The sequence below is a fragment of the Nycticebus coucang genome, chromosome 8 (genome assembly GCF_027406575.1).
Source record: "Nycticebus coucang isolate mNycCou1 chromosome 8, mNycCou1.pri, whole genome shotgun sequence".
Lineage (NCBI taxonomy): Eukaryota > Metazoa > Chordata > Mammalia > Primates > Lorisidae > Nycticebus > Nycticebus coucang.
Window position 1 is genome coordinate 65,904,873 of NC_069787.1, and position 72,089 is coordinate 65,976,961.

Here is a 72,089-nt window from a genome sequence, read left to right on the forward strand (position 1 = left end):
TAGTAGTTGTCTAGCATAATGGTAGTTAAATACCATGAGGAGAAGGTCTTGCTTTTCCTTTTAACATTCTACAGGTACATAATAATCACTCATCAAATATTTATTGATGAATTATGTTACAGTGAAGAGAATAGAAAATAACTGATTGCCCTGTAAGTCTTTGATCCAAAAAATCTGTTCAAAATTTAAACATAAGTTAAAATAATACACTTCAAAGTAAATTAAGTTTCTGGTCCTTTTTGCATTTTTCACAATTTAGTTATGTTCTTCTGCTGTCTTTTCATGCATCTAAGCACAGAAAAGACAAAACAAAAATAACAACACTCCCCCTTCCCCCACCCCACACACACACACATGCCCTACCCACACTGACAATATATCTGTTCCTAATTTCTAGAGCCTGTAAATGTTACCATGTTTGGAAAAAAAAAACTCTTTCCAGACCTGGTTAAATTAAGATTTTTTTTTTTTTTTTTTTTGTACAGACAGAGTCTCACTTTATTGCCCTCGGTAGAGTGCCGTGGCGTCACACAGCTCACAGCAACCTCCAACTCCTGGGCTTAGGCGATTCTCCTGCCTCAGCCTTCCGAGTAGCTGGGACTACAGGTGCCCGCCTCGACGCCCGGCTATTTTTTTTTGTTGTTGCAGTTTGGCCAGGGCTGGGTTTGAACCATCCACCCTCGGTATATGGAGCTGGTGCCCTGCTCACTGAGCCACAGGCGCCGCCCTAAATTAAGATTTTTAAAATAGGAAGATTAAAAAAATAATTAAAAAATAAAATAAAATAAAATAGGGAGATTAATCCTAGACTAGCAGGTCCTAAATGGAAATGCAAATGTCCTTGTAAGAGAGGAAGAAGCAGAGGGAGATTTGACACTCAGAAGAGAAGGCCAATGACTGGAGTGATGTGACCTCAAGCCAAGGAATGCCAACCAGGAGCTGGAAGAAGAAACAGATTCTCCCCTAATGTATAGGCAAGGCAAGGTATAGTCCTGTCTATAGTTTGCTTTCAGCCCAGTGATACCAATTTCAGACATCTGGCTTCCAGAACTTTGAGAGAATAAATGTCTTTTGCTTTAATCCACCAAGTCTGTGATCATTTTAGTACAGTGGTCACAGGAAATGAATACATGTTGATAATAAAAATAGAAAACATCTATGGTTTGCTTACTATGTACCAGACACTATTTGAAAAACGCTACTTGAATCATCTTGTTAAGTCTTCAAAGAAGCCTGTGAAATTCCTTATCACCATTTTATAGATGAAGACACTGAGGCAAGAACAGGTGCAATAAGGTGACTTAATTCTCAAATTTAAGAAAGAAAAGACTGAAACCAGGCCTTCTAGTTCTGTCTCATACCTTTAAATGCTATACCATGTTACATAGCTATTTTGTCACTATGATGTTAATGTCAGTTTTTACATTGAAGGTGAAATTTACATCTACCTGAGTACTATTTATATTCCAGGTGATCTGGATGGCTTTGAGGAACTGAGACTAACTCACAGAAGTTGTATTTAACTAAATGTAGTTTTAAAGTCTAGATTTGTGGGGATGCCTTCTGCAGTTTCATGTGTTACCTCCCTATCTAAGGAGCACCTAAAAGTAAAGATACTCTGGGAATGTTTCATTCATTTTTCTTTTATTTTAATTAAGGGAAGTGCAAAATTGGAAGAGGAGTAAAGGAGAAAGAAACTTCTAATCATCTCTAATAATAACATGTGAAAATTTCAGCAAATAAAACTTTAGTAATAAAAACAAAACACATGGTTAAGACCATAAAAAAAAATGAACAGAGAACATCTGACCCCATGTCATGATAGATCCTCAGGAAAGCCTTCAAATGGAGCTTCCTAACACTGCATTATAGTAATGATTCTTCTTCTCATGGGGACAGATAAGTCTAATGAGTAGCCAAGCCATCCCAAGATCAGTATTGTCTCCTATATAAGTTCACAGATGGAAAGGAAGAACTGCTCATTTAAAAGACCTGTTTAGAAATGTTGCATGCTGGCCCGTTTGGGTAGATTTAATTATATAAATAAATAAGGGAGAACCATCCCTTTGTGTTCCAAATAAGGCAAAAAAATCAATTTATGTTTGGATGACACTATAGGTAGAGTAATAAAGTAATTAAATAGTCTAAATCTCCCTATCCTGCTTGATAACTGTGTTCTAGTATTCTCTACTGATCAGTAAGTTGAGGAATAAGATACTCTTTGAAAGACAACCCAAATCAAGACAAAATACTGGTATAGTACTATCCAAATACATTTAAAATCACATTTAAAATAGGATAAAGACTTTGTAAAAGAATATGACCCATGTGAATCCTGGAATTTTACAACTTCCTTTCTTGGCAATATTTTTTTTTTAATTTAAAGGTCAGTTATACCAAAATGGGGTGTGATTAGTCAATATGAGTTGCTATTACAAAATCCTATGACCTAAACAATAAACATTTCTCACAGTTCCAGAGGCTAGAAAGTCCAAGATCAAGATGCTGGCAAATTGAGGAGTGGATAGGGCCTGCTTCCTGGTTTGAAAATAGCTGGCTTCTTATTGTATCCTCACATGGACAGAGGAAAAAGAGGTCTCTTCCTCATTTAATAGGGCACTAATCCCATCGTGGGGGCTCCACCCTATGACTTCATCTAACCCTACTTCTTAAAGGTTTCACTTCTAAGTATTAATACTGTCACATGGGGAGTTAGGTCTTTAAAATATAAATTTTAGGGGGACACAAACATTTAATCCATAGAAGGGAGGTATCATTAATTTTAGTATCCCCTAGAAGATATAGATAACATTTTAATGTGAAACGGTCTCCAATGTGTTATTCACTCATTCAAAATACAAATTATACTGACAAATTTTGGGTATGTACTTATATAAGTTGATCTCAGCTTCCTAAGTGGCAATTTGAGCACTTGCTTGATTTTCAACCCACAAGCTTTATTTTATTCAATCTCTCACTTTAGAGCCCCTATCAAAAAACTAAGAAGTGCCATCTACCTTGAGTTCCAAGCTCTTGAAACATTTAAAATTACAAATGATTTTCCAATATTAGTTTCTTCAATTTGGATGTCGATGTGACTCATGTTGACAGAGTTTAAATTGCCTTTCAGAGATCTGGTTGTTCAAATCATCAAATAACAGCAAAGAAAATATTAGTCCCATTGTGACAACATTAAACAAACATTTTTAAAACCCAGTAGAAAATATATCTGTTTGATATAAGGTTAACCATTTACAAGATACCCAATGTGATTAGATATTTTGCAATTTGACAATTCAAGTGTATAATTAGTTTCAATACTTTTCTACTCTAGGCAGTCCCCAGGTTACAAACAAGATAGGTTATAGAGGTTTATTCCTAAGTTGAATTTGTATGTAAGTTTGAACAAGTACATTTACCTATTACCTGTATGTAATAGTCTTTATTCCTAAGTGCAAGTTTTTTGTAAGTTGGATGTTTATAACTCGGGGACTGCCTGTATCCTAAAACAAAATATGTTAGCTATTACAATAGCCTGATTATCTTCTGCCAAAAATAAAATCTCTAGGCAAATATGTATACTATTTTTATGCCTTTGTTAAACCTTTACATATTCAGAAGCATATTGTTTTTAGTAGGCAAAATGTGAGTTTTCTTGAGATTCTAACTACCAAAAAATAAAAACTTATATTTGATGCAATGCTAAGTTGCTACTAGAAACAATATTTAATCCTAAAACAAAATAGAAATCATGGCAACAATTATTAGGTCAATGGGACAGAGAAACGTAATTTTATTTGAAAACTAATAAGATAACATGAAGGTACAGCAAAACATAGTCAAATATATTTAGTTTTCAAAGAATTTCCATTTCCCAAAGCTGCTTCCACATCCAGAACTTATAGTATTAGCATCCCAATAGATTTGTAAGTCTTTTATATAATTCCATTTGTGTGAGGGCAAATCAGCTGTATGACTTACAGCATATCACCCTCTGAAAATAACTATAATTATAGCTTATAAAGAAATATGACAAACATACCTTGTTGTCATTACTCCTGGTTTTGAACCTTGAAAATCTTTAGACAGAGTCTAACTTAACTTAGCTGAAGCATTCATGAATAATGAGTTTATGAACCTGGAGATGATGAAAAAACAACCAATGACATGTACTTAGCTGCCTACATACACTTAGCAATGAAAACTGTACCACTTTAATTTCCCCCAAAAAAAAAACCTCTAAGTTAGATGTGAATCATCTAGCCATTGTTGCTATATATGAAACACTCCAGTTTTGTTAAATTGCACATATTTTTCATTATTGAAATTTGATACACTCAGTAAATAGATCACAGCAAGGGGAGTAATTGTTTTGAAAATACTGTGGAAAATAAACAGGAAATTTTAAAACAAGCTGCTAGTACCTCTTAGAAATTCAACATCCTTTTAGTATCAGAGCTTTAATTATAAGCTGATTGAAACATGAGTGTGTTCATGTAGACCTCAGGATAACCCTATAGAGCCATATAAACCTGATATTAACACCAGACATGTTTGATATTACAAATCATACATCGTTAAGGGCTATCATACATAGTATAGTACTATTGATTTACAATAACAGGATTTAAGGAACAACATCAAGATGAACACCAAATCTCAGCATTTTGCCCTCCTAGAGCTGTCAGGCTAAATTATATAAATGCCACACAATTTTCATTTGAAGTCTCGGGGTCTATATTTTGTTACATTAACGTTTGAAATGGTTGTAGATCAATCAATCTAGGATACTGTCATCACTGTACTAACTTTTCAAGGAATTTAGAACTTAGAAGTTTTGGTCCTCTCATTTTTCAGATGAGACTCCAGGAGACTGTTTAGGGGTTAATGGAACTGACTTTGGAATACAGCAATTTTGGGCTCAAAGGCACTAACTGGGAGTTTTCCCAACTTACCCTCTCACAAGCTTCCTTTCCTTATCTACAAAAGGGAGATGGTAAGGAGACTACCTTCTTGAGATTGTTTACATTGAGTTGTAAATGTGTTCAGTGAATGGGAATCAAATGTTCAGTGTTGGTATTACTAAATCACCAAAAAGTCCCTCAGCCACTTTGTCAAAGAGTAAAAGTCATCCAGAAGTCCTAATTTTCTATAGAAGTCTGTCTCCTAATCTCATTCTCCCAACACAGACAACTTCCAACACTTGATTTCCTTGAATCTGAGATAATACATTAACTGACAATGTTTGCCCATTCCCCTGTCTATATTTTAGCTCCATGAATAGACTGCTCAAGCTAAATTTCTGAGGAACATCTGGAAAGATATAGAATTGCCGAAAGCCCTAGACGTTCTGTGCTGCATCAATCTACATAATTTGAAATGACCCATATTTGCCTTTCACGCCCAGAGACGAGTGTAATGTGCCTTAATTCCCCAGCACAGGCCAATGGGGTAGCATGAAAACCAGAGGGAGATGCACCTTTCTGTCTGATTTTAGAAAACATGATGAACCAGAAATGAGCGGTCAACTCAAAGGCACTTTTAACACACCAACTAGCAATCCCCCACATCAGTACAGACGATTCTCCCCATCGCGGCTCCTGAAAGCACTACAGGAATATCAGAGTAGTGTCAGCTCCAGGCTCCTTAGTTACATCTACAGAGTGAGAATGTTTTTCCCAGTCCAAGGTTCCAAAATTTGAAGATGTTCAAATGCAGAGAAGCTTGCATTTCTCATTTGAAGTCGCAAACCAGCTCAGGCTAAAGAATACATGAACGCAGTCTCCAGCACACGTCATGGGGCAAGTCTGCGCTGTAAAGTGGGCAGATCACACGAGGTGACACAATTTTGGAGGCTGCAGGTGTCCTCTGACCCAAATTCACACACACAAGAAAACTTCTCCCAAGCCGCAAGGAGTCAAAAGGTACACAAACCCTGTGTTCGCTCTTCTAATTTGGTCCCCCAGGTTCCCAGCTGGGAGGAGGGGTTAAAAAGAGGCGCTAGATGGCTAAAAAGTCGATTACATTCAAGGGCACTGGTTTAGCCTCCCAACCCCACCCTAAATGTCAAAGTGAATTCACCTGGAAGGAAACTGCCTGCAACTCAATAGCTTCTCACCCTGCCCTCAAATTGTGTGCACCCTGAAAAGCCTTTTAACTATTATTGTTATTTTTAAAAGGAAGAAGAAAGAAAATGGAAAAATGAAGACACGACGCTGGCCCGCTCTGCTTCCTTATCCCAACAACTTCTGCAGGTCTCCCGGAGGGAGCACGCCCCGCACACACCCAGGAGACAGAGCCAGCAGGGCGTCCCTCCCGCCGGCCGAGACGTCCACTCTGGCCAGAGCATAGCTGGCCCTTTTGCCCCCACGCTGCCTCTTCTGTCCCTTGGTCCTCGACAGAGAGCTGTACCCGGAGACCCTCAAATCTGCGAGCTCTCTGCTCTGGCCCCCCAACCTCACCGCTACTCTTTCTTCTTGGCACTCAGCAGAAGGGACCAGGGGTGTGGACCGATGGCGTGGGATACAATGGGAGGTGGCTCAAGGTCTGAGCTGGCAAATGCCCCTTCCGTGCTACCCATGCGCTTCCCAGCCCCAGGCGCCTCGCCTCCTGAGGAGTGCACCCAGCTCCTTGACTGGCCCCCAACCAACTCCACGGACCAAGCCCAGACACCTCTGTTTGCGCTCAACTTACCGTGGCTGGGCTGAGCTCTCGGCGCCCCGAGGAGCTTTTCTCTTCTTCCTCCCACCGAGCTCTTCATCCTTCTGCTGGCGGCCGCCCGGCGCCCTGGCCCTGGCATCCGGGAGGAGCAGCCGCCGGGGCTGGCTGTCCCCGGGAGCGCACGGCTGCCCGCCCGCCCGCCCGCAGCTTCAGCGGTGGTGGTGGTGGCGAGTCGTGAACCGCGGCCAAGGAGAATGGTCTCCGTTGCGCAGCGCAAGCTGTCTGTCCCTCGGGCACCGGCTGGAGGTGGCAGTCAGCGCGACTCTGCCTCCTCCGCGCTCGCGGCGCTCCGCACGCGTCCCGAGCCCGCGTCAGCCCCAGGTGCACCGGGCTCCGGAGAGGTGCGAGCTGGCGCGCAGGGAGGGGCCGCGGCCCGGGGGTGCTGCGAGAGGGTAGGCGACGGCAAGGAAGAAGGAAACCGGAGACTTGAGGCGAAGAACTAGCCTTAACGGAGTGAGTGGTCGTGGGTGTTAAGTGGAAACACGAGGAGGCGAAATGCATCCGCAAAGTAGAGATAGTGGAAATGACGGAGCTGCTTTTTGAGTGAGGCTTTCCTTTTGTGCTGGTTTGGTTGTATGTAGTACCTGACGACTTCTCTCCACACTCTCGTTTTTTATTATTTTAATGGTTAACAACTGCAGACAGCAGATGCAAGAAATCAGTGAAGCTACTCAAGTATACAGGGGAGTCTCGCATCCGCTAAACCCGAGCTCATCACTCGGAAGGGATTCGCATCCCACTGGCATTTCTTTCCCCTCGCCTGACCCCCCGCCTCCCACTCCACCCCACATACACACACTCTCTCTACAAAACCGTTGGGATAAAAAAAAAAATCCTTGTGTCGCTCTTTTCTAGAACTTAGAGGGGTGTTACTCAAACTTTCCTGTGCACGGGAATAACCCTGGGATCTTGTTAAAGTTCAGATTCTGATTCAGTAGGTCTGAGTGGGGCTTGATATTCTGCACTTTTAATGATGTGGCAGAGTTTGCTGATCCAAGAACCACATTTTGAGTTGCAAACACAAAATAAACCCATTTGCTAATGCTGGTTGAGTCACTATTTGTAAAATAATCTGAAATAGCAATTCACTAAGGCACTGGTTTTTATAGTTTCAGGATGCAACTATGGAGGCCAAATAACTTTAAACTGGAACACCAGTGCCAAAGGATAAAATACCCTGCAGGCAAGCCTCTCATTATTGTCAGTATTAATTACTCCCAATAAAATCATCGTAAATACTAATGCTGAATACTAATGCTGATGAAAGGGTGGAGAGATACTGGTACTTTACTTCTCTATATGTTCTCAATAGAAGCCCTGAAAAACAATCAACAGTGACCATGGCACAAGCACACTGTCATTTAGAAAGAAAATATAAGTAATATCCTCTAAGGGGCAGTCTTTTCCCCTTCAGAGCCCACTGTTGACTTTAGCAAACATGAACAGTCCCTGTTCAAGTGTTGATTTTCAAATAGTCAAATCACTTATCAAGCTAATATATAAAACAAATCAAGAAGAGCAAATGCCAAAAAGAAAAAAGAAATAAAGTCAGTGCAACGCCAGATCTGTTACATTTTGACTTAGCAACTATTAAATGGCTCTGATCCTCTCTTTCCTTATTCTTTCATCTGTATTTAAGCCTGACTTCCTAAGACTTTCCTATGGTGGGATAGGGGCGGGGTGAACAAGTCTGGCCCTGTTCCTGCTTTAAAAGTGAAATTTGACAGTATACCAATAAATACAATATTAGGGAGACTACAGAGTCAGAAGAGAATATCAACACATTAGAACAGAGTTCAGAAGGGGTCAAAGTCTGGAGAAACTTCATGGAAGGGAAGTCACTCAAGCCTTAAAATGTATATGATGTCATCTGGCAAAGGTGGGAAATGTATCCTTTTGCCCAGAACATGCAATATGTGGACGAACGCAAAAGAAATGCCTTGTAAGATTGGCAGAGGCCATGTTAAGTGGGCTATGATTGCAAGCCTAATGTACTTGACTTCAGAAGTGATGAGTGGGAGACCATGCTGGTCGGAAATGTACCAAGAATATTAATCTGTTACAATGATAGGTTGATAAAATAACCTAAAACCAGAAAACAGTGGTTCTGTAGAGAGAATTTAGGTCACTGTGGAAACGCTAGGTAAGGGGTCACAAAGAATGGTGGTGGCAGTTGTGGACACAGAAATAAGTATGTTTAAAAAGAGACATTGCTGAGATATAATTAACAACACATAGAAATCATATGGAGAAGATGGATTTGTTCAAGGTCTCTCAGATTCTATGCCTGGAGGACTAGAAAAATGGTGATATGGGCGGCGCCTGTGGCTCAGTGAGTAGGGCGCTGGCCCCATATACTGAGGGTGGCGGGTTCAAACTCAGACCCGGCCAAACTGCAGCAAAAAAATAGACAGGTGTTGTGGCGGGCGCCTGTAGTCCCAGCTACTCAGGAGGCTGAGGCAGGAGAATCGCATAAGCCCAAGAGTTAGAAGTTGCTGTGAGCTGTGTGACCCCACGGCACTCTACCGGAGGGCAGTACAGTGAGACTCTGTCTCTACAAAAAAAAAAAAAAAAAAGAAAAGAAAAATGGTGATATGGTTGAGAATTGAGAAGCCAAGAAGGGAACTTACAGTTGGTCGGTTTTATTTTTATGTTCGTTTGGAAAAGGCTACCAGGTAATGAATTCACTTTGGATATTTTTGGTCAGAGGTTTGAGGGAGATATTCAGGTGGAGGGAGATGTTCACATGATTAAAAAAGCAAACCTTACTCTGAGGAAACGAGTTCTGTGTGAGAGTTTGGATTAGCTCTTGTGTATCAGAGCTCTGGGCACATATAACACATACAGAGTTCAATTGCTGGGAGAAGGTGAAGTAGAATATAAAAAAACCCAAAGTGTTCTTGAAACAAAAGCATGGAGCTATGTGAACTCTCTCTTCCTCAGAATCCTTGTTTGTAAAACATTAAGGATAGTACGCTCACATAAAGTGATTATGACCCTTAAAAATAATGCACTCGTTTCTCATTCAAAATTTTGCACTAACTTGTTCAGCCTCAAGAGGGCAGAGACCATGTATATCCCATTGTAGCCCCAACCCCTGACACAGTGCTTGTCACATAGTAGACTCTAAAAGTATTCCTAAATACTTTAGTAATTAATAAGTAAATTAATTATTTGGTAAAAGAAGAAGAGACACCAAAGCACAACAAAATAAGAGAAAAGATAGCTAAGCGGGTTCTGTTATTTCACTATCATGGAAACTAAGTCAAGGAAACCTTCTGCTACAGAACTGGTCAGATGGGTACAGAGATTAAAGAGGAAATATACACACTAATATACACGCTTTTGATTTAGAGGGGGGGTTTAAGATTTAATTGATTATATTTGAGATAATAGTTGCACTAGAGAAGTGTCACAATTTTGAAAGACAAAGGAATTCAAGGAAGAATATTAGATTATTTCTTAAAGAAACTTGACCATGAACTGAAGATATGAAAACGAGATTTGGGGTAGATGGTTAATAGGATCCTTAAGAAAAGGCTGCTCCTCTTTAGTAAAGGGAAAGTCCAAATATGCTTCGTTGATGAGGTTAAGAGGCCACAAGTGTGGGAGAGAAGTTCCAGGTGAGATAAGGGGAGAACTGATTGAGCAATATCTGAAAAGAGAAACAGAACTAGTGAACCAAGGATGTAAGCAATCAATCTTGGCAAAGTAAAGGGTCACCTATTCCCTTAGAAGCAAGAACAAAGGAATAGAAACAAGATATACTGAGCTTCTAAAGTGTAATGAAAGGGAGTGGGAAATGCTCATATTATATTATCCCTAGTATCTCCAGAAAAACAGAGATGAAGCCTTCTACTGATACCTTTTGGTCACCAAATAAGAAATAGCATTGTGTGCTAAAAAATGTGGATAATGTGTGTAACACATTGTAAGAGATAATGAATCAACATGTGATGAAGAAAGATCACTGTGTAGGAATCTTCCTCAAGGGAAAAATATACATTTATTATAATAAAGACAATCAGCATTTTTGGTTATTACTCTCCCAGCAATATCAATGACACACAGAAATGAGCAAAGCATACAACATGGTCTACTTAGAATAAGTACTCAACAGAGTATAGAAATTATGGTCCATTAAGTTAGTGCAAGATTTCATAGAGTAGAATGTAAGATTATGATCTTTTGAAATGTTCAGATTTAGGACTGATTTCCCATGCTGCCATTTGCAGTTTGTGAAACCTTGAACACTTAACCTCTCTGAGCTTAGTTTTCTCATCTATAAAACCAGGATAGGACTATTTATCCTCTGGTCTTATGAGAAAATTAGATACTTTTGATAAAGCAGTGGGTCTCAAACTTAAGCATGCATCAGAATCTCCTGAAGGACTTGTCAAACACAAAAGCTGGCTATCTTAAATGTGGCAATCATTTTAATGAATATTACCTGCAAGTCACTGGAGTGGGCAGATGGAGGAACACAACAAAATCGCATGTTTGATATCATATAACTCAAGTTTAGAAGTAAACTGAAATATATAGAAGTAAATTATCTGTAAAATGGGGATAATATTATCTACTCCGTAGAGTGGATATGAGGATTAAAAGGTCTTCCCTAAAATAAATGATATAAAAGTATTTGTATTCTTCTAATTATAATAGATGGCACTGAAATATTTTTTCAAAAACCTAAAATAAAATTTAAAAAGTCCAGACAATTCTACAATAAGTTCAAAGAAGTGACTGTTTTATCAAAGAAAGCTTAATGAAGGAGAAGGAATTTAGTTCAGTCTTGAAAAGTGTGTTGGACTCTAAAAGCCAAAAGCAAGGGTGAAGACCAGAGAGCATCTCAGGGAAAACAAGCAAAATGGACTAGTGTGGAGGGCAGGAAGGCTTAGAATTTTTTGGAGGGCCAACAAGGTTATCCAGGGATGTAAGTGAAAGGTTGAAAATACTGCTGAATATTTTCATGTTTTGATTAATTATTAGGGCTTTACTTAATATAAAATGAAGAGTAAAAATTGTGAGCAAATGAGAAGTCTGAGTAAAATAGTATTTTTTGAAAATTAAACTCAGCAAAATTCAAAATGAAATATATTAGAAACAAAAACAAAAATCCATTTCTTGTTCCTGCCTAACTCCAACCTTTAATTCTAGACTAGAGGATGTTCTTTTCTCTAAGGCAGTTTTCTTGACGAGCAGCAGCAGCAGGATCTAAGAACTTATTAGAAATGCATATTCTCAGATTCCGCCTGACCTACAGAAACAGAAACTCTGGGTATGGGTCTCAGCAGTCTTTGTTTAAATAAGACCTCCAGGTAATTCTGACACATGCTCAAGTTTGAGAGTCACTACTGCAATGTTTCCACAACACATTTTTCTCCTGCAGCAAATATCCTTCTGGACTATCCTGAGGCAACCTTCTTCCCTCTCTAGAGAGACAGAGCATGATTCCTGTCTGCTACTGTCTTTCCAGACTATCTCTGACCAAATGTCTCAGCACATTTAGAACTAAGTTATGAGCATCTATGGATCAAGTTGTTTTTAAACAGTTTTTCAGGATAAATCTTTAATACCAAAGTACAATTTGTACATTCCTTCTGTTTGTTTTGGATGGAACATACCACAGCACATATTCTATCATACTAGAAATAAGATACTAACAAAAATTCTCAGAAAGAATTTCACGTGGTATCAAAAAGGGCCCACTAATCAGGATAGTTTTCCTGACAAAGAACAAACTAAACTAAAAAAAACTAAAGCATTTCCCATCTTTAGTAAAACTCTAGAATAACTAATAGAAATGTATTTCAAACTACACCATAAACGTACTTTAAAATAATTAAATTTGGATTTTGAGTAGGGGACAGTGGTTGATGGAAAATGGTTTTTAAGTACAAGCTAACCTGGGAAGTTTAGCCATCTTTTCCCACCAATACAACTCATCCCATCTTTTACTTCCAGCCTAAAAGCATAATAAGGCAGAAACGTAGAAAAGAAAGAAGGAAAGGAAGGGAGGGAGGGGGGGGAGGTAACCGAGGGAAGGGAGGAAACAGAGGGAAGGGAGCAAGAAAAGTCAAGGAGGAAGGAGAAAAAGGAGAGGAAGAGAAGAGAAAGAGAAGGAAGAAATGGAAGAAAGGGAGGAATAAAAGAAGGGAGGGCAAGGGAGAGAAAGAAGAGGAGGTAGGGAATTTAGGAGGAAATAAAGGCAATATAGATAGAAATAAAGGTAAAAAATTAACACTATTTATCCCTCAAAAGACAAGTGTCATCACTCCCACCCAATCTCATATGAAGATACTAAATTTCAGAAAAGTAAATAAATTTTCTAAGCTCATAGTTATTAATTGGAAAACTGGGTATAACCAGATCTTTGCCATGTACAGAGGTTTCAAACTTGAATGTGCATCAGAACTACCGGAAGGGATGGAAAAAGAGACTTCTACACCTCAGCCCCAGAGTTTCTGATAAAGTAATTCTGGGTCAGGGTCTGATAATGTGCATTTCTCAAAAATCGTAATTTGAGAACCACTAGTATACCAATCCCGCTATTGCCATCAGCATTAATTGACACATGGCAATCACTCCACACTTATTTGTTGAATAGTTAAATGTCTATGAAACTCAGTTTCCATTATATTTGAAAGCTTTTCTTAATCACCACAACTGACAGTAAGAGCTTTCACCTCTAACACATATTATCTATACTTCTTGGTCTATATTTACCACTTCTATTCTCCAAAGGCACATTTGAGTTAAAAATCTCCAGTGATTCATTTAGAGAATTCTCCAGGAGAAACCAGTAAGAGAGCAAGAGAAGTAGGAAAAGAGAAGAGGAAGACAAGCAGGGATGTGGGTAAAGTCCCACAGAGGGTGGCTTCAGTCTAATCCCACAGGGGAGTTCTGGGCAAGAAAGCTGAACTTTCATATCCTCACATCTGTCATTTATCATCAGTTAAGGTTTCCCAGGAGGATGTGCATTATTAGGCACTTCCAGCCCTTTGCATGGGAGGGTAAAGTTGCTCCCGTAGCCGAAGAGCAGTTAGTGATTTAAAGTGAGCCACAGGAAAAAGGGAGAAAGATGATGGACTAGTGACATCTCCTTGCTAGCACTCTCAGTGAGGTAAGGGACAGAGGATTTTGGCCACCTCTGGCTGGAGAACCTACCCAGAAACATCAGTGTAGGGGCACAGTGAAGCTGTAGGAGACTCCAGGAGCTGACAGGAGGTCTGGAGCTGAGGAGGACCAGCACAAAGGGCAGGTGCTGGGGTATAGGCAGAGATCTGTTGGTGACCCTCCCATGGAGGACTGGAGGTGAGAAAGGGTTATTTTGGGTTTTGGATTGGACAGTTCCCTAGACTCCCTTGGAGGGGCTTGGATGAGCAAGGAAACTTGAATAGTGTCAGGCAGCTGAGTGCAGGGCAGGATGAAGCTCCCTTTGGCTTGGTTACAGGCAGGCCACCATTGTGGGAAAGCCACGGGGGAAAAACAGTCTTCAGGGTCTTGGTACACAGCCAGCTCTGGCGTACCTGCTGAGCTCAGGCAGCTATCCTTGAGGTGAGTTGAATGACCCCTGTCCCAGGAAAACCACTTTGTTATCAGGGGGCACTGTTTGAAAGATCAAGACATTCTACCTGAGAGATCTGGTAAGAGCTTAGGCCCTGATTAGGGGCAACTAGATCAAGAGGAGCTGTCTGGGTTTCCTCTTAAACTACAGAGTGTCTTCCAACACAGAAAATACAGCATGTGTGTTCTCCATCTCCTAACAACAGCGCAACCAGGTGTCCAGGCAATATATTGCAGTGTGTGTGTGTGTGTGTGTACTATGTATACTCATACATTTTTCTCTCTCTCCCTTTTTTTCCTTTGCTTTTTAAACAATTTTCTTTTCTATTAGTTTTTCTTTCTTCTTGGTTGTTGCTGTTGTTTTTTGTTTGGTTTGGGTGTGTTTTTATTTTTTCATTTTTACTTTCTTCAATAGCAAAGGTTCCTCCATTTTAATTATGATATTTCAGGCACTTTTATTCTATATTTCTTTTTTCTTTCTCTCATTTTCTTTATAGTTTGGTAGAGATTTTTCTACTTTTCTAATCTTATCCACAAAAATTTCTCATATATTTAATATATCCCTTTTTTCCTTCAGTTTTAATTTTCTTTATTTTATTATTTCTTTTGTATTTTCTCTAAGATCTGACTATCATGGCATTGGTCTGGATGGGGATCATGTCACTGGTCTGGTTCAAGAGCCCATGAGCTCATAGTCTAAGGTATCCTAGCTTTGGTCTTTGGAAAGACAGTACTGGTAGGTCTCCACTGCAACATACTGTTTATTTTTTTCTATATTTGGGCCCTTTTTTTACCCAGGCTAGCAAAGAGATCCTGACCTGGAGAGACCTACTCAGCCCAGCCCCCCAAAGTCCTGGAGTTACAGATGTGGGTCAAAGCACCCCACCAAACACCACTATGTGTCCTGTCTCTCTGTCCCTCTTTCTGTCCTTCTCTCCTTTTCTTCAGTTCTTTCTTTTCACCCCTTCATTTTTTTTATTCTTTCTGCATAACTTTTTCCCTTTGCCCTTCTCACTCTTTGTCCTTCTCTTCCATTTGGCTTCATGCCTGAAGGCCACTATAATAACTAAGCTCAGAGAGAAAGTAATTTAAAGCAAAGGAAGCAGTAGGAGGAAAAAGTAGTGAAGGGAAGTGAACAATAGCAAAACATACATGATGAGAAACCAGCAAAAAAATATTTGTGATATGAAAACCCAAAACAGAGCAACCCTTCCAAGGGATTATGAGGTAGTCACCACAGAGGATTCCACCTATAAAGATTTAATGGAAATGACAGATAAGGAATTTAAAATATGGATGGCAAACACAATAAGGAGAAATAATGAGAAAGTGGAAAAACAGAATAAAAAAATGGATGAAAGATATGAAGAGTATAGAAAGGATATGGTGAACCTTAAGGAATTTAAAGGACACTTGAAGATGCAGTAGAATGTATCAATAACACTTTAGACGATGGAGAAGAATGAATCTCAGACAGATAATAAAGCTCTTGAATTAATCCAGGTAGTTAAAGAGGCAGAAAAGAAGAAAAAGAAAATATAACAAGCCACTCAGAGAATTATGGGACTTCAAGAAGCATGCAAAACTTGTGGGATACTGCAAAACCAGTTCTAAAAGGTAAACATTGCATTAGGTGCCTACATTCAAAATACAGAGAGAGAGCAAATCAACAACATAATGAGTCGTCTGAAGGAAATGAAAAAGGAAGAGCAATCCAATACCAAACCCAGCAGGAGAAAAGAAATAACCAAAATTAAATAAAACATAAATAAAATTGAAAACAAAACAATCATTCAGGAAATTGATGCGACAGAAAGTTGGTTCTTTGAAAAGATAAATAAATTTGATAAACCATTGGTCAGATTAACTAGAAATAGAAAAATAAAATCTTTACTAACCTCACTACTGCAAGAAATTCTGTACCCAGAAATTTGACAATGTGGAGGAAATGGACTAATATCTAGAATCACACCATCTCCCTAGACTTAACCAGGAAGAAATAGATCCCTTGAACAGACAAATATCAAGCACTAAGATCAAAGAAACAACAAAAAACAAACTTCCAACAAGAAAGATCCCTGGATCAGATAGCTCCACACAAGAATTCTATCAAAACTTTAAGGAAGACCTTGTACCTATACTGCAGTACCTGTTCTAAAACATTGACAAGGAAGGAATCTTCCCCAGTGCATTCTATGAAGCAAATGTCACCCTGATACCAAAACCAGGAAAAGACCTAGCAAAAAAAAGGAGCTCTGTAGACCAATTTCACTAATGAATATTGGTGCAAAAATACTCAAGAAAATCTTAGCCAATAGATTACAGCTACACATTTTTAAAAAGTATACACCATGATCAAGTAGGCTCCATCCCAGGGATACAAGGCTGGTTTAACATACCCAAATCTATAAATGTAATTTTCCATATCAATAGAAGCAAAACAAAGACCATATATATGATCCTCTCAGTAGATATAGAAAAAGCAATTGATAAAATTCAGTATCCTATTCTAAAAATAACACTTAAAAAATAAGCGTAGGTGGCAGATTTCTTAAACAGATTGACACCATCTATGACAAACCCACAGCTAATATCACACCGAATGGAGTAAAACTGAAAGCTTTTCAACTTAGACTTGGACAAGGGATGTCCTCTATCACCATTAGTATTCAACATACTGCTGGAAGTGCTAGCCAATGCAATTAGGCAAGTGAAGGATATAAAGGGCATCCAAATAGGAATAGAAGAGGTCAATCTCTTGCTCTTTGCTAATGATATGATATTTTTACTTAGAGACCCAGAGACTCAACCATAAGACTCCTGAAAGTGATCATGAAATAAAGTAACATTTCAGGGTATACAATCAATGTCCACAAATCAGTAGCCTTTGTATACACCAATAACAGCCATGTCGAGAAGCTAATCAAAGACATAATCCCCTCAACAGTAGCTTCACAGAAAATTGAATACCTAGAAATATATCTAACAAAAAAGGTGAAGGACATCTGCAAAGAGAATAATAAAACCCTAAGAAAAGAAATTGCAGAAGACATTAACAAATGGCAGAATATATTATGCTCTTGGCTGGGAAGAATCAACATGGTTAAAATGTCTATACTACCCAGAGCAATCTGCAAATTCAATGCAATTCCCATTAAAATACCAACATCATACTCTGCAAAAATGGAAAAAAATAGTACTTTGTTTTGTATGGGACCAGAAAAAACCTTATATAGCCAAAGCAATTCTTAGTAATAAAACAAAGTTTGAAGCATAACTCTGCCAGACATCAGGCTGTATTACAAGTCTACAGTGACCAAAACACCATTGTATAAGCACAAAAATAGAGCCATAGACATATGGAACCAAATAGAAAACCAAGAGATGAAACCAGTCTCTTATAGGCATCTGATGTTTGATAAACCAAACAGAAGCATACAGTGAGTAAAAAAAGATCCCCTATTCTATTAATGCTGCCGGAAGAACTGGATAACAACACTTTTCACCACTTATAAACTTGACTCAAGATGGATAAAGATTTAAATTTAAGACATGAAACAATAAAAATCCTAGAAGAAAGTGGGGAAAAACTCTTGAGGATGTCAGCCTGGGGAAAGATTTTATGAATTCTTCCATGGCAATTGCAACAACAACAATAAACAAATGGGACTTAAGCTGAAAAGCTTCTGCACAGCTAAGGATGGAACAAGTAAAGCAAAAAGACAACCTTCAGAATAGGAAAAGATATTTGTATTTTACAAATGTGACAATGGTTTGATAACTAGAATCTCAAATCAATCAACAACAACAAAAAAAAGCAAACAGTAAACAATCCCATCTATCACTGGGCAAGAGACATAAACAGAACTTTCTCTGAGGAAGACCAACAACTGGCTAACAAACACGTGAAAAAAATTGCTAATCATCCCTAATCATCAGAAAAGTGCAGACAAAACCACCTTGAGATATCACCTAACCCCAGTGAGAATGGCTTACATCACAGTCCCAAAGTTTCAGATGCTGACATGGATGTGCAGAGGGGGAACTTTAACACTGTTCCTGGGACAAAAAACTAATATATTCTCTTTGGAAAGAAGTACAGAGAATCTTCAAAAAACTCAAATTAGGGCAGTGCCTGTGGCTCAGTCGGTAGGGCACTGGCCCCATATACCGAGGGTGGCGGGTTCAAACCCAGCCCTGGCCAAACTGCAACCAAAAAATAGCCGGGCATTGTGGCGGGTGCCTGTAGTCCCAGCTACTCAGGAGGCTGAGGCAGGAGAATCGCTTAGGCCCAGGAGTTGAAGGTTGCTGTGAGCTGGGTGAGGCCACGGCACTCTACCGAGGGCCATAAAGTGAGACTCTGTCTCTACAAAAAAAAAAAAAAAAAACAACTCATATTAGACTTCTCATTTTGAATCCACAATCCGTTGTAAGGTATCTACCCAGAAGAAAAAAACAATCCTTTTATCATAAGGACATTTACACTAGATTGTTTATCACTGCTCAATTTACAATCATCAAGATAGGGAAACAACCTAAATATCCATTAACCCAGGAATGGATTAACAAACTGTGGTATGTGTATACCATGGAATACTATGCAGCCATAAAAACATGGAATCTTAACATCTTTTGTGTTAACCTGGATGGAGTTGAAATGTATTCTTCTTAATAAAGTATCATAAGAATGGGAAAGCAGGGGTGGCGCCTGTGGCTCAGTGAGTAGGGCGTTGGCCCCATACACCAAGGGTGGAGGGTTCAAACCTGGCCCAGACCAAACTGCAACAACAACAACAAAAAAAAATAGCTGGGAATTATGGTGGCCACCTGTAGTCCCAGCTACTTAGGAGGCTGAGGCAAGTGAATCACCTAAGCCCAAGAGTTGAAGGTTGCTGTGAGCTGTGATGCCACAGCACTCTATCAAGGGTGACAAAGTGAGACTTTGTCTCTTAAAAAAAAGAATGGAAAAGCAAGTATTCAATGTACTCAATACTAATATGAAGCCAGTAGATGATCGAATTCATGCACACATAATGGAAAAATTCAATTCAATTCAACTCAATTCAAGTTGTGGGGGGGAGGAGGAATGAGGGAGGTGGGAGAAAAGAGGAGATGGGATTGGTGCACTCCCAGTTAGTGGACATAAGTAAGGGTATTGGCACACCTTTTGAGTCCCAACTATAACAGGGACTCTGAAGACATATGCTAATATTGTAACCTAGTTGTTTGTACCCATATGAACTTGAAATAAAAAAATAAAGTAAAACACAAATAAAAGCTGTTGAATATGAAAACATTAACACAATAAAAGTGGATCAGAGAGAATGTGGACAGAACATGAACATATACATTGGCATATACTGGTGATTTTTTTCCATGGTGTATATCTTAGTTTTTTAATGGAATTTTAAACTCCTGGAGACTGGAGAATATGTTCAGTTGTTTTTTTTTTTTTTTAGATTGAACCATATGAAATAGCTAACATTTGACCATTTTTCAGAAACAAAACAGGCAATGCATATTGTTCAACAAAAAGGTCTTAACTGAACACCATTCAACAGGGATAGAAGCCATTAGTCCCATAATTACGTCAGACGCCCCTTTCTGTGAAAGGTCTCAGATGGCCAAAGGCTATTTTTAGTATGACAGCAATTACTATTCTTACCAGCTGAGTTGTATAGTTACTAGAATTCAGTCAGTTGTGTTGTACTTATTATTATAGTTATGCACGTTAGTTAGAAATTACATAAGCTAATAAAATATGAGTTGTATAGTTACTAGGATTCAGTCAATTGTGTTATACTTATTATTATAGTTGTGCACATTAGTTAAAAATTACATAGGCTAATGAAATATGAGTGTGAAAAGATAAGTTGCATCTATGAAAACTAAATTTAATGCTTTTCACATTTTCAAAGTATTAGTGCTTAAAAAAACAAACAAAAATAACTGCTGTTGGATCAAATGCCAGTGAGACAGCTGTAAATGATTGAGAAAATCATAACAATCTGGAAGGACTGTTCACATGGAATCTCTTAATAAATGTCTTTCTCATAGCAAGCTAAAGAAACCCAAACTAGGAACTGTGGTATTTTAATTAAGATGTTTTGGCTAGAAGTAACAGAAATTCAACTTGAAATGGCTTAAAAGGAATAATGGAATTATCATTCCTATTAGCCAGAAGTCCTGAGGAAGAAACATTCCAGGGTTGTTAAACACAACAGCTTAATCAAGTCATCTCATGACATTTCCACCTTTCTGCCCAGACTTTTATAGTTTATTGGCAACCATCCCTTATGAAATCAAACTACCCTCAGCAGCATAAGGAAATTAATCCTGATAAATCAATAACTAAAGGCAGGAAAGAAACCCTTCCATCCACCTCCCTGACCCTTACATTTCTTTTAAAGAGCAAAGACATCTTTCAGAGAATTTCCTGAAGTTTATTTTGTGTTTTTGTGTTTTATTGGCTAGAAACAGATCATACAGTATACCTAATACCATACATTGGTAAGGTAGAAAATCACCCAGTTCAGTTGGGAAATGGGAAGACTTAGGAAGAAAAGAAACTTTGGCAGCATAGAAAAGGGGAGTGGCATGGAAGAAAAATTAATAAATATCCTCTCCTCCAGATAGATGATACATCATGGATTATGCAAGACAAGTAATAAGAAATATCCATAATGCAAGGAAGGTCTTCATCCCACATTACAATTGACACTAAAAGCAATCACAGCAAAAATAAAAATAAATAAATGGAAAAGTTTCTGCCCAGCTAAGGACACAGACAATAGAGTAAACAGAATCCCTGGGAGAAAATATTTGGAAGCTATACATACAATGATGTGCTGATAACAAGAATCTACAAACAACTCAAGCCAAACAACAGGAAAAAATAAAAAAAACCCATGAAAAATTGGGCAAAAACCATGAAAATAAAATTTCTTTCTTTTTTTTTTTTTATTGTTGGGGATTCATTGAGGGTACAATAAGCCAGGTTACACTGATTGCAATTGTTAGATAAAGTCCCTCTTGCAATCATGTCTTGCCCCCATAAAGTGTGACACACACCAAGGCCCCACTCCCCTCCCTCCGTCCCTCTTTCTGCTTCCCCCCCATAACCTTAATTGTCATTAATTGTCCTCATATCAAAATTGAGTACATAAGATTCATGCTTCTCCATTCTTGTGATGCTTTACTAAGAATAATGTCTTCCACTTCCATCCAGGTTAATACGAAGGATGTAAAGTCTCCATTTTTTTTAATGGCTGAATAGTATTACATGGTATACATATACCACAGCTTGTTAATCCATTCCTGGGTTGGTGGGCATTTAGGCTGTTTCCACATTTTGGCAATGGTAAATTGAGCTGCAATAAACAGTCTAGTACAAGTGTCCTTATGATAAAAGGATTTTTTCCTTCTGGGTAGATGCCTAGTAAAGGTATTGCAGGATCAAATGGGAGGTCTAGCTTGAGTGCTTTGAGGTTTCTCCATACTTCCTTCTAGAAAGGTTGTACTAGTTTGCAGTCCCACCAGCAGTGTAAAAGTGTTCCCTTCTCTCCACATCCACGCCAGCATCTGCAGTTTTGAGATTTTGTGATGCGGGCCATTCTCACTGGGGTTAGATGATATCTCAGGGTTGTTTTGATTTGCATTTCTCTAATATATAGAGATGATGAACATTTTTTCATGTGTTTGTTAGCCATTTGTCTGTCATCTTTAGAGAAAGTTCTATTCATGTCTCTTGCCCATTGATATATGGGATTGTTGGCTTTTTTCATGTGGATTAATTTGAGTTCTCTATAGATCCTAGTAATCAAGCTTTTGTCTGATTGAAAATATGCAAATATCCTTTCCCATTGTGTAGGTTGTCTCTTTGCTTTGGTTATTGTCTCCTTAGCTGTACAGAAGCTTTTCAGTTTAATGAAGTCCCATTTGTTTATTTTTGTTGTTGTTGCAATTGCCATGGCAGTCTTCTTCATGAAGTCTTTCCCCAGGCCAATATCTTCCAGTGTTTTTCCTATGCTTTCTTTGAGGATTTTTATTGTTTCATACCTTAATTTTAAGTCCTTTATCCATCTTGAATCAATCTTTGTGAGTGGGGAAAGGTGTGGGTCCAGTTTCAGTCTTTTACATGTAGACATCCAGTTCTCCCAACACCATTTATTGAATAGGAAGTCTTTCCCCCAAGGTATGTTCTTGTGTGGTTTATCGAAGATTAGGTGGTTGTAAGATGTTAGTTTCATTTCTTGGTTTTCAATTCAAGTCCAAGTATCCATGTCTCTGTTTTTGTGCCAGTACCATGCTGTCTTGAGCACTATGGCTTTTTTTTAGTACAGACAAAAATCTGGTATGCTGATACCCCCAGCTTTATTTTTCTTACTAAGAACTGCCTTAGCTATACAGGGTTTTTTCCGGTTCCATACAAAACGCAGAATCATTTTCTCCAAATCTTGAAAGTACGATGTTGGTATTTTGATAGGAATGGCATTGAATAGGTAGATTGCTTTGGGAAGTATAGATATTTTAACAATGTTGATTCTCCCATCCATGAGCATGGTATGTTCTTCCATTTCTTAATACCCTCTGCTATTTCCTTTCTGAGGATTTCATAGTTTTCTATATAGAGGTCCTTCACCTCCTTCGTTAGGTATATTCCTAGGTATTTCATTTTCTTTGAGACTATGGTGAAGGGAGTTGTGTCCTTAATTAGCTTCTCATCTTGACTGTTTTTGGTGTATACAAAGGCTACTGACTTGTGGACATTGATTTTATATCCTGAAACATTACTGTATTTTTTGATGACTTCTAGGAGTCTTGTGGTTGAGTCTTTGGGGTTCTGTAAGTATAAGATCATGTCATCAGCAAAGAGGGAGAGTTTGACCTCCTCTGCTCCCATTTGGATTCCCTTTATTTCCTTTTCTTGCCTAATTGTATTGGCTAGAACTTCCAGCACTACGTTGAATAGTAAAGGTGACAGAGGACAACCTTGTCTGGTTCCAGTTCTAAGAGGAAAAGCTTTCAGTTTTATTCCATTCAGTAAAATATTGGCTGTGGGTTTGTCATAGATAGCTTCAATCAGTTTTAGAAATGTGCCACCTATGCCTATACTCTTCAGTGTTCTAATTAGAAAAGGATGCTAAATTTTATAAAATGCTTTTTCTGCATCTATTGAGAGGATCATGTGATCTTTATTTTTGCCTCTGTTAATATGGTGGATAACGTTTATGGACTTGCGTATGTTAAACCAGCCTTGCATCCCTGGGATGAAGCCTACTTGATCATGATGAATGACTTTTTTGATGATAAGGTGTAATCTATTGGCTAGGATTTTGTTGAGAATTTTTCCATCTATATTCATGAGTGAGATTTGTCTGAAATTCTCCTTTCTGGTTGGGTCTTTTCCTGGTTTTGGTATCAGGGTGATGTTTGCTTTATAGAATGTGTTGGGGAGGATTCGTTCTTCCTCAATTTTTTGGAATAATTTCTGCAGTACCGGAATAAGCTCTTCCTTGAAGGTTTGATAGAATTCTATTGTGAAGCCATCTGGACAGGGCATTTTTTGGTTGGAAGATTTTTTATTGTTTCTTTGATCTCAGTGCTTGAAATTGGTCTGTTCAGGAGCTCTATTTCTTCCTGGCTGAGTCTAAGGAGAGGGTGTGATTCCAAATATTGATCCACTTCCTTCACATTGTAAAATTTCTGGGCATAGAGTTTCTGGTAGTATTCAGAGATGATCTCTTGTATCTCTGTGGGATCAGTTGTTATTTCCCCTTTATCATTTCTGATTGAGGTTACTAGAGGTTTTACTTTTCTATTCCTCGTTAGTCTGGCCAATGGTTTATCTATTTTATTTATTTTTTCAAAAAACCAACTCCTTGTTTCATTAATTTTCTGAATGATTCTTTTGTTTCAATTTCATTGATCTCTGATTTGATTTTGGATATTTCTTTTCTTCTACTGAGTTTAGGCTTAGATTGTTCTTCTTTTTCCAATTCCATAAGATCTCTTGTGAGATTGTTGATGCGCTCTCTTTCTGTTTTTCGAATGTAGGCATCTAAAGCGATGAATTTTCCTCTCAAAACTGCTTTTGCAGTATCCCACAGGTTTTGGTAGCTTGTGTCTTCATTGTTGTTATGCTCAAGGAAGTTAATGATTTCCTGTTTTATTTCTTCCTGCACCCATCTGTTATTCAACAGAAGATTGTTTAATTTCCATGCCTTTGGGTGGGGTCGAGCATTTTTGTTAGAGTTGAGTTCCACCTTTAGTGCCTTATAGTCTGAGAAGATACAAGGTAAATTTTCAATTCTTTTGATTCTGTTGATATTTGTTTTGTGTCCCAGGATATGATCAATTTTGGAGAATGTTCAATGGGGTGATTTGAAGAATGTATATTCTTTATCTTTGGGATGGAGTGTTCTATATGCGTCTATCAAGCACAGTTGTTCTAGGGTCTCATTCAAATCTCTTATATCTTTGTTTAATTTCTGTTTAGAGGATCTGTCCAGCTCTGTAAGAGGAGTGTTAAAGTCCCCTGTTATGATGGTATTATTGGATATCATATTGCTGAGACTGAGTAAGGTCTGTTTCAAGAATCTGGGAGCATTTAAATTAGGTGCATAAATATTTAGAATTGAAATGTCTTCTTGTTGTACTTTCTCTTGACCAATATAAAGTGACCGTCTTTGTCTTTTTGACTTTAGTTGCTTTAAATCCACATGTATCTGAAAATTAAGATTGCAACTCCTCTTTTCTTCTGAATTCCATTTGCCTGAAAAATTGTCTTCCAACCCTTGACTCGGAGCTTTAATTTGTCTTTTGAAGCCAGGTGTGTTTCTTGCAGAGAGCAAATGGATGGCTTGTGTTTTTTAATCCAGTCAGCCAATCTATGTCTCTTCAGTGGGGAATTCAAGCCATTAACATTTATGGAGATAATTGATAAGTGTGATAGTATTCTATTCATCTTATTTTGTGAGAGTCCATTGCTTAGTTTTATCTTTTGCATCAGTGTGGAGGTTAGGTTCTGTCCTTTAATTTCTGAGTCCTTACTTTGCTGCTGATCCATTGTGGTGGTCAGTGTGCAGAACAGGTTGAAGTATTTCCTGTAGAGCTGGTCTTGTTGTGGCAAATTTCCTCAATGTTAGAATATCCGTAAATGATTTGATTTCTCCATCAATTTTGAAGCTTAGCTTAGCAGGGTACAGAATTCTGGGCTGGAAATTGTTCTGTTTAAGTAGATTAAAGGTAAATGACCATTGTCTTCTTGCTTGGAAAGTTTCATTAGATAAGTCTGTGGTCACTCTGATGGATTTGCCCCTGTAGGTCAACTGGCGCTTACTCCTGGCAGCTTGCAGAATCTTTTCTTTTGTCTTGACTTTGGACAGGTTCATCACAATGTGTCTTGGAGAAGCTCGGTTAGAGTTGAGGTGAGCTGGGGTCCGATATCCCTCTGAAAGCAGTGTGTCAGAATCTTTGGTGATATTTGGGAAATTTTCTTTATAATATTCTCTAGTATGGCTTCCATTCCTCTGGGGCATTCTTCTTCCCCTTCTGGAATTCCTATAACTTGTATGTTGAAATGCTTCATAAAGTCCCATAATTCTGACAGTGAACATTCTGCTTTCTCTCTCTTCTTTTCTGCCTCTTTCACTATCTGAGTTATCTCAAAAACTTTGTCTTCTACCTCTGAAATTCTTTCCTCTGCATGGTCTAACCTGTTGCTGATACTTTCCATTGCATCTTTAAGTTCCCTAATTGACTGTTTCAGTTTCTTCAGCTCTGCTATATCCTTTTTATATTCTTCATATCGTTCATCTCTTATTTGATTCTGTTTTTGAATTTCCTTTTGGTTATTTTCCACTTTATTAGCAGTTTCCTTCATTGTTTCCATCATTTCTTTCATTGTTTTCAACATGTGTATTCTAAATTCCCTTTCTGTCATTCCTAACATTTCTGTATAGGTGGAATCAACTGCAGTAGCTACCTCCTGGTCCCTTGGCGGGGTTGTTCTGGACTGGTTCTTCATGTTGCCTGGAGTTTTCTGCTGATTCTTCCTCAGGAGTGATTTCTTTTATCTGTTTCCTTGCCCTAATTTTCCTTTCACTTCCTCTTGCTCTTTAAGTTCTCGTGCCTGTGGACTAAGGGTTACAGGACCAGAAGAGTGAGAAGGTTGAAGAGCAAAAAAGGGATGAAAGAAAGGAGGACCGAGTGATGAGAAAAATAGAGAAAGGAGAGGGGGTGGGTAAAAGGAATATTGACAAAAAGAAGAGAGGCACAGAAAGAGGGAGACAGAGCAATATAGGTGTACAGTAGGGTACTTTGACACAACCTTAAAAAAACCCCACCTTCTGCGGTTGCCCACTTGGGTGGTTTCCTTGAGGTCAGCAGCTCTTTGCTAACCTGATCAGACACAGTACCCCACCTCCACCAAATAGAGAGGAAAGACAAAAATGCTATAAATCAAACCAGAACAAGCAAACAGAAAACTTTACGGGATAAAATTGGGTGAAAACCCAAATAATAGCGGTAGAAACACTAGCAAAAATGAAGTTCTAGTTATGGAAAAAGGCAGCAATGGGAAATTATAATTAAACTAGAAAAATTGAGAAAGAAAAAGGATCTGTATGGAAAAGGTTGAAATTGAAAAACAAAACAACATCAACAACATAAAAAAAAAAAGCAAACCAAGAAAAAAAGAAAACAAAACAAAAAAAACACAACCAAAAACCAAGCAGTATGTATATGTTAGTGAATATTGTCTGGGCAACACGTGGTCTTCTGGGATATGAGATGTTAATCACAGTTCTGATACGACTGGAGGCTGCTGATTTCTCAAACCCCAGCAGGTAGACACGCTAAATCTCTCTTCAGCCCACTTAAAAGGCACTTTGAACTTGTAAACTTGGTGAGCAGAAGCTTTCCCAGGAAAGTACTTGTCACTGGAATCACTGCTAAACTTGCTATCCGTTTACCCAGTGTGCCAAAACCGGTCTCACTCTGCCCCTGAGGGTTAGGGCTGCATGGTGGCTCAGACCCCGCCCTTAGGCTACTTGGTCACTGGGTTACCAGCTCCCACCCAATTCTAGCTCTGCGACCCTGAGGGCGGAGCTTGCCGGGGCAGATCGCTCACAATGTCTCCCTGTGACCCACAGCCAAACACTATTAGCTCCGTCTGGTTCAGCGACTCAGACTGGGGCCCTAGACAATGGCCAGAGTTCTCCGCACTCCCGCTCAGGCTCTCCCCAAGGCAGTTCAACTGAGTGCCAAGTCCAAAGACACCAAAACTGTTCACAGGTAAGGCCTTTCTGGTTTGTAGTCTTGCTGCTACTGAACTTACAGTTGCAGGTGGGTTTAGACAGATTGAACACACGCGACCACTTGCCGGTTTTCCACTGTTTTAGTCCTCCTCTTGGGGTCCAGAAGTCTCTCACTGACTCCTTGTATCTTCACCGGGGCGATGATAGGTAGATCCCACCAGACAGAGATGCCTGGAGTCCTATCTCCCCAGACTCACGGTGCCCAGATGCAAGGAAGCTGTTACTCGGCCGCCATCTTGCTCCGCCTCCAAAATAAAATTTCTAAATAAAGATAGTCTAATGGCCAACAAACACAAGAAAAAATGTCCAACATCTCCAAGCATCAGAGAAATGCAAATCAAAACCACAATGAGGTATCATCTAACTCCAGTCAGAATTGGCTTTCATCAGAAATCCCCCAAACAAATCCCAGGATGGATGTAGACAGGAGGGAACACTCATACACTGTTGGTGGGACTGCAAACTAATAAACCTCTAAGAAAGTCATAAGGAGACACTTCAAAGAACTAAAAATAGACCTACCATTAAATCCAGCAATCCCACTACTACCCTGTTTTCCCGAAAATAAGACATCATCCGAAAATAAGACCTACTTACAGGAAAGATAAGATGTCCCCTGAAAATAAGACCTAGCGCATCTTTTGGAGCACACCTTAAAATAAGACACTGTCTTATTTTCGGGGAAACAGGGTAGATATTTACCCAAAGGAAAAGAAGATAATGTATCAAAAAGACACCTGCACTTAAATGTTTATAGTAGCACAATTCGCAATTGCAAAGATGTTGAAACAACCCAAGTTCCTATCAATATATGAGTGGATTAATAAAATGTGGTATATGTATACCATGAAGTACTACTCAGCCCCCAACAATGGTGATCTAGTATTTTTTTTATAATAATCTGGGTGGAACTGGAGACTATTCTTCTAAATGAAGTATCACAAGAATGGAAAAACAAACACCACATTTCTCAATACTAAATTGGAACTAGTCAATCAACTAGTTTATGTGCACACATGGAAGTATAACTCAACGGAAATTAAGTAAGTGGGAAAGGGGATGAAGGGTTGGGTAAATTCACAAGTAACTGGTACAATGCACACACTCTGGGTGAAGGGCACACGTATAACTTTGCCTTTAACATGTACAAAAGCAAATTATGTAACCAAAATGGCTGTTTAAAAATGTCAAAAAATGAATATACAATCGTATGTATTAAATTAAAATACTTCCCTTATATATTTCTTGTTTTCACTGACTTTTACTGACTTACTGATCTTGATCTCAACAGATAAGAAATTTCCTAACATAGTACGTAATTGGATTTTTTAGAGTAGGGAGCATAAGGTTCCATACACAGGGTATAGTCAATAAGTATTAATAACTACCCTGTTTCCCCGAAACTAAGACATCCTCTGAAAATAAGACCTACTTACAGGAAAGATAAGACATCCCCTGAAAATGAGACCTAGCGCATCTTTGGGAGCACACCTTAAAATAAGACACTGTCTTATTTTCAGGAAAACAGGGTACACATGTGATGCAATTGCAACCAGTACTCACCTATTTGCTATAAATAGGTGTCGAGAAGAGAAGATAGCAAGAGGAAGAGCTGTAAACGGTTATTAAGTGGCTTGCCCTTACCTGGAAAACCATGTCTAGTGTTTAGAAAATGTTAAGACTTTCACCATTTAGAGCATTATTTCCATTAATTTTTAAAGCTAATGGTGGCAGAATAAATGCTGTATATTCACCAAACTATCTACCCTCTCTCCTGAGAACATGAAAAAAACAAAAACAAAAAAAAAAAAACCTCTACTTTTTTCCAGCTGCCTAGCAGGTATAAGAGGATTTCTGATTAGTTCTGGCCAAGAAAATGTTGACTGAAAACATTGGCCCCAAAAGTTCTCCAGAGACTGTTATACAAACACCTGCTCATTCCCTGTCTCTCATCTTGTCATTTGTAGACTTAAAGCAAAGGAACAATGCCAAGCACCCTGTTTGTTAAACTTATGAGATCATATGGTTATTTCAGCAGTTAGCAACTTACACATGCATAGAATAGTAAAACAAGAGTAGCTATAGTCATAATTGTAAATTAAGGGGTCCTAGATTTTGGCATATCTCTCCATTTGACTTTTCTGAAAATTTGCCATTCTCTCAACTTCAATGTCTTTTTGTATTCTTCACTCCAAACACCAAAAAACATTAGTGTTGCTTTGCTAAGAAGGGAATCTACCTGTTATTTGAAAGCATGTTAAATTGTAAAGAACTTCATTTAGTTGCACTTTATCTATGTTCATTTGCATTTTAAAAGACCTACAGAAAGACCACAATGTTTACACCTAAAGAATCTATTACTAATAGTTGAATTTCAATCATCAGAAGAAAAAAATATTACTATGCATATTATACCATATAGGTAATAGCCTAATTCAATTAGAATCCCAGCCTTGAACAGAAATTAGGTTTACATTTTTATTTTTTCCCCAAAATAACACAGCTTAAAAGAGGTAATTATTCTATTTAAATCTATTTCTCTGCATGGCTCTAAATCTAAATTTATTTATAGCATACTAAAATTCTTTAAAACTGGAGTTTTATTGTATTCATTGCTATATCTCATGAATTTTAAAATGTCTAAAATAGTAAAAGATAATTAAGGAAAAGATTGCATATAATTAAATTGTACAAATAAACAATATTCACGAACTGTGTAATGAACCCAGAATTGCTTTACTTATATTCAGAAAAATTTATATCAATATCACTTCCCTCTATTTTAGACTTCAAGCAATTCCAGGGCTACACCTATAACTTGTACTTTATGCCCTAAGTGCTGAATAGCATCGTGTATAAATTATTATTATTATTATTAAAATTAATTCTTACCCTTTGAAACAGTTGGCAAATTTTATATATGTGGAGTGGTAGAAATTTACACCTAGCAATTAAGACACATAAATATAAATAAGAAGCAAGCAAACAAAAGTAGCTCATCTACTTCTCTGAAAAACGATAATTTCCTCATGAGTCCCCATGTTTGCTGATGGAATGTAGACAGAAGAGAAGATGGTAGAAACTTAAACACAAGGTTAACTTAGTCTCTTTTAGTTTCTAGCAAATAAGCAATCAAGTCAATGTTCAAATTTCCTTTAAGGTTGTTTCCCCTATCAGAATACTTCTCTGCTCCATATTCTTCCAAAATTGCATCCAATTACAGATGAAAGATATTTTCATGGCACTGTGGGAGGAAAAACAGGTATTGAGTTCTGACTCCCTCTAATTTAACACTGATAAATGATGCCCCCTTCCTCTGGATGGATGTAATCTCATGTCAGGACAAATGTCATGTGAGCTGGCCATGTTTGTGCAGATTTACATGGTATATACCAATCATCTCTCATAAGTGGGAAATTGCTTTTAAAAAGAGATTCTTCAGTTTATACTACATGTCTACAGTGATAATAGCATAAAAATAGAGATATAGATTTATGGAACAGAATAGAAAACCTAGAGATAATACTAGCCTCATATCACCATTTATTCTTTGATAAACTGAACAAAAGCATACACTGGGGGAAAGAATTCCTATTAAGTGGTGCTAAAAGAACTGGTTAGCCACATGTAAAAGACTAAAACTGGACTCACACTTCTTATCACTTAAAAAATTGACACTCATAAGAAAAAAGATTTACATCTAAGACACCAAACATAAAAACTGCAGAAGAAGAAGTGGAAAAAATTCTTTGTTTTTGTTTTTTTGAGACAGTCTCTCTCTGTTGTCCCCAGTAGCTCACAGCAACCTCTAACTCTTGGGCTCAAGCAATTCTCTTGCCTCAGCCTCCCGAGTAGCTGGGACTACAAGTGCGCACCACAATCCCTGGCTATTTTTTTAGAGATGGGGTCTCACTCTAGCTCAGGCTGGTCTTGAACTCTTGAGCTCATGCAATTCACCCACCTCAGTCTCTCAAAATGCTGGGATTACAGGTGTGAGCCACCAGGCCCAGCTGAAGTAGGAAAAACTCTTAACAATATAGGACTGGGAAAAGATTTTATGAAGATGACCCCATTAGCAATTGTAGCAACATCAAAATAAATAAATGTAACATCATGAAACTTAAAAGCTTTAGCTGTGCAAAAGCTGTTATTGCACACAATAAACAGCTGTGCAAAAGCTATTATTGCACACAGTAAACAAAGCAAACAAGTTACCTTCAGAATGGGAGAAGATATTAGCACGTTATGAATCTGACAAAGAGCTACTAAACATAATCTGTACAGAACTTAAGCAAATCAACAAGAAAAGAGCAAACAACACCATTAATCACTGGGCAAGAAAAATGAATAGAATCTTCTCCCATGAAGATGTAAGAACAGCCAACAAACACATGAAAAATAGTTCATCATCCCTAATCATCAGAGAAATGCAAATCAAAACTACCTTGAGATAATCACCTAACCCCAGTGAAAATGTACCACATCACAAAGTCCCAAAGCTACAGATGTTGGTGTGGGTATGAAGAGAATGGTACACTTATGCATTGTAGGATTGCAAACTAATATAGCTTTTTTGGAAAGAAGTATGGCAGATCCTCTGAGAGTTTAAAGTAGACTTTCCATTTGATCCTGTAATCCTGCTACTAGGTAATTAACTAGAAGAAAAAATTCATTTTACCGTAAGGATATTTGCACTTCATGTTTATAGCAGCTCAATTCATAATCGCCAAGACATAGAAAAATTCCAAGAGTCCATCAACCCATGAATGGTTTAATAAACTGTGATATATGTATACCAGGGAATACTATTCAGCCATAAAAACTTTTATTTACGACTTTATTTACAACTTTTTTATTTACCTGGATGGAGTTGAAAAACAGTCTCCTTAGTAAGGTATTTCAAGTATGGAAAAGCAAGCATCCCATATACTCAATATTAATTTGATACCAGTAGATGAATATCTATAGGCCTACATGGGAGGAAAAACAATTAAATTCAAGAATGGGGAGGGGCAAAGATGAGAAGGGGCTCAGGAGGCTCCCACCTAACAGGTATAATGTAGGGGTGGCTCGCTTCCTGGGTGAAGGACTCATAACAACTCAGACTTTTTCTTTTTTTTTATTTTTATTAAATCATAGCTGTGTACATTAATGTAATCATGGGGTACAATGTGCTGGTTTTATATAAAATTTGAAATATTTTCATCAAACTAGTTAATATAGCCTTCACGGCATCTTCTTAGTTATTGTGTCTAGACATTTATATTCTACACCTAGTAAATTTCACATGTACCCTTGTAAGATGCACCATATAACAAATGCAAACAATGTAACCTAATCATATATTACCTTATATTAATCCATATTTAAAAAAACAGATTCTTACAGATAGTTTTCAATTATTTGTCTTTCAAGTTGATTAAGAAGCAATTTATGACCTCAAAATATCAATAAAACTAATTATATATTTACATAGTCCTGAAGAGGGTGGAGATAGAAGGGACAAATGTTAATTACAAATATTTGTCTAATGTGTGTGCATTGAATTAGGCATTAAAATTCCTAGAACTGACTTTGTTACTCGCTAGTTTTGACTTCCTTTAGATTCTTTAGGTAACCAATTAGGCTTTGATTTTTCTATAAAATAAATGTGACATATTTCTCCTTTCATAATCTTAAGTATTAAATATGCTAATCTATTTGACAACTCTTTAGAAATGGTAAGGTCTGATACGGAAGGAAAGTAGTCTCTTGTTTGTGTGCCAGCTCCTATATAAATGTAAGCTCCTTGGAAATAGTGGCAATTATCTTACCTTTCCTTGAATCTTCACAGTGTCCTGCACATAATAAAATTTCACTAACTATACCATAAACTGATGATAGATTTGCTAAAGTGCAGTTCAGATAACTATGCTTGCTGGCGTGGAAGGATAGATAGTCTGACAAAGGAGGTCTGTAATGCAGAGAAGAGGATTAGAAATCATCCTGTTTTGAATACTGATGAAACACTTTAAGAGAGAAATTCAAAATCAAATAAAGTGAATGTTGTTTATGTTATTTAAGGAAGGTCATAAGCCGCAAAGAAAAGAAAATCACAGGAGGCGGAGCATGATGGCGGATGGGATGGACAAATAGCCCACCTCTCCCAAGTCATCAGGTGAGAGGAAGAGGGGTCTGGACCTTTTCCCTTCATGGATTATTGGTGTGGACAGACAGCTGGAGATGCTCAGCGAATTGGCAGATTGCTGTATATGAGGTGTACTTTAAAACCACAGACTGTTGTAGAGATATTCCCTGCTTGGCTGTGCTGGCCAGTGGGCCCCTCCCTCATGGAGGACAGCAGCCTGCAATTCCTGGCAAAACTTAATTGACAAAAATTTATTCCACAGCTCAGTGTGGCACCCGAAAGGGGAGCCACTCAGAACCACAAGGAGCTTAAGCAACCCAATGGAGAATTGAAGGGAAGGGATCCTGCCCAGGAAACAGACATTTTGAATTGTCCGAAATGGCAGACACCTTCCCCCAGAACAACAGGAGTGATTAAATAGACCAGACCATTCCTGGTGGGGAATATTGGAAGTTCAGGCTGTGTGGCGAACTGGCGGGTGGCTGGACTAAAAAGTCCAGAATCAAAAGTGAGACTCTGAGCCACAAAAACTGAGGATAAGGTTTCCATGTGCTGCAGCCGCTAGAGCTGGCAGCAGCTAAAGCTGCAGCAGCCAGCACCCTACCCCAACAGCCAGTTGCAGTCACCAGTTGCAGGAGAATGTGGGAGCAGAGTGGAAAGATTTGTGAAACGTGGACTCCTGCACTGAGTTGGGAGGTCGGATAGGAGTGCTATCTGGAACAGAGCAGTTGAGGTTCCACAACAATTAGGTAATAAACATTTACAGAAACTCCAAAATGGCGATCTGCCAGGTAGGGTGGTTACAGTGGTAACAGTATAAACTGTGAATCAGGTATAAGACTAGGAACCACTCACAGCGCCACCTGGTGTCCAGAAAGTATATTGCATTATAAATATATTCCTATGAAAGGCTATCCCTACGTCATACATATACATGTATATTTCCATATATATACAAAAATAATATTTTTGTGGTTGGCACCTTTTTTTCTCTCTCTCTTTTTTTCTTTTTTTCCTCACCAATTTATTGGAGGCGCTATCGTTAATTTTTATTATTTTTTTATTTTTTCTATTTTTAATTTTTTCTTTCTTCTTTTTTAACATTTTTATGAACACCACTTCTTTTTCCCTTCTCTCTTCCTCTTCTTCCCTCCTTTTGGCTTCTGAGAGTGCTTACATCAGATTTTTAGAGGTGTTTTTCTTTGTTTGTTCATTTTGTTTGTATGTTTTTTACCTTTTTTCCAATTATTTTATGATTATCATTATTTTTAGTGTAGTTGTGTTTTTTTGTTGTTGTTGTCTGTATGTATATGTGTTTCTGATTGTTTGTGCATCTATGGGCTTGTGTGTCTGGTAGCCTTTTTATCTGTTGATTTGCTCAGTTGGTCTCAATGAGTTTGGTGTTTTGACCCACAATTCTGAGCTCCCAGCACTCCCCTCCACTCTCACTCTGAGGTCTGGAGGCCTGTTCCCCAGGAGTCCATATTCTTGGGTGAATTCTTGAGGGGCATGGACAGGGCCTGGACTACACCTAGTCAGTGCTGATTCTGTGGCATGGGAGGGAGGAGACAATGGTTGGCTGAGAGGGAATCACGCTGGAGCGGCAGTGCCCCAAGTGCAGAGCAGCAGCCATTTTTCACAACAATAAGGCCCACCTCCGGATATCCTGAAGCCACACCCCCTGTCTCCCTGGGCAACCAGAGGAGGTTGGGCATCTTCTCAGATGGCAACTACTGCGGAACAGATCTGGGACTAAAACACAGGCCCTGTGAGTAAAGCGGTTTGCCTCAGGTGGTACCGGCTTGGGTGGAGTGCGGGGACTACAAAACGCACACAAAGAGCCAGAAATTCCCAGGGTGGGGCCAACCCAGAGGACCGCATTACTTAGCCTAAGATGCACCCAGCACTCAGGGGATAATCAGCCTTTAGACAAAGGAAAGCAGGAGGCTAGAGCTGACAGCTAACCGTGCTGCAAATACAAACCTGCAGGAGTAAAGATAGGGCCTGAGGCAAAGGTGCTGGGAACTCAGATCAGCTCCTCTTCTAAAGAGGAAGTTAGAAAGGACAGAAACAAACTCCTACAAAGTTGTTCTGTTCTGTCAGTAACATCAATCAGGGGCAGGGCTGGAACTAACTGAACACCCACCAGCCACCATCGAGCACCTGAAGTTGTCAGGCCTCACCGGCCCCTGCTGGATAGAGGCAGAGAGCAGTGGCCTGGCTGAGCAGATACAGATTTCCTTGTGATTTAGCAGGTGAAAACCTCTAGAGTATCTGCTTGCTGGAGACAACTGGGTCACAGCCCTGCGGGGCTATCATTGACAGTGTGTGACAGAAGTGCAAGGTGGGGAAGGAGGAATCAACCTTCCCAGACTAATCTACTTGCTGGGAGGGTCCTCCTGACTTCACGGAGTACCGGAGCAAGTCATATTTGAGTTGTCACCAGAACCTGCAATTCAGTTGCCAGAGACCTTTGAAACTCTCCCACCTGAGACAATTGATTTGGACCTTTGAAATGAGCCAATCAGCCTATAGACAATACAAGAGCAAAGACAAGCTGATTTGGAACTCAATTCAGCTTCTCTTCTGCAGGGGAACCGCAGAGTTGTTCTGTTCTGTTCTGTCAGTAACATTAATCAGGGGCAAGACGGGACCTGAGTGAAAACCCCCCAACCTTCATCAAGCGCCTGAGGTTGTCAGGCCTCACCTCCTTCTGCAAGAGAGAGGCAGAGCGCAGTAGCCTGGCAGACTTCCTTGTGATTCAGGCAGGTGCAAACTCTTGGAGTACCGATTCACTACAGGCAACTGGGTCAGCCAAATGCAGGGCTATCAGTGACTGAGTGTGACAGTGGTGCAAGTTGAGGAAGGAGGCAGCAACCTTCCCAGAATGATCTACTGGCTGGGTGGCTACTCCTGACTCCACGTAGCACTGGAGCAAGCCACACCAGAGTAATCACCAGACCCCTGTGATCCAATTCCCAGAGACCTCTTAAACTCTCTCACCCAAGACAGGTGCAGACTGAGACAACTGATTTGGACTTTTTGAACGGAACCAATCGCCTGAGGACAAATCAGGTTGTGCCCTAGGTGCACGGTAGTAGGAAGGTTTCATTTTTCTTTTTTAATTGTTTGCCAGTGGGGGGTGGGGTGACTTAATTGCTGATATTTCTCCACAGCTGAGACTTCAATGCAGAGTATCTGTTTCACTAGCGTGGAAGAGAAACCACCTGAAAGCAAGACAGAACCACTTAGCCCCACCACACCAGCCAGGGCCGCAGTTTCTCAGGCCACAACACTGTACAGGCCCTCAACAAAGCCCCAGGGGAAAAAATCAAAGGAAGTAAAACAACCATGGGGCAGAATCAGCGGAAAAACTCTGGTAACATGAATAACCAGAATAGATCAACCCCCTCGTGGAAAGATATGGCAGATGTAATTGAAGATCCTATTCATAAACAACTGGCTGAGATGTCACAAATTGAATTCAGAATTTGGATTGCAGACAAGATTAACAAAGTGGAATTAGGAATTCGAGGAGAAATTCAAAAGTTTATTTTGAATTTAACAAATTTAAAGAATTTAATGAATTTAAAGACAAAACCTCCAAAGACTTAGATACACTGAAGCAAGAATTTGCAGCCCTCAAAGATATGAAAAATACAGTAGAATCCCTCAGCAACAGAATGGAGCAAGCTGAAGAAAGGATTTCTAACATTGAAGATAAAGCCTTTGAACGCTCCCAAACTCTCAAAGAGGAAGAGAAATGGAGAACAAAAACAGATCATTCTCTTCGAGAGCTCTGGGATAATTTGAAGAAGGCAAATATCCGAATTATTGGAGTTACAGAAACAGATGAATTGACCTCGCTGGGCACAGAGGCCCTTCTGCATGAAATTATGAAAGAGAATTTTCCAGACATGCCTAGAGATTCTGAAATTCACATAGCAGACAGCTTCAGAACCCCAGCATGACTCAACCCCAATAAGACATCCCCCAGGCATATCATAATTAACTTCACTAAAGTTAATATGAAGAAGAAAATCCTCAAAGCTGCCAGGAGAAAGAAAACCATTACCTTCAAAGGGAAGAATATCAGAATGACTGCAGATCTCTCTGCTGAAACTTTTCAAGCCAGAAGAGGGTGGTCACCGACTTTTAATCTCCTAAGGCAAAATAACTTTCAACCCCGGATCTTATATCCAGCTAAACTGAGTTTCATCTATGATGGAGAAATTAAATACTTTAATGACATTCATAGGTTGAAGAAATTTGCCATAACCAAACCAGCTCTTCAGGATATTCTCAGACCTATCCTCCATAATGACCAACCCAATCCTATACCACAAAAGTAAACTCACTCAGAAACTTCGGATCAAACTCCAATTTCCACACTGGCAAAAGGATTAAAAATGGCCACTGGACTTTTGAAAAACTTGATACCCAAAACTTCACCAGACTTATCAATATTCTCCATTAATGTGAACGGCTTAAACTGTCCTCTAAAGAGGCATAGGTTAGCTGACTGGATACAAAAACTCAGGCCAGATATCTGTTGCATACAAGAGTCACATCTTAACTTAAAAGACAAATACAGACTCAGGGTGAAAGGATGGTCATCCATATTTCAGGCCAATGGTAATCAGAATAAAGCAGGTGTTGCAATTTTATTTGCAGATACAATAGGCTTTAAACCAACAAACGTAAGGAAGGACAAGAATGGTCACTTCATATTTGTTAAGGGTAATACTCAATATGATGAGATCTCAATTATTAATATCTATGCACCCAACCAGAATGCACCTCAATTTATAAGAGAAACTCTAACAGACATGAGCAACTTGATTTCCTCCAGCTCCATAATCATCAGAGATTTCAACACTCATTTGGCAGTGTTGGATCGATCCTCCAACAAGAAGCTGAGCAAAGAAATCTTAGATTTAAACTTAACCATCCAACATTTGGATTTAGCAGACATCTACAGAACATTTCATCCCAACAAAACTGAATACACATACTTCTCATCAGCCCATGGAACTTACTCCAAAATCGATCACACATTAGGTCACAAGTCTAACCTCAGTAAATTTAAAGGAATAGAAATTATTCCTTGCATCTTCTTGGACCACCATGGAATAAAACTTGAGCTGAGTAACAACAGGAATCTGCATACTCACACAAAAATATGGAAGTTAAATAACCTTATGCTGAATGATAGCTGAGTCAGAGATGAGATTAAGAAAGAAATCGTCAATTTTTTTGAACAAAACAACAATGAAGACACGAACTATCAGAACCTCTGGGACACCACAAAGGCAGTTCTAAGAGGGAAATTTATAGCACTGCAAGCCTTGCTCAAGAGAACGGAAAGAGAGGAAGTTAACAACTTAATGGGACATCTCAAGCAACTGGAAAAGGAAGACCATTCCAACCCCAAACCCAGTGGAAAAAAAGAAATAACTAAAATTAGAGCAGAATTAAATGAAATTGAAAACAAAAGAATAATACAACAGATCAATAAATCACAAAGCTGGTTTTTCAAAATGGTCAATAAAATAGATAAACCTTTGGCCAACCTAATCAGGAAAAAAAAAGAGTAAAATCTCTAATCTCATCAACCAGAAACAACAAAGATGAAATAACAAGAGACTCCTCGGAAATCCCAGAAATCCTTAATGAATATTACAAGAAACTTTATTCTCAGAAATATGAAATCTGAAGGAAATTGACCGATACTTGGAAGCACGTCACCTTCCAAGACTTAGCCAGAATCAAGTGGAAATGTTGAACAGGCCCATATCAAGTTCGGAAATAGGATCAACCATACAAAACCTCCCTAAAAAGAGAAGCCCAGGACCAGATGGTTTCACGTCAGAATTCTACCAAACTTTTAAAGAGGAATTAGTACCTATATTACTCAACCTGTTCCAAAAGGTAGAAAAAGAAGGAAGACTACCCAACATGTTCTATGAAGCAAACATCACCCTGATTCCCAAACCAGGAAAAGACCCAACAAGAAAAGAAAATTATAGACCGATATCACTAATGAATATAGATGCAAAAATATTCAACAAGATCCTAACAAACAGAATCCAGCAATACATCAAACAAATTATACATCATGGCCAGGTTGGTTTTATCCCAGGGTCTCAAGGCTGGTTCAATATACATAAATCTATAAATGTAATTCAGCACAGAAACAAATTAAAAAACAAAGACCATATGATTCTCTCAATCGGTGCAGAAAAAGCTTTTGATAATATCCAGCATCCCTTCATGATCAAAACACTTAAGAAAATCAGTATAGAAGGGACATTTCTTAAACTGATAGAGACCATCTACAACAAACCCACAGCCAATATCATATTGAATGAAGTTAAATTGGAATCATTTCCACTCAGATCAGGAACCAGACAAGGCTGCCCATTGTCTCCATCGCTTTTTAACATTGTAATGGAAGTTTTAGCCACCGCAATTAGGGAAGAAAAGGCGATCAAGGGTATCCATATAGGGTCAGAAGAGATCAAACTTTCGCTCTTCACAGATGATATGATAATATATCTGGAAAACACTAGGGACTCTACTACAAAACTCTTAGAAGTGATCAAGGAATACAGCAGCGTCTCAGGTTACAAAATCAACATTCATAAATCGGTAGCCTTTATATATACCAACAATAGTCAAGCTGAAAAAACAGTTAAGGACTCTATCCCATTCACAGTAGTGCCAAAGAAGATGAAATGTTTGGGAATTTATCTAACAAAGGATGTAAAAGATCTCTATAAAGAGAACTATGAAACTCTAAGAAAAGAAATAGCTGAAAATGTTAACAAATGGAAAAACATACCATGCTCATGGCTGGGAAGAATCAACATTGTTAAAATGTCCATACTACCCAAAGCAATATATAATTTCAATGCAATCCCTATTAAAGCTCCACTGTCATACTTTAAAGATCTTGAAAAAACAATACTTCGTTTTATATGGAATCAGAAAAAACCTTGAATAGCCAAGACATTACTCAGAAATAAAAACAAAGCAGGAGGAATTATGCTACCAGACCTCAGACTATACTACAAATCGATAGTGATCAAAACAGCATGGTAATGGCACAAAAACAGAGAAGTAGATGTCTGGAACAGAATAGAGAACCAAGAGATGAATCCAGCTACTTACCATTATTTAATCTTTGACAAGCCAATTAAAAACATTCAGTGGGGAAAAGCTTCCCTATTTAACAAATGGTGCTGGGTGAACTGGCTGGCAACCTGTAGAAGACTGAAAGTGGACCCACACCTTTCACCATTAACTAAGATAGAGTCTCACTGGATCAAAGATTTAAACTTAAGACATGAAACTATAAAAATACTAGAGGAGAGTGCAGGGAAAACCCTTGAAGAAATCGGTGTGGGCGAGTGAGGAGGACCCCCTGGGCAATTGAAGCAGCTTCAAAAATACACTACTGGGACTTGATCAAACTAAAAAGCTTCTGCACAGCCAAGAACACAGTAAGGAAAGCAAGCAAACAGCCCTCAGAACGGGAGAAGATATTTGCAGGTTATGTCTCCAACAAAGGTTTAATAACCAGAATCCACAGAGAACTCAAACGCATTAGCAAGAATAGAACAAGGGATCCCATCGCAGGCTGGGCAAGGGATTTGAAGAGAAACTTCTCTGAAGAAGACAGGCACGCGGGCTTCAGACATATGAAAAAATGCTCATCATCTTTAATCATCAGAGAAATGCAAATCAAAACTACTTTGAGATACCATCTAACTCCAGTGAGACTAGCCTATATCACAAAATTCCAAGACCAAAGATGTTGGCGCAGATGTGGAGAAAAGGGAACACTTTGCACTGCTGGTGGGAATGCAAATTAATACATTCCTTTTGGAAAGAGATATGGAGAACACTTAGAGATCTAAAAGTAGATCTGCCATTCAATCCTGTAATCCTTCTACTGGGCATATACACAGAAGACCAAAAATTGCATCATAACAAAGATATTTGTACCAGAATATTTATTGCAGCCCAATTCATAATTGCTAAGTCATGGAGGAAGTCCAAGTGCCCACTGATCCACGAATGGATTAATAAATTGTGGTATATGTACATCATGGAAAATTATGCAACCTTAAAGAAAGATGGAGACTTTACCTCTTTCATGTTTACATGGATGGAGCTGGAACATATTCTTCTTAGTAAAGTATCTCAAGAATGGAAGAAAAAGTGCCCAATGTACTCAGCCCTACTATGAAACTAATTTAGGGCTTTCACATGAAAGCTATAACCCAGTTATAACCTAAGAATAGGGGGAAGGGGGAAAGGGAGGGGAGGGAGGGGGCAGGTGGGTAGAGGGATGGGGATTTGTGGGATTACACCGGCGGTGCATCTTATAAGGGTATATGTGAAACTTGGTAAACGGTCTGTGAAGCAAGTGAATAATGCCCCATGATTATATCAATGTACATAGCTATGATTTAATAAAAAAAAAAAAAAGAAGAAGAAGAAAGAAAAGAAAAGAAAATCACGTTAACAATGGTTTAAACCAGGACTTCTCAAGTGCCCTCCCACCACCATCACCACACTACATCAGCATCTCCTGGGAACCTGTTAGAAATGCAAGTTCCCAAGCCCCTTTCTAGACCTACAGAATTAGAAACTAGAGTGGGGACCCAGAAATTTGTGTTTCAAAAAGCCGCCTATGTGATTCTGACATATGCTAAGTTTGAGAATCACTGGTTTCAATGTTGTGGGGTTCAGAAAACAATTTCCCAAAATAAAGGGCTCAGCAGCAGCCTGAGAAGCAAAAGCATTTCTCTGACCTGCTTTTGCACTCCTGTTTCTCAGCCCTGTTTTCCCTTATAACTGAGAGAAGACTAGAGTTCCTTTTTCCCCATGCAGGTTGTAGAAACCAGAACCTATTTTCCCAAAAGCCAGACATAAAACCCCAAAATATTTTGTGTATGGAATATTATGCAGCCTTAAAAAAAAAGATGGAGACTTCACCTCTTTCATTTTTACGTGGATGGAGCTGGAAGGTATTCTTCTTAGCAAAGTATCTCAAGAATGGAGGAAAAAGTATCCAATGTACTCAGCCCTATTATGAAACTAATTTATAGCTTTCATATCAAAACTATAACCCATTATAACCTAAGAATATGGGGAATGGGAAGAGGGAGGGGAGGGAGGGTGGAGGATGGGCAGAGGGAGGGTGATTGGTGGGACCACACCTACGGTGCATCTTACAAGGGTACATGTGAAACTTACTAAATGTAGAATATAAATGTCTTAACACAATAACTAAGAAAATGCCAGGAAGGCTACGTTAACCAGTGTGATGAAAATATGTCAAATTGTATATAAAACCAGTGTATTGTGCCCCATGATTGCATTAATGTACACAGCTATGATTTAATAAGAAATTAATTAATTAAAAATACATATTTTGTGTAAAAACAGGCCATAAAGAAGTTATCTCATCTACCTCATTTGACTGTAGGTCCTAAGACCCCTATTCCAGAAAAGGTACTGCTCTGCACTCAAAAAGAAGGAATACAGGCTCAGAAAGATCAAGAAGAATCTACACAGACAGGCCTCGTTGGAGGCCTCACGCAACCTGTTAGCATTAGGTCATATCCTTTTTGTCTAATCCTGTTTCACACAGCTGTTCATTCTTTTTGCAGCTGTTCAATCTCTGCATAAAACCTGATAATTTCCCATGTCATTAGGTCTTCATTCTGAAAGCTCTTGTACATATGTGTTAAATAAATTTATTTGCCTTTTCTCCAATTATTCTGCATCTTGTTGGTGATTTGTAAGTGAACCTTCAATGGGCTAAGGGAAAGTTTGGCCCTTACAAATGATGCAATAATCATTTAGGCTATAAAAAATAGAGAGATAATTGGTTGCAAGTACTAGTTCAGCTGCTGGAAATAGTAAGTCCTAGGCTCTCTATTATTCCACTCCTAAGGCCTTAGCTTGCTGACTATTTTGCCCTCAAACTCATCATCTTAAGGTTGTGATATAGCTGCTGCAGTCCCAATGATCATGTTCTCATGATAGGAAGAAAGGAGATAAAAGAAAGGACCATGCTATTTGGGGCTATCATTTTTACTGGGAAACTAAATGCTTTTCCCGAAAATCTCCCGTCTAAGTTCTCCAGACAGCTCTTTGGCTATCCTTAGCTGCCATGTAAATCAATAAACTTCTCAAACTTGATTTTTGAAGGCCCATAAGGGAGAAGGGAGTTAAGAATGGATGTTTGATTAGCTCACCAACAGTACTCTCAAATGAAAGGAGGATTATAATGTAAACCCAAAAATATAGAAGATTTATTGTGATAATTAAAAAACATATGGAAAACAAGAAATGTCTTTAAAAACTGCATTTGGAAGGCTGCCATTTGGAGGAAAGCTCAGAAGTTACATGAAGCCCCATGTAGAAATAGGCAGAACTTAGAGACCACAGATGTTGACCCAACAAGAAGATTTTCTAATGATTAAACCTCTCCAAAGTTTAGATTCAATCAATCAATCAATAAATAAATAAACCTCAAAGGAAATAGGATACTTATGGAGTATTGAGCACTCTACTGCTCTATAAATATAGTGCAATTTCTCAAAAATACAGTGGAGAGAACTCCTGTAATGGATTCCTTTCAAGTCTAAGACTGTGTGATTTAATACATTAAAGTATTATATGTTATAGAAAATAATCACTAACCTTTGGTCCGTGTTTACACTCCTGACTCTGTGTCAAGTCCTTTGCATGCATTATCTCATTTTCTACTATAATACTGTGATATAAGAACTCCAATTATTCCCTTGTGAAGAAATTGAGAGATATAGAAGTAACACACTTTGCTCAAGGTCATAGAGCCAATTTATGAGCCCAGGTACTATGATGTTAGAAGTCATACTCTTTATCCTTGCAATCTTCTCTTGGGTTTCAAATGATTCTATAATCCTAAACACTTAAATAAAAGGTCACTTCCTCACTTACATGTAATTCCAATTGTATACCTCATTCCCCTATAGTTATCATAATGTAAAGCCAAGTTTTCTAATATTCTTTTTAGGGAATGCTGTGTATGCCCTTTTACAGCTTTCCCTTAGATCATCATACTTCCAGAACCCAATCCAAACAATTAGAGGACTGTGTCCTGGTGAGTTAATTTGACTTCTCTCAATTTTTCTCTTGGAAAAATTGTCCCATGAGGGTGACTTTTCCTCACCATTTTTGAAAACTTAACTTTAGTGTAAAAACTTCTGACTGTTGTGAACACCTTCAGAAAAGAATCCATCTTTATTTCTAACTTGTGGACTAAATCTGAAAATAGTTTCAGCAACTGGTCTCTTCCAACCCCCAGTTTTCACATGCCCATATAGCTGATACAAAGTAGATATTGACTGAATATTTGTTGAATGAATTAATGAATGAAAGAAAGAATTCCTAGATGTTAATCTCAGTAGCTTTTTTGAAATACATAATTTTCCTCATGTAAATTTTCTAACCATCTTTCTGTGGCTATCCATTAGCCTAGAAGTGATGGTACATCACTCTGTACACGTGTTTCACAAAAGCAAAACAAAATTAAAATATTTTTTGTCCTATAATGGGGCTAACTGTGTATTAGCAAGAGAAAACATTATCTGCACCAAGAATTACTGTGTTTGGATTATGTAAGCAAAACAGAAATTAGTAACATGAAAAAGCATGCCTGAAAGCTGACCCCCAACCTGAAGGCTAAACCCAATCTTACAACACCACAACCACTAACATTAAAGGAATTCTATTTCCAGAACTTGAGAAATGGACATAATTGACTACATGTAATTTTGAAATAAAAGGAAAATATTAAAATGAAAGCAATGGATCAAAAAATTAAATTTAATGAAAAAGAGGGGCAAGAATAGGTGACCAGCAGTCTCAAAATGCAAAAGAAATTGAAACAATTTCAGATAAAGCTTCATGAAGCAAAAACAATAGGGGGAACTTAGGAGATCACAGATACTGGCTCAACAATATCCCAACCACAATTTCCTAAGTTGTTGTTATTTATTATGGTAAACCATACACAACAGAGTATTCATCATTTTAATCATTTGTAAGTGTACAATTCACTGACATCATATCCATTTACTCTGTTATGTAGTTTGTCTCCACTGCATGTATTCAAACCATTTTTTACAAATTCACCAGTGCTAAAGGTATCCTTCTTTTAACTCTGATATCACTGGTATCCTCATTTGGACCATGTATTAAACTATTAAATTGCAATATTTCTGAAAATAAATATTTTAAAGAAACATAGTTTTGCAAGATGAAGTTTATCCTAATGATTTATACCAAGACTTATAGATATCCCTAAATAGGCACTGTAAAAATTATGAATAGTATTATATAGAAATGAACCTATAAAAAATATATTTATTTTTTGGATCATTCTGCTTTCTGCCATTAGTCAAAAACAGAAAGTGAACTGTGTTTGTGGGTTATTTCTGCAAGATTTGAATAAAATGTATTTAAAAAATAAATAATATGGGAGGTGGAGCAAGATGGCAGCCAAGTAACAGCTTCCTTGCATCTGGGCACCTTGAGTCTGGGGAGATAGGACTCCAGGCATCTCTGGCTGGTGGGAACTGCCTATCATCACTCCTATGAGGATACAGGGAGTCAGCAAGAGACTAATGGACCCCAAGAGGAGGACTAAAACAGTGGAAAACCAGCAAGTGGTTGCGTGTGTTCAACCCTTTAAACCCGCCCACAACTGTAAGTTCAGTAGCAGCGAGACTGCAAACCAGAAAGGCCTTACCTGTGAACTGTTTTGATGTCCTTGGACTTGGCACTGAGTTGAACTGCCTTGGGGAAGGCCTGAGCTGGAGTGCGGAGAACTTTGGCCGTTGTCTACGGCCCGAGTCTGAGCCGCTGAGCCAGACGGAGCTAATAGTGTTTGGCGGTGGGTCACACGGAACCATTGTCAGTGATCTGCCCCGGCAAGCTCTGCCCTCAGGGTCGCAGAGCTAGAAATGGGTGGGAGCTGGTAACCCAGCAACCAAGTAGCCAAAGGGTGGGGTCTGAGCCGCCTTGCAGCCCTAACCCTCAGGGGCAGAGTGAGACTGGTTTTGGCACACTGGGTAAGTGGATAGCCACTTCAGCAGTGATTCCAGCGAGAAAGCTGGGAAAGCTTCTGCTCAGCAAGTTTACAAGTTCAAAGTGCCTTTTAAGTGCGCTGAAGAGAGATTTAGGGTGTCTACCTGCTGGGTTTTGAGAAATCAGCAGCCTCCAGTTGTATCAGAACTGTGACTAACATCTCATACCCCAGAAGACCACGTGTTGCCCAGACAATATTAAATAACATATACAAACTGCTTTGTTTTTGGTTGTGTATTTTTTTCTTTTTTTTTGTTTGGTTGTTTTTTTTTTTGTTTGTTTGTTTTGACATTGTTGATGTTCTTATGTTTTTTTTAATTTCAATCTTTTCCATACAGATCCCTTTTTCTTTCTCAATTTTTCTAGTTTAATTATAATTTCCCATTGCTGCCTTTTTTAATAACTACAACTTCATTTTTGCTAGTGTTTCTACCGCTATCATTTGGTTTTTCACCCAATTTTATCCCCGTAAAGTTTTCTGTTTGCTTGTTTTGGTTTGATTTATAGCATTTTTGTCTTTCCTCTCTACTTGGTGGAGGTGGGGTACTGTGTCTGATCAGGTTAGCAAAGAGCTGCTGACCTCAAGGGAACCACCCAACTGGGCACCCCCAGAAGGTGGGGTTTTTTAAGGTTATGTCAAAGTACCCTACTGTACACCTATATTGCCCTGTCTCCCTCTTTCTGTGCCTCTCTTCTTTTTGTCAATATTCCTTATCCCCACCCCCTCTCCTTTCTCTATCTTTCTTTTTTTTCTTATCACGCGGTCCTCCTTTCCATCATCCCTTTTTTGCTCTTCAACCTTCTCACCCTTCTGGTCCTGTAACCCTTAGTCCACAGGCACAAGAACTTAAAGAGCAAGAGGAAGTGAAAGGAAAATTAGGGCAAGGAAACAGATAAAAGAAATCACTCCTGAGGAAGAATCGGCAGAAAACTCCAGGCAACATGAAGAACCAGTCCAGAACAACCCCACCAAGGGACCAGGAGGTAGCTACTGCAGAGGATTCCACCTATACAGAAATGTTAGGAATGACAGAAAGGGAATTTAGAATACACATGTTGAAAACAATGAAAGAAATGATGGAAACAATGAAGGAAACTGCTAATAAAGTGGAAAATAACCAAAAGGAAATCCAAAAACAGAATCAAATCAGAGATGAACGATATGAAGAATATAAAAAGGATATAGCAGAGCCGAAGGAAATGAAACAGTCAATCAGGGAACTTAAAGATGCAATGGAAAGTATCAGCAACAGGTTAGACCATGCAGAAGAAAGAATTTCAGAGGTAGAAGACAAAGTTTTTGAGATAACTCAGATAGTAAAAGAGGCAGAAAAGAAGAGAGAGAAAGCAGAACATTCACTGTCAGAATTATGGGACTTTATGAAGCGTTCCAACATACGAGTTATAGGAATTCCAGAAGGGGAAGAAGAATGCCCCAGAGGAATGGAAGCCATACTAGAGAATATTATAAAAGAAAATTTCCCAAACATCACCAAAGATTCTGACACACTGCTTTCAGAGGGATATCGGACCCCAGCTCACCTCAACTCTAACCGAGCTTCTCCAAGACACATTGTGATGAACCTGTCCAAAGTCAAGAGAAAAGAAAAGATTCTGCAAGCTGCCAGGAGTAAGCGCCAGTTGACCTACAGGGGCAAATCCATCAGAGTGACCGCAGACTTCTCTAATGAAACTTTCCAAGCAAGAAGACAATGGTCATCTACCTTTAATCTACTTAAACAGAACAATTTTCAGCCCAGAATTCTGTACCCTGCTAAGCTAAGCTTAAAAATTGACGGAGAAATCAAATCATTTACGGATATACAAACATTGAGGAAATTCGCCACAACAAGACCAGCTCTACAGGAAATACTTCAACCTGTTCTGCACACTGACCACCACAATGGATCAGCATCAAAGTAAGAACTCAGAAATCAAAGGACAGAACCTAACCTCCACACTGATGCAAAAGATAAAACCAAGCAATGGACTCTCACCAAATAAGACGAATAGAATACTACCACACTTATCAATTATCTCCATAAATGTTAATGGCTTGAATTCCCCACTGAAGAGACATAGATAGGCTGACTGGATTAAAAAACACAAGCCATCCATTTGCTGTCTGCAAGAAACACACCTGGCTTCAAAAGACAAATTAAAGCTCCGAGTCAAGGGTTGGAAGACAATTTTTCAGGCAAATGGCATTCAGAAGAAAAGAGGAGTTGCAATCTTATTTTCAGATACATGTGGATTTAAAGCAACTAAAGTCAAAAAACACAAAGATGGTCACTTTATATTGGTCAAGGGAAAACTACAACAAGAAGACATTTCAATTGTAAATATTTATGCACCCAATTTAAATGCTCCCAGATTCTTGAAGCAGACCTTACTCAGTCTGAGCAATATGATATCTGATAATACCATCATAACAGGGGACTTTAACACACCTCTTACAGAGCTTGACAGATCCTCTAAACAGAAATTAAACAAAGATATAAGAGATTTAAATGAGACCCTAGAACAACTTTGCTTGATAGACGCGTATAGAACACTCCACCCCAAAGATAAAGAATATACATTTTTCTCATCACCCCATGGAACATTCTACAAAATTGATCGTATCCTGGGACACAAAACAAATATCAACAGAATCAAAAGAATTGAAATTTTACCTTGTATCTTCTCAGACCATAAGGCACTAAAGGTGGAACTCAACTCTAACAAAAATGCTCGACCCCACCCAAAGGCATGGAAATTAAACAATCTTCTGTTGAATAACAGATGGGTGCAGGAAGAAATAAAACAGGAAATCATTAACTTCCTTGAGCATAACAACAATGAAGACACAAGCTACCAAAACCTGTAGGATACTGCAAAAGCAGTTTTGAGAGGAAAATTCATCGCTTTAGATGCCTACATTCGAAAAACAGAAAGAGAGCACATCAACAATCTCACAAGAGATCTTATGGAATTGGAAAAAGAAGAACAATCTAAGCCTAAACTCAGTAGAAGAAAAGAAATATCCAAAATCAAATCAGAGATCAATGAAATTGAAAACAAAAGAATCATTCAGAAAATTAATGAAACAAGGAGTTGGTTTTTTGAAAAAATAAATAAAATAGATAAACCATTGGCCAGACTAACTAGAAATAGAAAAGTAAAATCTCTAGTAACCTCAATCAGAAACGATAAAGGGGAAATAACAACTGATCCCACAGAGATACAAGAGATCATCTCTGAATACTACCAGAAACTCTATGCCCAGAAATTTGACAATGTGAAGGAAATGGATCAATATTTGGAATCACACCCTCTCCCTAGACTTAGCCAGGAAGAAATAGAGCTCCTGAACAGACCAATTTCAAGCACTGAGATCAAAGAAACAATAAAAAAGCTTCCAACTAAAAAATGCCCTGGTCCAGATGGCTTCACAATAGAATTCTATCAAACCTTCAAGGAAGAGCTTATTCCTGTACTACAGAAATTATTCCAAAAAACTGAGGAAGAAGGAATCTTCCCCAACACATTCTATGAAGCAAACATCACCCTGATACCAAAACCAGGAAAAGACCCAAACAAAAAGGAGAATTTCAGACCAATCTCACTCATGAATATAGATGGAAAAATTCTCCACAAAATCCTAGCCAATAGATTCCAGCTTATCATCAAAAAAGTCATTCATCATGATCAAGTAGGCTTCATCCCAGGGATGCAAGGCTGGTTTAACATACGCAAGTCCATAAACATTATCCACCATATTAACAGAGGCAAAAATAAAGATCACATGATCCTCTCAATAGATGCAGAAAAAGCATTTGATAAAATCCAGCATCCTTTTCTAATTAGAACACTGAAGAGTATAGGCATAGGTGGCACATTTCTAAAACTGATTGAAGCTATCTATGACAAACCCACAGCCAATATTTTACTGAATGGAATAAAACTGAAAGCTTTTCCTCTTAGAACTGGAACCAGACAAGGTTGTCCTCTGTCACCTTTACTATTCAACATAGTGCTGGAAGTTCTAGCCAATACAATTAGGCAAGACAAGGAAATAAAGGGAATCCAAATGGGAGCAGAGGAGGTCAAACTCTCCTTCTTTGCTGACAACATGATCTTATACTTAGAGAACCCCAAAGACTCAACCACAAGACTCCTACAAGTCATCAAAAAATATAGTAATGTTTCAGGATATAAAATCAATGTCCACAAGTCAGTAGCCTTTGTATACACCAATAACAGTCAAGATGAGAAGCTAAGTAAAGACACAACTCCCTTCACCATAGTTTCAAAGAAAATGAAATACCTAGGAATATACCTAACGAAGGAGGTGAAGGACCTCTATATAGAAAACTATGAACTCCTCAGAAAGGAAATAGCAGAGGATATTAACAAATGGAAGAACATACCATGCTCATGGATGGGAACAATCAAAATTGTTAAAATGTCTATACTTCCCAAAGCAATCTACCTATTCAATGCCATTCCTATCAAAGTACCTACATTGTACTTTCAAGATTTCGAGAAAATGATTCTGCGTTTTGTATGGAACCGGAAAAAACCCTGTATAGCTAAGGCAGTTCTTAGTAACAAAAATAAAGCTGGGGGCATCAGCATACCAGATTTTAGTCTGTACTACAAAGCCATAGTGCTCAAGACAGCATGGTACTGGCACAAAAACAGAGACATAGACACTTGGAATCGAATTGAACACCAAGAAATGAAACTAACATCTTACAACCACCTAATCTTCGATAAACCAAACAAGAACTTACTTTGGGGGAAAGACTCCCTATTCAATAAATGGTGTTGGGAGAATTGGATGTCTACATGTAAAAGACTGAAACTGGACCCACACCTTTCCCCACTCACAGAAATTGATTCAAGATGGATAAAGGACTTAAATTTAAGGCATGAAACAATAAAAATCCTCCAAGAAAGCATAGGAAAAACACTGGAAGATATTGGCCTGGGGGAAGACTTCACGAAGAGGACTGCCATGGCAATTGCAACAACAACAAAAATAAAGAAATGGGACTTCATTAAACTGAAAAGCTTCTGTACAGCTAAGGAGACAATAACCAAAGCAAAGAGACAACCCACCCCTTTCCCACAATGGGAAAGGATATTTGCATATTTTCAATCAGACAAAAGCTTGATAACCAGGATCTATACAGAACTCAAATTAATCCACATGAAAAAAGCCAACAATCCCTTATATCAATGGGCAAGAGACATGACTAGAACTTTCTCTAAAGACGACAGACGAATGGCTAACAAACACATGAAAAAATGTTCATCATCTCTATATATTAGAGAAATGCAAATCAAAACATCCCTGAGATATCATCTAACCCCAGTGAGAATGGCCCACATCACAAAATCTCAAAACTGCAGATGCTGGTGTGGATGTGGAGAGAAGGGAACACTTTTACACTGCTGGTGGGACTGCAAACTAGTACAACCTTTCTGGAAGGAAGTATGGAGAAACCTCAAAGCACTCAAGCTAGACCTCCCATTTGATCCTGCAATCCCATTACTGGGCATCTACCCAGAAGGAAAGAAATCCTTTTATCATAAGGACACTTGCACTAGACTGTTTATTGCAGCTCAATTTACAATCGCCAAAATGTGGAAACAGCCTAAATGCCCACCAACCCAGGAATGGATTAACAAGCTGTGGTATATGTATACCATGGAATACTATTCAGCCATTAAAAAAAATGGAGACTTTACATCCTTCATATTAACCTGGATGGAAGTGGAAGACATTATTCTTAGTAAAGCATCACAAGAATGGAGAAGCATGAATCCTATGTACTCAATCTTGATATGAGGACAATCAATGACAATTAAGGTTATGGGGGGGGGAAGCAGAAAGAGGGATGGAGGGAGGGGGGTGGGGCCTTAGTGTGTGTCACACTTTATGGGGGCAAGACATGATTGCAAGAGGGACTTTACCTAACAATTGCAATCAGTGTAACTGGCTTATTGTACCCTCAATGAATCCCCAACAATAAAAAAATAAATAAATAAATAAATAAATAATATGATTTAATGGTCAATGCTCAAATGCCAACCCAAATCAAGCGCCTTAGACACTCAAGCAAGGGTCATGTGTTCTCTGTTCTCTGTGTACAGTACCAAAAAGGTAGACTGTGCATCTCAAGGACACACAAAGTTCTAATGCAACATTCAGTTTGACAGCTGAGAAATTATGGCAGACCCATCAGGTTAATGGGCAGCAATCAGAAGTAAGTATTTCTCATAGAAAAAAATTCTCTGCTATCAGTTATGCAAAAAAAAAAAAAAAGACAGTCTGTGATTAGGGACTCCATGCACAGAAATGACTATTTACGTGCATAAAAACTGAAAGGTCAGCAGATAATGAATCCATCTCTACAATGCCATCATCAGCTTTCGAATTTTAAAGCTAGAAGGAACTTCATCTCTTCATTCAGCAATTAGGAAAACTGGTTATCTGTAGAAGCCAAGTGAATTATTTAAAGTTATGCACATCATTAAGTGACAAAGCTAGGATAAGGGCCAGTCTAATTTCACCTACGTTCCTCCTATCTGCCAGGGGAATCCCTTTTTCCCAATTACTTAATGGAAAGAGTGAAGAAGGGCTAATTAATTTCCCTTCAGGACAATCATAATTCTAATTCATACATACTAGAGCTTTGCTAGAACCAGGGGTCGTAAGGAGCAGTACTGTGCCTTTTATCTTTTCTGAGAGGTTTTTTCGTTAACTAGGAGTTTATATTTCAGTGTCCTCTGTTTTCTGTATAAACACCAAAGGATAATATTGCTTTCTTATAAACTAGAAACTCTACATTCTTTTTCAATATAGAATTCCCCCAAATATCATACATTTCTTTCCCAATTCTTAGCCTTCCATGACCTTGATTCTACTAGATCTCCACCTTTAACCTTTATTTTTTTAACCTTTCTTTTTAAATGAAATACAAATATAAATACAAAAGAATACAGAATGAGTAACCTTCTAACAGACATCTGTTTCTGCCATAACACTTAAAAACAGAAAAGCCGCAAGTCCCTTCTGTGTCCCTCTTCGAATACACTTTGAATACAAGTTTTTGTTATAGTTATAATACAAACACACAGATATATAATATATTAAGTTTTATATATTTTGGATTTTCTAAAGAATAGTTGACTGTATGTATATAACTATGGTTAGTATTTTTCTAAGACCTTATATTTTCCAGATTCCAGTATATTTGCAGGTGAACTATACCTCATTCATTTTCCCTGTTGTATATAATACTTGCTTTTTTAAAGTAGGACACAACATAGTACTCCATTCTCATAAAAAAATGGGTTTTTAGGTAGCTTCTGTTTCTTTTTATTGTTCTACTATTTTTTTTCCCACTGTTACAACATTATGATCACAATTTTATAGATACCTTGTTGCATATATAGGCCAATATATTTTGGGCATGTGCCTAGCAATTTAGTTACCAGCCAAGGTAAAAGAAAACGAGTATCTTCAGCTGTGCAAAATAATACCGCAATGCTTTCCTGAATGATTATGTCCATAAACTCTCCCAAATTAATGAGCAAGAGTTCCTGTTTCTCAGTATTTTTACTCTCCTTGGTACCTTCTGACTCTTAACTTTTTCCAATCTGGCTAGTTTAAATTGTATCACAGTGTGGTTTTAATTTGCATTTCCTTGTTTTTATATGTTTATTAGCCATTCAGGTCTTCTCTTCTGTGAAATTCAAGTTCATGTCTTTTGACCAATCTTCTATTTGGTTGTTTTCACTTTCATATTGGTTTGTAACAATGTTATTCTCTAAACTAATGCTTCATTGGTTATAAGTTTTGCAAACATCTCTTCTCAGATTATATATTACACCTTCAGTTTTTTACATTGTCTTTTGATCAATGGAATGTTCAATTTAAATGCAATCATATTTATCATCTTTTTGTTTATGGTTAGTGGTTTTTGTGTCTTGTTTATGAAATTCTTCCCTACAATGAGTCAAAAGGGGAGTAGTTGATACATTTCTCTTGTCCCTAACTTAATTCTAGTCCTTATAAAGTCCTGCCAAGTATAACGGTTTTTATACAGTTTTTATTTTACCAGTTCTCTGCTGGTAAAATCTATCCTCCAAATGTCGTCAATGGCATGTCTAACCTGTTACAATTCCACGGTGAAATCCTTCCTCCTTTGATGGTCATACATCTTTTGCCTTCTCATATTCATTCCCTTTCCTAATAATTCAGCAGCATCTCTGGTAACAGGTGTGCTCAAATACTCCGGCTTCCATCAGCCATGCTGGACCTTGGGGTCCAGTGAACTCACCACCTTCCGTGCCTCCAATCTGGGGGACTCAGCACTTTCTGGTGTGATTAATACCTGCATCGCCTCACTATACCGTGTCTTGCTCTCAATTTCTACATTATCGATGTGGGCAATTACCAGATTAAGTTGCTCGTGCTGTAAATATTTGAATTATTTTCTGTTTTTTTTTTTTTTTTTTTTTTTTTTTGGTTTAGACCCTGACTGATATACTCTCCATAATCCACACTAAAATCTTATCTTACTGCTTACAAGACCCTGCATAATTCGTCCCTGTTTCTCTCTCCTACAGTATCTCTTGCTTCTCCTTGCCCTTAATACTTGTGATACAGGAAAGCCATACTTCATTTCCTTTCCTTTTTATCATTTCTTGGCTTCCCTACCACCTCTCCCTTTTGGTTTTTCTTATCTTCTTAGAAGAACTCTGTTCACTCTTCAAAACTCTGTTCACTCTACTGTGAGTCCTTCTTTACACAGCAGACAGAATTAATCAAGTCTTCTTTAAGAACACATAAGGGTTGCCCTCTGCACGCATACAAGGAGAAGGGGAAGTGGTAACTATCAATTTACACACCGATGCTCATTCAGGTTTTGCTTGGTTTGAATCCCAGCTCTACTACTAGGAATGTACAGCCTTGGGCAAGTTACTCGACCTCCCTGCACTTCAGCTGCAACCTCCAGAGAATACTGAAAGTTATAGCTCCTGCTGCATGGTATGACTATCAGCATTTAATGACCATTTAAAGCATTCAGTATAGGCTAGCTAAGTATTATAACTTTACATTGTCTCAGTTTTTTTGTTTAAAGGCCTGTGTATTTTTTTTTTATTAGTATATGTATGAGGTCCTTCAGGACAAAGGCTACAGCCTTCTGTCATTCTTGTTCTGTTTACTTAGTACTTTGCCTTGTACCTAATACGTGTTCTACAAATACTCAGGTAGGCAAGGCCAACAGGTTGGATGTGAGGAAGCATTCCCTTTTCACTCCATCCCCACTTGTTACACCCTTTCAGAGGGGCATACATCTATTTTTACACACCCAGTCTCTTAGCTCCCAATCAAATAATACAAGCATTTACCTCTCTGGGGTAAGGTGGACAAGCTGAGATTTGCTACTTTTTCAGAACCTTCACTCTCTAGAAGGTGCACAGGAACACCATTCACAAAACACACACCAGTCCCAGAAACTAAGGGAAGGATTGTTTTCCCCTTAAATGTTATCAGCAAAGTGTGAGAAATCAGCAGGAGCTCATATCCCTGGTGCAAAGGGGAAACTCAAGCTGAGCCTTTCAAGACAAGCCAGTTATGCTTTGGCAGACTATGCAAGGAAGGTCAACTAAGGAGCAGGACAGGGTAAAAACAGTCAAAATGAGCAGTTTCTAGAGTCCTCTACCTGCATCAGGTCTGCCAAATAGTAAACTTCTCTCAGCACATTACTCCAGATGGTGTAATACTTTACAAGTTTCTTTTTAAATGAAAAGAGCTAAGACCCGCAAATTCTTAAATTCATAAAATTAGAAATGAGCTACTCTGATTCATAAGAACCTACATCCTTAAAGTAGGTAGTATATAATTCTTAAAGACTTTGAGGCAGCAATGACATCTAATGGAGGCCACCAAGACCCAGGAAGTATTTCAGGCTTAACAACACAGGGGAAAGAAAGTCAGAGTTAACATATGCAGGCTTTGTTAGTTCTAGAAAAGAATTTTGTCATTGCTGAAGTATAAGGGGAATCTCAGCCCTTTGGTTACTCTGTGGAGTCTTTGTGCGTCTTCTTTTTTCCAATGTTCTATATATTAGGTACGGTAAGTCCCAAGATAAATCATCAAGTTGTCTTCCTATGAACAAAAGAACCAGAGTGTTGTGCTACCATAAATCTTGCTAAAAGTTAAGAGATTATGAAAAAAAAACCACCTTTTTTTCTTTAAAGCTTCTGCATAGCATATACTTTGCCGAATTGACGCTGATAAAATTCATTGCAATTAAAAAGAAGAAAATGAAAGAATCAAGCCACCATCAGGACTTATACCAATATTACTGACCCGCAAGTTTCCTAGCATCAGTAAACTTCTATGGAAAATTAATTTCATGCTTGTCTGCTCTGGTAAAACCTCTTACTGAGTTGTGATAAAAAGAGAAAATTGAGATCGGCTGTGGGAATACCAAAAAGAGTTGATGCAGCTAAAAAGAATTGTCATGTTTACGTGTTTTATTGCTTTAGGGCCCTACCCACCTAGAACCTTCTGTAAGGTTGCCTTGACTGCTGACAACACAACTCAGAAAGTGTTGCTACAGTGGGTACTCACAAAAATCCCAGGAAGATGCTCAGATATCCAGAGTCAGCAAGTAATAGTAATATGACTAAACAAGAAATGATTAAATCATTTAACAAATGTCTAGACAAAATTTCCTTGTGGAAAACTGGCCAATCGTTGGTAAATCTGCATAATGTTTTCTGTACAGAGCTCATACCTCTCTGTCTTCTGATATTTGTCTTTGCTATCATTTGTTTCATAAAACTAAGTCTGGAGTACATTCTTCTTGGTTAGGAAGCTGAATATCTTTTCAAATTCTACAGAAAAATATTTTGAGCAGAAACTAAGCATATTATTTTTCATGGGTTGCAATTTGCTTCAAGGTGAAATTTCAAAAAATTCACCTTCCAAATGATTTCACATTTTTTGTTATCACGCATTATGAAAACAGCTTGGGCATGACATACCACACCTTCTGCTCTTCTAAATAAGACTGAGGAACAGATGGCTACTGACCTTTATCTCCAATCAGGTTCTGCCTGCCTGTATATTATCTTATTTGTAAAGTTTAATCTTCTTACCTTCAAATATTTTTCAAACAGCAATAGTTGATTCAATAGCCAATCAGTAATCAACATAATTATCACAAGCTTGACACACATACATATTCTCCCAGAAATTCCTATTTGGGAACTAAACTTTTTAGCATTTTTAATAATCAAAATCCCAGGTAGAGATATAAGAGACTAAGTATATTCGCAAACCCCATATCCATCAAAAAGTGCTCTGAAACAAATGGGGAAATCATTCAAATATCAACATAGAAAAATCAATTTACAATGGTTCAGATCACATATAAAATTTACCTTTGAGAAGTAAATGTATTAGCCATATTCTAATGCATGCTTTATTAATCAGAAAAGGAAGGTTTTATTCACCAGAAAGGCACTTTATAAGTGAAAACATTTTGTGTCATATACTATTTCTTTAACAATTAGGCACATATCCCATGCAGATAAAGTTGATGTGCCTCACAAGTGATATTTCTAGGATCATGTATACCTTCATGCCTGTGGGTTTGTACAGATCTACGGCAGAGTTAAGGCTGTGTTAACCATATGTTTACTCAACAGGTTACACATTCTTTCACATGTATTTCCTCATTTCATCTTTATATATTAAGTGATAGATGTTATATTCTGGTAAGTGGTAAGCTAGGGAATAACTAGTCAAAAAATTGTAGCAATTCATCTACACAGTTCAGAACACATTTCCTTAGAACTGAAATATCCAAAATTATCTAAAATAAAGACCCAAGTATAGTGTCCCATACAGAGTGCAAATAATAGGGTATTTAAAGAAAGTGACTGTTCCAGAATTACATGACTGTCTAAAATAAGTTTGTGGTCAGAAAATAGTCCTTCCAAAACGAACAGTGACCACTGTCATGTAAATGTGTGCTGGGAGAGAACTTAACATTTTCCTCTATGCTGTCATATTTTTTATAAAACAAATAAGTCAGGCTAAAAGACTTGTCTCTGCTGACTGCTGAGCGTAATGGCTCACGCCTGAATCTTAGCACTCTGGGAGGCTAAAGTGGGTAGATTGCCTCAATGCAGAAGTCTGAGATCAACCTTAAGACTCCCATCTCTACTAAAAAGAAAAAGAAAAAAAAAAAAAGAAACTAGCCAGGAATTGTTGTGGACGCCTATATTCCCAGGTACTTGGAGGCTGAAGCAAGGGGATTGAGTTTGCTATGAGCTAAGACACCACAGCATTCCATCCAGGACACAGAATGAGACTGTCTCAAAAATTTAAAAATTTTAAAAAAGATTAACAAAAAGGCATCTTTTTGAAAACAAAAGTCTTAGTGTTACCTACAAAAGTTCTTCACAGGTCTCATCATTGTTTTTAATGCTAGCATCACTATCCTGATATTTTCTCACTGAGAAGAAAGCAAATTTTTCAGGATGAACATTGCTATAGATGTTTACTCTCATACTTATGTGCCTGCAGATGCAATTCAGTGTGACAATTGACAACATAAAGTAAACTGATCTGATTACATGAAGCCTGTTAGAAATTTGGTTTTGATCCCAAAGTAATTAAAATAATGTAGATTGAAGAGGTCAGAGTCTAGAATTCTACCTGAATGAGATTTCATGAGAACAAACATTCAGACACTCTTTGAAAAAGGAGATTATAATTATTCACCTCTCCTGGCTTTTTAATAGCTTACAGCAAAACTGAACGATTCAAGCTGCATTTAAATTAAAAAAAAAAAAAGACACTACTATTTCCCTAAAGTATTACTGAAAAATGATTACTAGTTCATCATCAAAAAGTATAATCATACAGTTGAGATAATTAATATATTTATGGATAAATTTTGTTTAAACAGACTTTTTTTAATCTTGCAAAAAGGGATGAGTTTTGTAAAATGATGCAACATATCTGTTTAAGATACGTTTGTTGCCCTGAAATGTAAAATGTATATATCACAAATACTTATTTTAAAACTTTATAAATGTAATTTAAACAAAATAATTTTAAGGGGGTGTGTTTTATAAACAGTATGTTAATAGGGAAATCAAATTCCATTCCAAGCACTATGATAATTCCTTTACAAGAATTAATTCTTTTACTCCTCATAATGATACCATAAGGCCATTATTACTAATATTCCCAACTTCTGCAAATAGGAAAAATTGAGAGGAGCTTTAAACAAAAACATATACAAGTAACTGGAAAGAGATAGATACGGGATTTGAACTCAAGCCACATAGCTACAGGAGCAGTGGTTCTCAACCTGTGGGTCACGACATGAACTTTATTAAAGGGCCATGGCATTAGGAAGGTTGAGAACCACTGCTACAGGAGTATGTGCTCATAATTACCATGCCTTAACCCCTTGCAAAACAATAAATTGCTGAGCCATGAAGATTATCCCTTTATGTACTGTGGGTGATTACTCCAACAACCAGAAATTTTGGAAGGTCTATAATGATTGATATTGCCCATCACAAGGTGATCAATATGGAAATTCAGATATGTAAGCAATTGAGAAGAAAGAAGAAAAAATGTATGCAAAGGATGAAGGAAGTTAGAAAAGCAGAATGAAGCATGGCTAAGACTAGGAGTAGCAAAAGTGATAGCAGAAAAATCAGAAGTCCCAGAGAGAGTGATGTGGAGGGAAGATTAGAAGCAGCAGGGCCAGGCATATCCGATGTTGCAATAAAAGGAAAGAAATAAGACTTAAAAATTCAGAAAAAGTCGATTGTTTTTGCCCCAAAGTGATCAATGTTGGTGGGGGACATGGATTGCTGGGAGGTGAGATGAGAAGATGGAGGGAGCCTACACTGTGACATTAACTTCATTCATAAATAGAGTCAAAAGCAAAGCCAGCTAATGTGAAGTTCCCTAGCAACCAGAACAATAGTAATGCCCAGGTCTGTGTTTCAAAGGCTGCAAAGTAGAAGATGTGGGTTGCAGCCTGCCAGAAGACATATTGAACTAGGCATATAAAATTTACCTCCCATAAAGCATGAGTGTGTGACTTAATTTGAAGTAGTCATATTTTATAAAGGGATATTTCACATAAAAATCTGTCTTTACAGTTTTTCCTTTTCAATCATAATTCTTGGCAATTTTGGACCTCTTAGGGTAGCCTTCTCCAGCTTACTATTCCCATAACCACACCAACATCAGTGTGATCCTCTAAAATGTATATTCTTTGCCACTCTTCTACCTACAATCACTCAAAATGTAAATTATAGCAATATATCAGAAGCCTTCTGTTGGCCTAACATTGCCTACTTCTCTAGTATAATTTCTGCCACTTTTCCAAATGCATACCCACCAAAAAAAATTACTTTGAAAGCATAGTGCTCTGTTCACTACCCGTCCTTGCACAGGATGACCCTACTGTCTTGAGGACCTTTTTTCTACCCTCTTTGCCTAGCTAACTCCCTCACATTCTTTAGGTTCAGAGACTATCTCTGCAGGAATCTTTCCATAATCGCAGTCTAGTGCTAATCTGTGTCATAGTGGTCATCTCATTAACAGTTACCACCTGCTGGTCATGATGCTCAAACATATATCTCTAACCCACACTGTTCGTTTATACACCACTTAAGTACCATATCCATATTTCTGATCTCTATGTACATACTTCAAAATTATTTTTGAATGTACCTCCCAAAGTACATATTCAAACCTCAATTTCTGTCCCCAACTACCTCCCCAGAAGCTGAACTAGCTCTTCCCCAACTATCCCCTATTTTAATGAATGTCCCAATATTCAAGTAAGAGTCCTAAGAATCATCCATCCATGGTGACCATAAGCATGCATTTACAGAAAACAGGGCTATAGATATCCTAATTTACTCCTCAATTTGAAATCCATCTCCACATTTGTACTGAGTCCATGACTCCCAAGGGCCATTCATAGAGTGCACCAGGATCCTGTGGTAGACTCAATCCTGGTGATAAAGGACCCTCGGTTGGCCAACTTTAGTTTGAAAACTCCCTAATAAAAATGTTGCAGAAGATTTATTACGCTAGAGGAGGCAGAGCAAGATGGCAGACTAGAGATAGCGTCTTTATAGGTGTGGCAGGTGATATTGGGGAGAAAATACTCCAGTCACCTCTGCCTCATGGGCTTTGCCCAAAAATATACCTTCAGGAGCACAAGGGAGCAGTGGGACATTTCTGGGCCCCATGACAAGAACGAAAGCAGTAAAGAAGTAGCAAATACTTGCATTCCAGTGGAGGCCTGCCAGTGCAGCTGTGGCTGCAGCAGAGACAGTGAAGACAGAGAAGGCATGCTCTGTTGAGTTTTTTTGGACCTGGGCACTTGCTTGAGTTACCTTGGGAGAGCTTGGGCGTGTGGGCAAGCAAGTGATTTTGAACAGCAGGACTGAACCACCCAGGTGGAGTGGAGCTTTCATTGTTGGACTACAGGCCTGGTGTAGCCATTGTGAGAAGTCTGCTTTGCGGGCTTGGCCCTCAGTGTCTTAGTGCCACGCAAATTACAGCTCACATGATAAGCCGGCAGCCACTCCTAGGAAGATCTGGGCAACACACACTTTCCCAGGAAAGCAACTGCCTAGCCAAGGGACAGTTTGGAAAGGTCAAGGTGTGTCTATTTAGCAGGCTGAGGAGAGCTTCAGGCCCCCAGTCTTGTGGGGTTTGAAAGCAAGGAAGTCAGGAAGACAGGACATGGTCTCCTCAGTAAGGCAGAGGCTTCCAGTCTCTTTTTATACAGCTTAATCATCAGTCTGGTGATTAATCCCATACCCCAGAAGATCACCCAATACACAGGAATATACAGCAAGATACATATCTAGAAAGAGAGATTTTATTTTTGAATTTTTTTTCAAAATTTTCTCCTAGATTTTTCTTTTTTCCCTTTTTCTCATGTAATTATAATTTTTCATTATTTCCTACATAATTTTCCATTGTTTCCTACTACATTTTTGCTAGTTTTTTCTGTCCTATTATTCCTTTTCACCCAATCGTATCCCTTCAGGTTGTTTATTTTACTTTGATTTATAGTATTTTTGTTTTTCTTCCTTATTTGGTGGGAGTGGGATCTCATGTCTGCTCAGGCTGGCAAAGAGCCACAGGACTTGAGGGAACCACTTACACCAGCCTCCCAGAGGTCAGTATTTCTGGTGAGTCAAGTACTCTGCTGTACTCCACTATTACTCCTCTCTTTTTCTGTTCTTCTCTTCTTTTTGTCAATCTTCCCTTTCTTTTTTTTTTTTTTTTGTAGCCTTAAAGAAAGATGGAGACTTTAACTCTTTCATGTTTACATGGATGGACCTGGAACATATTCTTCTCAGTAAAGTATCTCAATCTTCCCTTTCATTCCCCCCACTTTCTTTTCTCTTTTCTCTCTCTCTTTCTTTTAATCTTTTATCCCCTTCTTGCTCTTCACTTTCTCTTCCTTTTAGTCCTTTACCAAAAAAGACACTTAAATTCCTTTGGTCAGAGGCACAGTAACTTAAAGAACAGGAGGAATTGAAAAAGTAGGACAAAGAAACAGACAAAGAGAAAACACTCATGAGGAAGAAACACCAGAGAAATCCTGACATCATGAAAAACCAGAATAGAGAAAAACCCCAAGGGATCATGAAGTAGCTATGGCAGAGGATTCCACATATAAAGAAATGTTAGAAATGACAGAAAGGGAATTGAAAATATGGATAGTAAAAACAATGAAGGAAATTTCTGAGAAAGTGGAAAATAACCAAAAGGAAATCCAAAAACAATCAAATAAGAGATGAATGATATGAAGAACATAGAAAAAATATAGCAGAGCTTAAGGAACTGAAGCAGTCAATTAGGGAACTTAAAGATGCAGTAGAAAGTATCAGTAACAGATTAGACCATGCAGAAGAAAAATCTCAGAGCAGACAATTAAGTTCTTAAGCTTGAAGTTCTTAAGCAGTTAGAAAGAGACAGAGAAAAAGAGAGAGAAAGCAAAATGTTCCCTAAGAGAATTATGGGAATTCATGAAGCATTCAAACATAAAAATTATAGGTATCCCAGAAGGGAAAGAAGAACATCCCAGAGGAATGGAAGCCCTATTAGAGAATATTATAAGTGAAAATTTCCCAAGTATCACCAAAGATTCTGACACACTCCTTTCAGAGGGATATTGAACCCCAGGTCATCTCAACTCAGAGCTTCTCCAAGACACCTTGTTATGAAGTTGTACAAAGTCAAGACAAAAGAGAAGATTCTGCAAGCAGCCAGGAGTAAGAGCCAATTGACCTACAGGGGCAAATCCATTAGGGTGACTGTGGACTTCTTAAATGAAAATTTTGAAGCCAGAAAAGAATTGTCATCTAACTTTAACCTACTTAAGGAAAACAATTTATAGCCCAGAATTCTATATCCTGCTGAGCTAAGCTTTAAAATTGAAGGAGAAAGTAAATCTTTTACTGATATACAAACATTGTTAAAGTTTGCCATAACAAGACCAGCTCTACAGATTCTCTAAACAGAAACTAAACAAAGATATAAAGGACTTAAACATGACCCTAGAATAACTGTGCTTAATAGACTTGTACAGAACACTCCATCCCAAAGATAAAGAATATATGTGCTTCTCTTTGGCCCATGGAACACTCTCCAAAATAGATCCTATCCTAGAACATAAATAAAACCTCAATAAAATCAAAAGAACTGAAATTGTAACTTATATCTTCTCAAACCACAAGGCAATAAAGGTGGAACTCAAGTCCAATAAAAATTGTCATCCCCACACAAAGCCATGGAAATTAAACAACTGAAATTATGCTGAATGACATTTGGGTCAAGGATGGGATAAAAAAGGAAATTGTTAACTTTCTTGAGCATAACAACAACAAAGGCACAAGCTACCAAAACCTGTGAGAAACTGAAATTTTCCTAAGAGGAAAATTCATCACATTAGATGCTTACATCCAAAAAGCAGAAAGAGAGCACATCGAAAACCTAATGAATCATCTTAAAGAAAGGAAAAGGAAGAGCAAATCTAGCAGAAGAAAGGAAATAACCAAAATTAAATTAGAAATAAGTAAAGAATAAAAGAATCATTCACCAAATTAATGAAACAAAAACCTGGTTATTTGAAAAAATGAATAAAACTGATAAACCACTGGCCAGATTAATCAGAAATTAAAAAGTAGAATCTTCAGTAACCTCAATCAGAAACAAAAAGGGAGAAATAACAACTGATACCACAGAGATACAATAGATTATCTCTGAATACTACCAGAAACTCTATGCCCAGAAATTTGACAATATGGAGGAAATGGATAAATACCTGGAATCATACCATATCCCTACACATAACCAGGAAGAAATAGATTTATTGAACAGACCAATATTAAGCACTGAGATTACAGAAAAAATAAAAAAGCTTACAACAACAACAACAAAAGCCCAGGACCAGATTGTTTCACATCAGAATTCTACCAAACCTTCAAAGATGAGCTTGCACCTATGTTGCAGAACCTATTTCAAAACATCGAGATGGAAGGAACATTCCCCAAAATGTTCTATGAAGCAAACATCACCTTGATTCCAAACATTGGAAAGGACCCAAGCAAAAAGGAGAACTACAGACCAAGTTCATTAATGAGTATTAATGCAAAAATACTCAACAAAATCTTAATTAATAGATTGCAGCTACACATTAAAAAAACTATAAATGATGATCAAGTAGGCTTCATCCAATGGATGCAAGGCAGGTTTCACATACACAAACCATCGAATCAATAGAAGCAAAAACAAAGTCCTTATGTATGATCTTCTCAATAGATGCAGGAAAAGCATTTTGCAAAATCCAGCATTCTCTTCTAACAAGAACACTTAAGAAAATAGGCATAGGATGCATATTTCTTAAGCTGATTGAAGCCATCTATGACAAACTCACAGCTAACATCATACTGACTGGCATAAAACTGAAAGCTTTTCCACTTAAAACAGGAACTAGACAAGGATGTCCACTATCACCACTATTATTTAACATAGTTCTGGAAGTTCTAGCCATTGCAATCAAGCAAGAGGTAGATATAAAGAGCATCCAAGTGGGGACAGAGGAGGTCCAACTCTCACTCTTTGCTGATGATATGATCTTATACTTAGAAAACCCCAAGGACTCAACCACAAAACTCCTGGAAATCATCTGGAAATACAGTAACATTTCAGGATATAAAATCAATGTCCACAAATCAGTAGCCTTTGTATTCACCAATAAAAGCCAAGTTGAGAAGCAAATCAAGGACACAATTTCTTTCACAGTAGCTTTGAAGAGAATGAAATGAAATACTTAGGAATATACCTTAAAAAAGAGGTGAAGGATCATTTCAAAGAGAATTATTAAACTCTAAGGAAAAAAAATTGCAGAAGACACTAACAAATGGAAGAAAATACCATGCTCTTGGCTGGGAAGAATCAACATTGTCAAAATGTCTATTCTATCCAAAGCAATCTATAGATTCACTAAATACCCAGTAACATACCAATAGCATATTTTGAAGAACTGGAAAAAATAGTACTTCGTTTTGTATGGAACCAGAAAAAAATCCCCATATAGCTAAGGCTGTTCTTAGTAATAAAATAAAGCCAGAAGCAGCACCCTACCATATTTCAGGCTATATTACAAAGTCCATAGTAATCAAAACAGCATGGTATTGGCACAAAAATAGAGACAGACATATGGAAAAGAATAGAAAACCAAATAGCCGGGTGTTGTGGCGGGCACCTGTAGTCCCAGCTGCTCGGGAGGCTGAGGCAAGAGAATCGTGTAAGCCCAAGAGTTAGAGGTTGCTGTGAGCCGTGTGACGCCACGGCACTCTACCCGAGGGCAGTACAGTGAGACTCTGTCTCTACAAAAAAAAAAAAAGAAGAATAGAAAACTAGGAGTTGAAACCAGTCTCTACTTTCCATCTGATCTTTGATAAACCAAACAAAAGCAGATAGTGGGGGGCAAAATCCCTATTCAACAAATGGTACTGGCAGAACTGGATAACCACATATAAAAGACTTAAACTCATTCACACCTCTCATCACTTACAAAAATTGACTCAAGATGGATAAAAGACTTAAATCTAAGACATGAAATGATAATAATCTTGGAAGAAAGTGTAGGGAAAACTCTTGATGATGTTGGACTGGGGAAAGATTTTATGGCAAAGATTTCAGCAGCCATCACAACAACAAAATTAAGCAAATGGAACTTAAGCTGAAAAGCTCCTGCACAGCTAAGAATACAACAGATAAAGCAAAAAGACAACCTTCAGAATGAGAAAGGATATTTTAAGGGTATTAATCTGACAAAGCACTGATAACTAGAACCTATAGAGAATTCAAATTAATCAACAAAAAGGAGTCAACAATCCCATCTACCATTGGGCAGGAGATATAAACAGAACCTTCTCTGATGAAGACAGATGAATGGCTAACAAACATTTGAAAAAATGCTCATCTTCCCTGATCATCAGGGAAATGCAAATCAAAACCACCTTGAGAAATCACCTAACACCAGGGAGAATGGTCCACATCACAAAGTCTCAAAGAGACATGCTAGCATGGATGTGGAGACAGAAACACATTTATACTGCTGGTGGGAATGCAAACTAATACAACCTTTTTGGAAGAAAGTATGGAGAATCCTCAAGAACTTGAATTAGACCTTCCATTTGATCCTGCAATCCCATTACTAGGCATCTATCCAGAAGAAAAAAAAATCATTTCATCATTAGGACATTTGCACTAGACTATTTATTGCAGCTCAATATTGTCCCAATTTTTTTCTTTAGTTTTCTTTTTGTTGTTGTTGTTGTTGTTGTTGTTGTTACTATTGTTTTTTGTTTGGTTTGGTTTGGTTTGATTTGGTTTGGTTAGGGTATGATTTTATCTTTTCATTTTTACTTTCTTCAATAGCAAGGGCTCTTCAATTTTGGTTATGGTTTTTCAGCCCCTTTTATTCTTTATTTCTTTTTTTTATTTTGCTCCTTTTTTCTCTCCTTTGGTATAGTTGTTGTTTTTTTTTGAGTCAGAGTTTCACTGTTATCCTCAGTAGAGTGCTGTGGCATAACAGCTCACAGCAACCTCAAACTCACCAACCCAGGAATGGATTAACAAGCTATGCTATATGTATACCATGGAATACTATGCAGCCATTAAAAAGATGAAGACTTTACATTACCTGGACTGAGTTGGAACACATTCTTCTTAGTAAGACATCACAAGACAAGAATGTAGAAGCAAGAATCCAATGTACTCAATTCTAATATGAAGGCAGTAGACAGTCTAATACAAGGTGGGGGGTAAGGGAATGAGGGAACGGTAGAGCAGAGGGATGGGGATAGAGGTTATGCTGCATGGCACACCTCTTGGGGGTGGGACACAATTATACAGGGGACTTTACCTAACAAATGCAGTCAGTATAACCTAATTCTTTGTATCCTCAATGAATCCCAAACAATAAAAAAAAGAGTAGGGTGCACAGCAATCTAGGTTACTTCCACCTCTTCCTTTCTTCTTCTTCACTTGCATAGTGATCCACCAACTCTCCCCAACTTACTCAGCTCCTTCCCTATATTCTCTAATACAGGGTTTTTTCTTAATAAAATGCTTGCACATTTGCTCACGTTTGCCCCTTCTCTGAGTGTGTGGGCTGACATACTATTTAACATTTCTTAACCAAGTCCAGTGGATCCTTTTTTAAAAATATGCCCTGACTTTATTACCATTGCCATTAATATGCTATATCCATAGACCAGGCCACCAAAGCTTTTATCTAGTTCTTTTTTAATATAAGAGATATAATCTTTTTAAATATATTGAGATATAATTCACATATCACATTTTTCACCCCTAAATTTTACAACTGAATGATTTTTATCATATTGCAGAATAGTGTAACTGTCACCACTGTCAGTTTTAGAATATTTTCTTCACCATCACCCCCTCTCAAAAAAAACCCAGTCAGATAGCACTCACTCCCTATTTCCTGCCAATATCTGAGTCCTGGAAACCACTAATTTACTTTCTACCTCTCCAGATAGATATTCTGTATATTTCACATAGATGGAATTGCACATCATATTGCCTTTTATGATTGGCTTCTTCCATTTAGTGTAATGTTTTCAAGGTTCGTATATCTCATAGCATGTTTCAATACTTCATCTTTTTTATTGATGAGTAATCTTCCATCATATGGATATGCTACATTTCATTTCTCCATTCATGCATTAATAGACATTTGGCTATTATGGGTAATTTTGCTATAAATATTCACATACAAGTTTTGAGTGGACATATATTTTCCTTGCTATTGGATATATAACTAGGAATGGAATTACTATATCATATGGTAACTATGTTTAACCTTTTAAGAAAAAGTTTTCTATAAAGGCAATATAATTTCACATTCACACCATCAATGTGTGATGTTTTCATTTCTCCACATCTTTACCAACAGTTGTTACTTTTTTTTTTTTTGTCCTTGAGAGACAGAGTCTCACTCTGTCACTAGGGGCAGAGTGTCGTGGTATCGTAGTTCACAACAACCTCAAACTCCTAGGCTCAAGCAATCTTCTCACCTCAGCTTCCTCTGTAGCTGGAACTACAGGTGCCCACTTTGATGCCTGACGAGTTTCCTTTTCTTTCTTTTTTATTTTTTTTTCTATTTTTATTAGAGACTGGATCTCACTCTTGCTCAGGCTAGTCTCAAACTCATGAGCTCAAGTAATCCACCCACCTGAGCCTCTCAAGAGTGCTAGGATTATAGGCATGAGCCACTGTGTCTGGCTAGTCTTTTTGATATCTCTTTCCTAATAGATATGGAGTTATTTCTCATTGTGATTTTTATTTACATTTTTCATGATGATTTATGATGTTGGGCATCTTTTGATGTGCTTTTTGGCCATTTCTCCACCTTCTGTGGACAAATGTCTATTCAGAACTTTTTTATATTTGTTTTTTTTTTATGTTACTGAGTTTTCAGTATTCTCTGTACATTCTAGATAGAAGTCATTTATCAAGAATATGATTTGCAATATTTTCTTTCATTCTATGTATTCCTTTCTCACTTTCTTGGTAGTGTCCTTTGAAGCATAAAAGTTTTAAATTTTGATAAAGTGCAAAGTATTTATTATTTGCTCTTGCTTGTGCTTTTGGTGTCATATTAAGAAACCACTGCTAATCCAAGGTCACAAAGATTCATTCCTACATTTTCTTATGTGAGTTTTTTTTTTTTTTAATTTTTTTATTAAATCATAACTGTATATAATGATATGATTATGGGGCATCATACACTCACTACATAAACCATTTGACACATTTATATCACAGTGGTTAACATAGCCTTTCCGGCGTTATCTCAGTTACTGTGCCAAAACATTTACATTCTACATTTACCAAGTTTCGCAAATACCCCTGTAATATGCACCACAGGTGTGATCCCACCGATTCCCCTCCCTCTACCCACCCCCCCCTTTACCACTTCCCCCTATTGTTAAGTTGTAGCTGGGTTATAGCTTTCATGTGAGAGTCCCAAATTAGTTTCATAGTAGGGCTGTGTACATTGGGTATTTTTTCTTCCATTCTTGGGATACTTTACTAAGAAGAATATGTTCCAGCTCCATCCATGTAAACATGAAAGAGGTAAAGTCTCCATCTTTCTTTAAGGCTGCGTTTTATAGTTTGAATCTTACATTAGTCTTTAATTTATTTTAGTTTATAGTGTGAGGAAAGTATCCACTTCATTCCTTTGCATATGGGCATCTAGCAATCCTAGCACAATTTATTAAAAAGTTTACTCTTTCTCCCATTGAATTATTTTGGCATTCTTGTTGAAAATCCATAGATGTGGTAGTTATTTCTGGACTCTTGATGCTATTCTGTCAATCTATATATCTATCCCTATGTAAGTTCCACACAGTTTTGATTACTGTAGCTTTATATTAAGTTGTGAAATTAGAAAGTGTGAATTCTCTGAATTTGTTCTGTTTTTCTCAATGTCGTTTTGCTATTCTGGGTCCTTTGAATTTCCATAGGAATTTTAACATCAGCTTTTCAATTTCTGAAAGATTTCATGCAGTAGCATAGCCTATATTTGTTTTGTATTCTCAAGACCACAAACACACTTGGGCCTCGTGACTAGGCTAATAACTAGGCTTTCTTTTTGGTCCAGGCCTTCTAGCATGCTGTCTCCTATATCTGGAGCACATTTTTCCCCTCTTCCTCTTCATTTGAAATATCTTATTTTTCAGGGATCTGCTTTAATAAGGTTTCCACTATCTATCCATTATCCTTGAGTAAGAAATCTCATTCCTATTCTATCACTAGTCTCTTACTAAAGCTCTTTCCTTTCTCATTTGTCTTTGTGTAATTGCATGTCTTCCATGGAAAATTTTTAGCTCCATTGCTATCATCCCACTTTCAACATTAAATTATTCAATAAATATTACAGATACATGAGTGAGTAACGAAGACATTTGTAGTTTTTAGAGTCATGAAGTTTACAATCTAATATGTTAACAATTAAAGCAAATAATTGCACATCTTAATTAAAACTATGTGGAAAACAAGTCATTAGAACTGAAAGTAAACATTTTTCTATTTTGTCATTCTTGTATTTTTGGCACTGAGTAAATTTCTGCCATATATTAGGAGTACAATTAATATTTATTGGTTAAATAATATGGAACCAGAAAAGGAACAAAGAACTGAGATGGAGGCCAACAGGATACTGTGAGAAATAACCATATGGAAGCCTATAGATAGAACACAGGAAAAATTCTATTAAAGAATATGGAATTTAGTCTGAGAACTAATTGAGAGACTGTCCTGTAAACAGTGAAGGGAAAAAACATTCTAAGCAAAGAAAAAAGCTATGTGCAAAATTCTTGACACATAATGGATAGACAGATGGATGAATGGATGGAGTGATAAATAATAAAGAAATATTCTCTGCCTTATTCCTTAATGACTTAATAATTTGTGATACTGCATTTGGAAAGAAACCAAGACCAAATCGGACTTATAGAGGATGACATTAGGTTCTCACCCGACACCCCACAGTTAGGTCCAAAACAAAGTGTGTTAACCA